The sequence below is a fragment of the Astatotilapia calliptera genome, chromosome 12 (genome assembly GCF_964374335.1).
Source record: "Astatotilapia calliptera chromosome 12, fAstCal68.1, whole genome shotgun sequence".
NCBI lineage: Eukaryota > Metazoa > Chordata > Actinopteri > Cichliformes > Cichlidae > Astatotilapia > Astatotilapia calliptera.
The window spans coordinates 10,779,558-10,850,701 of NC_137433.1; the positions used below are offsets into that span (position 1 = coordinate 10,779,558).

A 71,144-nucleotide genomic window follows, 5' to 3' on the forward strand; every position below is an offset into this window, starting at 1 on the left:
AATATCCACAAACAACCTCCAGCTGTGAGCCTCACTCTCAAATTCTGGCTGCGAGTGAATTTCTTTGTGATGAATATAATGCATCGTTAAATCTGTACAGTTTCCTATTTGATGAAACACAAAGTGTATGGCCAAACCATCCTCATGGCCACAGAACTGAAATTTCACTTGTAATTAAACTGGGGGGAAAATCTAAATCTAAAAAGAAAATCTAAAAATACACAAATAACAAAGAAAGAATACCAAATAACAAACACCAGAGTGAATGTGAGAGGAATATGAAATGAGAAACATGTAAAGCATATTTTTTTAAAGATGGAATAGTGTTCTGACTGAAAAACTGAGAAGACATATGCCAGAATAGCTGTTCAGCACTAAAGTCATTAAGTGTTGAGCTGCTTGGAGTCACATTAAAAATATGGTGATAAAAATCTGAGCAGATAAGCAGCAGTTTGCTCTGGGTGCATGGCCCGTGTTTGTCAGTTTAGCTTTTACTAAACATTGTACAACAGATGGCACAAAGTTACAGATATTCCGTGTGGTAATGTGCTCTGGTTTTAGCTCAGTGAGTATTTTTCAACATTTCTGTGTAAAATAAGCACGTCAGCAGCTCAAATAGCTCCACTTCCTGAATGCATCTCTGTGAGGGGTTTCAGAGTCTTCTCAGCAGTGAAAGTAGCTGCTGGACACAAGATGACAGAAATAACAGGAGTTATGTTTCGGGAACTGTTCAGTTTTCATAGATCTGTAACAGCACAAAGAGTTTTCCAAAAACACTTTTGCAGTCACAGAAAGATTTAGGCCAAGCTTACTTTAATGAAAGGTTGCCACACTCTGAAGGGATCCCTGCCCTTCATTTTCATAGGAAATAAAAGAACTGGCAGCTTCCTAAATAACAGCTCACCTTTTTCTTTGCCAACAGTGCTGCTGAAGGATAAAAGACAAGAACCATACATATCAGCCCGCTCTCATGGGACTTACCTTAAAACCAACAACAACAACAACTTGATTTCAGTGCATCCAATGGAGCCAAACGGAGCATTATCTCTTGTGAGTTGATTTTCTTTTTATAATTCATTAGTGTGGTGTAACAGAGCTGTTCATCCAGCCTGGTGTTGATAGAGTATCTTTAATCAAACTGGCTGATGTAACAACGTGTTGGAAAGCCGTTCTTTTAATCACATGTGACATTTCTTCTGAGGGCTGCAGACAAGCTTCAGTTTAGCCAAAACACACACAGCCAGATCTCCCAGACAGGGACAGGTCCTAAACTAAGACAAAACGTTTTTATCCAACACTTTACCGGGGAAGACTTTAGCAAGAGAGCGAGAGTCGTATTTTCATGTTCAAAAAATCCGCGTCACAATTTCATAATCCTGTGTTGGTGTGGCATCAGGCTGACTGCAGTCTGGCTTCGTCTCCATACAAAGTACATGCTGTCCCACTGAGCATTTGTGCTTTTGTGGCCTTCAAGGAAAAGAAAATCCCTTAACAGTATTGACTGCCAGGCATCAATGTGTCACATTGTGACTCTGAGCCAATCACAGTTGCAAGAATTCATCAGCCCCCATGTGTGTTCTAGCTCCGCCCATGTACAGATCATGTGATCAGTCAGGGGCAGTAGCAGCAGGACACAACTCTGGCTCTGTCAGGAAAACAACGTAGGCAATGTTTGCTTAGTCATGTGGAAATGCAAGCCTGCAACATGGAAAAGGTGTGATTTCATCAACTCATGAATCCAAGCGTTTCAAAAAGTCACATCTGCATGTGAAAGCCCACAGAGGTAGTGACGGGCTGTCCTAACTCAGACTTACAGTAGCCATCTCACTGCTGCTCAGGTGACTTCGAGTAAGACACTTGGATCCTAAGAATTAAGCCTGCAGCAGAGTCAGAACAAAAAGCCATTGTGAAGGCAGTCAGACATGCTGATGTGTGGATCATTATTATTTAAAGGGATTCCATTAGAATATTTTTGCATTGCGACTTTTGTGATTTATGTCCCATGCTTTTTCCTACTTACAAATGCAATATTTAGCGGTAGTATTTATTGTATTTGTATGTGTGTATTCCATTGCACTTTACTGCTATAATACAAAAAGGAAAATTAATCCTTTTGGACTGATTAAAATAACACACTAAACCTTTTCCATAAAACAAGTTTTCTGATTTACTTTGTTGCTTTTATGCTGAAAATCTATAAATGACTCATGTCAATTGTGTCTATTACTTTAATAAAATAGATTTAATAAAATAAAAAGCTTGCATTGCAAATTGCTACTTAAGGCAAATGGAAAAATATGGCTAGTATTTGAAATCTATATAGCTGTAATTTTATAATTCTGTGTTTATAAATATGCAGCATTTTAGCTTTGCAGCTAGGTGTAATGATGCTCAGTGTAGGTACGTTATAGTGTTTGGAATCTTGAACTTTCACATAGTAGCATAAAATAAAAGCAGCATACTTTTTATGAGAGAGTAGTATAAGATTGTATTTTGTGACCAAGTGCTTAAATATGACCATAAATGCTGGCTCTGGGACTGATGTAACACAACAAGAGTATTAATGCTTGGAAAAAACAGTTAGCGAACATTTAAGAAATATCTTAAAACACTGTAAGAGAAAGTGAGAAACCAAGTATCGTTTCATGTTTATCATTACAGATATCTGGATGTGCTCTTTCATTTGGGTGTTCTGTGTGCTGGTGTTTGAGGGTTCTGCTGTTTTCTGTGTTATGATAGTCATAAGTCAATGTATATCTGCTGCTATGACATGACAATAACCCGGTTAGTTTTTGTCATCATAGGTTAGTTTGAAGACACTGGCAAGGTTGTTGTATTTGTGGTTCATTTATCTGATTTTCTGATTTCTGGGTCAACATGACCTCATTCTCTGTAACTCTTAGTGCTTTGTGTAAAGCAGTATGCTGCTATTGCAATCAGACTCATACTAGCACAATAGGATCAATACTTTGTTTATATCTTCTATGGAGCCCACTGAATTGTGTTCATTATTTAATGAAAAATGTACCTCAAACATGCACTATGAACAATGTCTGAACCTTTTGTTGTTGACTGTCACATCTATTTTATTTACAACCCAACAGAAGCTAACCCAAAGTGTTTAGAGACAGGCACATGAGCATTTCAACTCTGCAAAAATCCCAGGTGCAAAATACATGAAAAGCTGAAAATTGGGTTTTGTGGTATAAACTAATTACTCTGGGGAAAAAAGTGTGTTTATTTATAACTTTGGTCTTATTAAACAATTAATTCATTTGAGCATGGTCTCTTACACCTTTAATTAAAGAATTTAATTATAGTGGAGAAACTTGTCTTCAGGGCCTGTAGGTTATTCAGCATGAAAATAATTTTTATGTATGTGTTTGTGTGTAAATCAAAATGCTGAGACTGATGCATTATTGTGTAAATAGCATAAGTTGAGTAAAAAAAAAAAGCAATAGTTCCATAGTTACTGCACCTGAATTGGGTCACAAAACAACTGTAGGGGTACAGAAATAAATCAAGATTTAGGAAAGAAGATAGCAAGGTTATAATGTATAATTTAACGCATCAGTTGATTTTTTATATATAAATGTAGAAAACAATTAATTTCTAAGAGAAAAAACAGAAATTTCATTCATTTCATACTTGAGGGTACAAAATGAGTGTAACTTTACAAAGTGTCATTCATTTTGATGCTCTAGTGACGGAGCTATGACAACTTTAACCTAGGTTCTATTTAAAGAGGCAACAGTACATCATACCTGATCCTGTGTAGTTGCTGTGTTTATTATTAAATTTTTATTAATGAGAGGAGAGTGAACATCATTTGACTTCTAGACTATGCCACTGTTTGTTGTCCACAACACTGGTAAAAAAAAAAAATTAAATTAAAAAAAAAAAAAACCCCAACAAAATCTCTGATTATGAAAACATGTGCAGACCAGCAGACCATGTTGTTTGATATGGTTGTATGCAGAACAGGGAATCAAAAACATTCACGGGTTTTTTTTGTATGTTTTATGGGTCCTGATAATCATCCGTATACTACTACATCTGTGAATAAAATAGTTCAAACATCCTGTGCCCCAAATCCCCCCCTCCCCCCCTCCATGCAGTCGCGCAGGGGTGTGTTCTGAATAAAAAAAATTTCGCGAGGGGCGGGGTTTGGCCTCCTGGCATTCCGAGGACTGTAGCCTAATCGTGGTAACACCATGCTGCATTCACGTTGTAACGAAAGGTAGGAAATACAGGAGCCTAGAAAAAGCAGGAGCCAGTCCATTTAATTCAGTTTTATTTATACACCGCCGAATTATAACAACAGTCGCCTCAAGGCGCTTTATATTCTACAATAATACATATAGTCTGAGTCCTGACTAATATTTCTGAACAGAGCAGAGGAGAAAATTGTGTAAGGATTTATGAGGGTTTGTGTTTTGAAAATAGATCTACAAAAACATACTGTTACTTCCAGCTTTGTACTTAGTAATTTGGTAATAGGTTAAACTTTCATTCGCTGAAGAGGAATAATCATAGGTATAATCAGACAAGCCAGCAATCGGAGTTTTTAAATAGTAAAATGGCCGAATACTCGAATACATGATATCCCGCATTTGTTAATCTCTGTTCGTGACTGGCTCAGCCCTATTCTCCTGAAATAAATATCAATAAACCTTCAGCAAACCTAAACCACTCTTTGTTAATGGTGTCAATTTTCACAGTTCCTACTACAACATTTCTGCGGCGTTTTTACAATAAAAATCCTAAATTACGTGAACACAGCGTCAATTTACAAGGACCTAAATGCAACCCCACTCCCCACGCACACATATCAGTCCGCGCTGTGTACATTCTAGTTTTGTTACAGACGTATAGGAGTTCGTAACCATAGCAACATGCCAACGTGAACCGTGTACTGCTGAGGAACTATGTTTTCCGGCGGAGTGGAAAGCTAAAGCAACGTCGGGATTCGAATGCTCTTCCTACGCTTCATGGTTTCTCGAGGCACTTGGCACAGCCAGCACCGGCACCTTTAATGTCGCACAGTTATTAACCAACTGGAGTAGTTTTCGTCCGCGTGTTGTGTTAAAGCGAGAGAAAAGAAAACAGACTTCCTGACGGAGCCGCAGCACACGCCACCAGTGAAAGGGTTAAAGCGGGGAACTGCTGGACCACACATGTTGGAAGAAGCTGAGTACTGACCTAACCAGTTTAGATCAACCGGAGCTCCATTTAGTCAAGGACAGGCCAAACTAATGGAGTTGACAAGGATTAGCGCAATGAATGAAACCATTAAAGGTCAAAAATAATTCCTATGCAGCTTCCTCAGCGGGGGATTTTAGTGTCAGCGTGTCCGGGACAATTATCTTTAACGAAATTCAACGCGCCAGGAAGCTGCTCCAAATTATTTAGATATTTTTCTGATGTTAGGCCTGCTGTTTGGAACCTCTGTAGGTAAATAAATCAAACGTCATTCGTTTTTTCCGGACTCTCCTCTCACAGCCGCTTCCGGGACTTAATCACAGAGGTTGTGTAGGGTTAACTCTTTGAAATGAACACCTCTCTGTCCCTGGTTGTTCTCTCAAACACCACAAATAATTGTTTTGGGGGAACAGTTTCTCCGAGGCCTGCATGTCCAACACAGTGTATTTCAGGCCCACCAGCACTAAATAAATGGTCTATTAATTAATTTCATTTTATTGAATCTTCTGGTGTTTGGGGGGGGGGGAGAAAGAAATGATGAGTGAGAGCAATATTGTTAATATTGCCTGTGTCAATGAGTTAAAGAATAAAGCAGAGCAAATGATTCTTGATTGAAATGAATCATCTCACAAATTGTTGACTCCATTTTATTTATATAGCTCCAAATCACAACAGCTGCTGCTTCAGATATACTGTGACAGTACATCTTAGTTTATTTGTGGTAATTGTTTAGCAGTCATGTCATTGTGAAGCTGCACCCTGAAGATCGCATTTGCTCCCTTATCATGGGACTGCAAAAAGAGGACTAACTAATATATTCTATTACAAAAAAAAACCTAAACTCAGTAGGACTTTGATTGAACTAAATTGTTTTCATCTGTACCATGTCTTATTTGTCCTTCACTCATTTTTCTCCACTAAAAGTACTGCATGTATGTAATCTTTAATTCAGCATGAGCACACATTTTGAACAGTATTTGTTTGTCATCAGGCTTTATGTAGTGGACATTTGTTTCCTATCTGAAGTGATTACAGGATTCAGTCTGGTTTTCAGCCAGCTTATGTGTTTTGTAGGAAGAAATCGTTAAATTAATAAAATTACTTTTTAATGTCACTCCTCTGATTGCCAAGACTCTGGAAAAGAATTTTCAGAAGCCAAAAATCCTACATTCTCATAGCACACAGGAATTATGGATTACTGTTCGGGTACTTATCATGGTCAGTGAAGATGTAACAGTAACTCGAGCCCTTAGCTAAATGTAGCTGAGCAAATACGAATACATTTCACAAACGTGAAAATCCCATGACATTATGTGCACTTATTTTTTTGTAGACAGTGAAATTAAAAGAACATAAAAAATGTTAAAGTCCTGCATTAAAAACTGGAATAAAATATATTTTTTAAAAAAATGTGTAAAAACTCAAAAAAAGTGTCCAAAATAATGTAGTATATATGCATATCACGTGTTAGCTGCTTGAGATTGTTTTCTTTAACTGAGGTTTTTGAATAGTTTATTTGTTACTACTATTATTTATTTACAATAGACAGCAGGACAGCGCTCTCCATTACCATAATCAAAAGACCAAATGAATATATTTTGGAAGAACGGTATATCATTCCTCCAACGGAGTTCCAGAGAATTACAAAATTATTTGTAAGGCTCACTGAATCTGTACTGGCAGAATGTGGTGGCTCAACACCTTTAATTTGTCACTCATCTTATTTCATAAAATGAAACAGATATTGTAAAATAACTGTGGACTAAATGTACAAGAGCAATGCAAAAGTAAGGCTTTAGATTATCTTCCCTCTGATGACAGATGTTGTTGTAGATTTATGTTTACATTTATTTGTATTTTAAAACTAAGTCTTTAGAGGTGAATGAAGGATAACAGGAAAGCATGTGAAAGAACAGGGAATGGGGCTTGGAAGGCAGTGGGCAAGCAGCTAGGTACTTGGTCATGAAGGATGATGAAAGTATCAGTGGCGGTCAGTAGATGGCTGATGAGCAGGCTGGATGACACTGGGGAGTCTGAGAAGTAGGGAGAACCATGGTTAATACAGTGAAGATCCCACAGAAACAATCAGACTTCACCAGGTCTAGTGATTGAGGAAAATACTTTAACTTCCAGTGATGGTTTATAAAAAGAACAAGAAAGAAACATGTCTTATGCAAAAAAAAGAAAAAGAAATGAGCTATAAGTTGCTGAAAATAATTCTTTAAACTGAATAGAAAGTATAAATAGAGGTTTACAGGTGTGTACTATGTGTATTGTGCAGTAACAAATTTCAGTGTAGTTCAGTAACTAGGTTTCATGAGACATAAGCTATTAAAGATTTAAGAGCAAATAAGAATAGAAAATCAACACAATAAACAGTAAAGCATAACAAAATAGTGCTTCTTTATTTGTGAACTGTAACTTATATTTGGTTTGGATCTGGAGTGACATTAAACAGAAGTGTGGGAAGAGGGTGCCATTTAAATTAAAATGTTTATACATTTTAAATGTACTGCATGATACCATCTTGGTATAGTTTACTTTTGGCATAATAAACATGGGTAAATCAGCATGAAAGTATTAAGGAAGGCTCTAGTTTATTGTGAATTAAAGTGGTCATGGACTCACAGATCGTAACAACTGCTCTGCGACCAGACCTCGTCCTTTGGTCTAACTCCCCAAAACTTGTGTACGTCATTGAGCTGACGGTACCATGGGAGGACCTTGTCCTTTGGGATTGGCAGATGCAAGTGGACTTGGATCAGAGGCTAATTTTTCCCACAGAGATTGTAACAACTACTCTGCGACCACGACCAGACCTCGTCCTTTGGTATAACTCCCAAAAACATGCGCATGTCATTGAGCTGACGGTACCACAGGAGGAAGCAATTGAGGAAACATTAGAGCGTAAGAAGCTGCGGTATGCCAACTTGGCAGCTGAGGCAGAGGACAGAGGCTGCTTTGTTGCCAGTACAACAGCAAAACTGCTTAGAGAGATTGGGATCAGAGGACAGGTGCAACGGCAGGCTATAAGAAAATTAGCTAACACTGCTGAGAGGACCAGTCACTGGCTATGGTTAAAAAGGACTGACATCACTTGGGTAGCTAAGGCAGTCAGCTAACTGTGAAAGAAAAGAAAATATTCAACTCTTCTTCCTTCTGCTCTTCTTCTCTTTTCTGGGAGGCAGTGGGGAGGTAGAGCTTACAGCCCGATCCGGCGGGTAGGTGTGGGAAGCCAGATCGGGCTTTTGGTAATTCCACACCAGTGGAAACCCAAACATGCGGCCCACATAATGACGTGAAGAAATATTTTAAAAAAAATAATTTAATATGAAGGCAATAGGCAGAGTGTTACAGGCATAGCCCTAAAGAATGTAGCCTCATGGGCAGTGTAATCCGTGCTGGAGGGAGAATGGACTGCCATGCCCCTTATGTTTCTGTTAGCGCCAGGGAGTGAGAAAAAGGAGAGTCGAAAAGTACGAGCTGTCACTGAGCAGAAAGGGGACATAGAAGCATGTAAATATAATAATAACCACTCCAGCCAAAAAGAGTGCCTGACGAGCCCAGTTGTAAGTAAGCTATTAAGACTCGACTGTACACTGTGTTCGTGTTTTCCTCCGAAACAATAAGCTCCGCTGGAGCAGCCTTTCAAGCCTCTCTCTGTCTCTCGCTAGCAAAGTTGACCCAGACAACAAAGTAAGGCTAGTTTTCAGTTACGAGCCCGACACGGAACCCGATGTATTAGCCAGAGGTCCCGCGGACTTGTTTTATATACTCGCGGAATAGTTTTCTATACGAAATCGCTGCAATCGCTATATTAAGATTTAAATATCTAGTTCAGATTGGTATGGTGAGGAACCTTCAGTAATAGTAATAAATCACACAGGAATAGTACATTCATGTAGTTGCAAATACCATGATAATACAGTGGCTTGCAAAAGTATTCAGCCCCCTTGAAGTTTTCCACATTTGCTTTCACACACAGCCACAAACATGAATCAATTTTATTGGAATCCCACATGGAAGACCAATACAAAGTGGTGTACACTTCTTGAGAAGTGGAACAAAAATCATACCTAACCCCATGCTCTGGGGGTGCTTCTCGTCAGCAGGGATAGGGAAGCTGGTCAGAGTTAATGGGAAGATGGATGGAGCCAAATACAGGGCAATCTTGGAAGAAAACCTCTTGGAGTCTGCAAAAGACTTGAGACTGGGGCGGATGTTCACCTTCTAGCAGGACAATGACCCTAAACATAAAGCCAGGGCAACAATGGAATGGTTCAAAACAAAACATATCCATGTGTTAGAATGGCCCAGTCAAAGTCCAGATCTAAATCCAATCAAGAATCTGTGGCAAGATCTGAAAACTGCTGTTCACAAACACTGTCCATCTAATCTGACTGAGCTGGAGCTGTTTTGTAAAGAAGAATGGGCAAGGATTTCAGTCTCTAGATGTGCAAAGCTGGTAGAGACATACCCTAAAACAGTGGTCCCCAACCCCCGGGCCTCGGACCGGTACCGGTCCGTGAGTCGTTTGGTGCCGGGCCGCAAGAGTTGAGGCTCAGGTGTGAAATGTATGGTTTTCAGGGTTTTTATCGTTTTTCAGCGTTATTTTGTTATCGTTTTTATCGTTAACTCGGTTTTCCTGGGTCTTTTCACGTGTGTTATGAATAAATCTTTTTTTCGGTACCGGTACTAGTTTTATTTTGTTGTATTTATCCGCCACACCTTAAAGGCCAGTCCGTGAAAATATTGTTGGGCATAAATCGGGTCCGTGGCGCAAAAAAGGTTGGGGACCACTGCCCTAAAAGACTGGCAGCTGTAATTGCAGCAAAAGGTGGTTCTACAAAGTATTGACTCAGGGGGCTGAATAATTACCCACACCCCACTTTTCAGTTATTTATTTGTAAAAAATGTTTGGAATCATGTATGATTTTCGTTCCACTTCTCAAGTGTACACCACTTTGTAGTGGTCTTTCACGTGGAATTCCATTAAAATTTATTCATGTTTGTGGCTGTAATGTGACAAAATGTTGAAAAGTTCAAGGGGGCCGAATACTTTTAAAGAGATCTCCGATGTTGTTCCCGGGATCTGCTGGAGCCACTCGCCTAGCTTGGGAGTCACCGCACCTAGTGCTCCGATTACCACGGGGACCAGCGTTACCTTCACCCTCCACATCCTCTCGAGCTCTTCTCTGAGCCCTTGGTATTTCTCCAGCTTCTCGTGTTCCTTTTCTCTGATGCTGCTGCCATTTGGAACTGCCACATCGATCATACCCCTTATATATATATATATATATATATATATATATATATATATATATATACAAAATTCACGGTTCAGTTCGATACTTTGGTGTCATGGTTCAATATTTTTTCGATACAAAAAAATGTTCATGGTTTTTTAATTTGTCATTTATTAAAATTATATATATATATTTTAACTCAAAAGTACCGTTTTTAAATTTAATGTTGCTGAAACAACAAAGTAAGAAAAAAATAAATCTATCTGATCGAGAAATCACTCATCTTTGGAAAAGAGAGTTTATTACAGAGAAATGTCTCTTTCCAAAATAAAAGCTATACTATACGCTTCTTCTGGGCTATATTCTCAGCAGCATATTAAACATATCAGGTCCCCATAAGGAGAATCATGTGCTAACGGCTGTCTAAATGACTTGGGTAAAGTTTGTAGCATGCGTGCTTGTTGTTTTTGTCTGCTTCCACCTGTCTTTGCACTAGGATGATGTCGGCGTAAATGTGCAGTCATATTCATTGTGTTCCCACTAGTGCTGTCAGCGTTAATCTGAAATGAGGTTAATGCCACAACACGGCAAATCTCCATTAACAAGCTACCGTGGACTGCCCCGTGCGTGGGGCTGGACGGCGTTTGGAAAATAATTCCAAACGCCAGATCTGAATGAGGGTGGGGGAGGTTCAATTTGCCATGTTGCAACGAGCTTCTGTCTTGCTAGCTTGTGCTGCGCTCAGTGGATCTGCGCTCGACAGTGCAGTCTAGGGGGAGTAGTCGAACGCAGATCCACTGAGTTCTCAACACGGACAGCATCGTCAGAAGAAAAGTTGATAAAACAAATAAACATTTTTGTATTGTTCGATACATATGCGTAGCCAACCGAAAGCACTGTATCAAACGGTTCAATATCGATACGAGTACCGTTGCACCCCTAATATATATATATATATATATATATATATATATATATATAGACAGTCTCGGTCGTTGTGTCCTTGGGCAAGACACTTCACCCGTTGCCTACTGGTGGTGGTCAGAGGGCCCGGTGGCGCCAGTGTCCGGCAGCCTCGCCTCTGTCAGTGCGCCCCAGGGTGGCTGTGGCTACAATGTAGCTTGCCATCACCAGTGTGTGAATGTGTGTGTGAATGGGTGGATGACTGGATATGTAAAGCGCTTTGGGGTCCTTAGGGACTAGTAAAGCGCTATATAAATACAGGCCATTTGCTATTAAATATTCCTAAATTGGCTTTTCAATATAAAAAATTGCAACTTCCACAAGACAAATAGTGACATTTTCTGAATGGTATATAGTTGAATTACACAATTTTACAAAATAAATCATGGGGAATGCTTTTTAGCATGAAATTCTTAGTCACAAAAATGAAGAAAGTGTCATTTTCATTCAACTGAGAAAATAGATAAATATCACAAAAACAAAGATATTGGTAGATTGTCTGGTACAATTGAAGCAATATACTGCATTTTCCAGATGGCACTCTAATTATAAATCAGAAAATAGTTAAATAAGTGGATTATTTCATTTTCAAGATGTGGGTCACTCTAATCCCAGGTAAAACATTTTCAGCTGAACCATATCCTATTTGCTTTAAAAAAAAAGGTACAATTGTTACATATAAAGCATAAAATTATCAAATGATGAATTCTTCTAATTTGTGCTACACACACACACACACACACACACACACACACACACACACACACACACACACACACACACACACACATATATATATGGGATTTGTACAGCTTGTGGTATATATATATACCACAAGCTGTACAAATCCCATTCTAATTCATTCTGATGGTAATTTCAGGCTTTAATATTTCATAGTTTTAAAGAAAATATGTTCAGACATTGCTCTAGATTTCAATGTGTAAAAGGAGGAGGATCAGAAAGTCATGTGGTTTTAAAGGTACTGAGCTCTCGTGGTTTTAATTGTATTTGTCTGATAGACTCCAAATCTTTTCCACGTAAACAGTCCTCTTCACACACTAAGGTTAATTATGGAGTTCAACAGGGTCCTGTACTGGGACCTGTACTTCATACATGCTCCCTGAGGGTAGTATTATTAGAAGGCACAGTACATACGTTTTCATTTTTATGCAGATGATACCCAGACTTATCTGTCAATGAAGTCAAATGACACACACACCAATTAATTAAACTACTGGAATGTCTTAAAGACATAATAACTTGTATGACCTCGAATTTCCTTCTTTTAGATTCACTTGACAGTACAAACATCTTAGAAACATGGTGTATTAAAATCACAAGTTTTAAACTCTAAGTTTACTGCACCAGTATACACCATATCCCACCACCTGTCAATCTGTTGGACACATCCAAGAGTCTATGGCTGTATCCCAATTCAGGGTCTGCAGCCTTAAAGGCCGATTTTTAAGGCCGATTACATCACAGCAACGCGACAAAGGCTGTCCCAATTCAAAGGCTGCTCGAAATGCGGCCCTCAAATGCGTCCCTGTATTTTAAGGATGGGTCCGTGTATCCTCCATGGCCCAACATATCCCAGACTTCATAGTGTGGCGGACAAACCACTATAAAAGCTACCCTAATTAGGTCAGTTTGTGAGTTGTGTCCACTTTATTTAAGTTTCTGGACATTACTTTTTGTAAAGTTATATTTAATTGACCTCTTTTATGGGCCAGCTAATTATGTTTTTGAATTTTCTCTTTTGAACTTTTTTGAGGGTTAAAATAGAACAGAAAAAACCCTTTTTGAAGACATTTTTTTCCCTGTGTCCCCTATGCCTTGGCTGCTTGGTCCCTCACACTGATTTTCTGAAGATTTTGTGAATGTGGTAACATGAACAAGTTCATATTCATTCACTGTTTTAACATTTTTCCCCAACTATGTGTTTTTACCACATAGACCAATCTGAATTCAGTCGTTGGGTATTATTAATCTCTGGCTCTCTTCCATAGCGTGTCTTCATCCTGTCTTCCTCCCATTCCTGTTTCCTCCTCTCTGACTTTTTCCTTCCCATTCTTGCAAAGTATGCTCAAAAGGGGGTCATCTGATTGTTGGGATTAGGGTTAGGGGTTTCCTCTGTATTATTTTAGGGTCTTTACCTTACAGTGCCTCTTGGGATTTGATGCTATATAAATAAAATTTATCTGATGTACATTTTCCCTATTTGCTGTAAAGAGCCTTATGGGTACACATGAGATCTCGTGTATATGTTGCATTGACATCAATGTTCATCTGTCTGCACTGCACCAGTTTTGAAATGCTTCCCAGTTCTTTCTGCATGGGATCAATACCACAATATTTCTATTCTACAGCCCCAGATTTGAACTTGCTATCGGAGCACCATTCCAAATGGATCCGACATTGGAGAGGAAAAGGGGAGTATGTCACCATAGCAACACAGCCTGCAACAGCTATTCTAATGGTATAGAGAGAGGGAGGAGCAGCGCAGGCTAATGTACATTCAGCAGCTCTTTTGGTTAAGCAGTGAAGATGTGAAAACAAAGGGGGATCACGCATTTCAAACCCTGGCTCCTATACTGTGGAATGGTTTACCCCCCCCACTACGCACCATCGACACGATGGCTTCTTTCAAAAAACAGCTTAAAACTCATCTGTTTAGACAGGCATTTGGGAAATGTTAATGCGTAACATGTTGTTTTATTTTATATTTATATTGTACTATTGCTTTTTTTTTTTTTTTTTGATATGCTTTTATACTTTCTTTATGTTGCTATATTGTTTGTTTGACATGTTTTCTTGTGAAGCACTTTGTAACAGCGTTTTGTCTTAAAAAAGTGCTATATAAATAAATTTTACTTACTTACTTACTTGAGGAAGAAAACCAGGAGGGACACAAAGACCATCGGAAACCTGAACAGTAAAAGGGGCAATATTAAGCTCTATGCTCTTAAGCAGTGTTGTGTGCAGTGCTCAGATTGCTGAGCTTTTACAAAATTGGCAACATTCACAATATTGCTTCATAACTGAGTTAAGATTATGTAGTCACAAGCCTTAGTAGAATAAAAATAAAAACCAAATGTGAAACAAACAAATAAAATACGTATCATCATTTGGTTAATATATTTACTGAGTCTAGCATGTCCCTGTAACAAAGCATTTGCACCGTAAAGCCTGTTGTAAACGTCATAAATCTTGTGGCTGAAAACATCACAAAGCTAATCAAAACTCAAATAAAGTGAAATACTTTTCAAACAACAAAAATTAAATTGAAATGAGCATACACATTTTCAAAACTAAGACTAAACTGAAAATAAAACTTTGAAATGAAATTAATACTAAAAACAATAACAAAATATAAAACCATAATATCTGTGAACACCAACGACCCACCCACAGGATTACACAAGTTAGTCTATCCCAAGTGCCTGTCCCAAAACTACAGGCAATTGTAGCAAAATCATTTATGTGTAACTCAAGCCACATTTACGTATTTAAATCTCTGTAGAGATGTATTAAACAAACAGAGATTGGAGTATTTTGTATACATTCTTGTATCGCCTCAGGTTGCTTGGAACCTAAGCTGAGTAGGTACTAAAAAAAGTACCTGATACCAGGTACTACCACCTAATTACCACTTAATTAAATACTACCACCCTAAAAACTGAGTCGACTCAAGTCGAACCAAGCTGACTTGAGTAGGTACTGATGAAAAAGGACTAATCTATCTCGTATGTGGTGTCCCCCAAGGCTCAATACTTGGAATAATTATTTTGGGTTTTTTTTTTTTTTTTTAACGTGTTACATGTTACTCTGGGCCATCTACTTCATAGTTTTAAAGGAATCTTCTACTACTGGTGATAATTTTGACCGGATTATTAAGTGATCATTCTGGGCTTATGTACAGTTGATGGCCCATTCAAGAGGCAAATGACAAAAATACCAGTATTGTATTTTCTTAAATTTTAGATATTGGAACTATATATCATCAAAACAAAGATAATTAAATAATTTTTTATCAGAACACTTACATAATTGGTATTATACAATAGTATGCATTTTACCTGCCCCTTTAGAAGGGAAGCCTTCTGAGGGCTTCCCATGATACACTGACTGTTTTGTCTTCACTGACCTTTGTCACGCACTATATGTACACCTATCTGCAATTAATCATTAATTCTTAATAATCTCTGGCTCTCTTCCACAGTATGTCTTCATCTCGTCTTCCTCCACTCACCCCAGGCAGTTGTGGCAGATGGCCACCCCTTCCTGAGCCTGGTTCTGACAGAGGCTTGTCCTGTTAATAGGGAGTCCCTAAGGGAGACTGTGGAGATTAAGTCCAAATGGATCATGTTCAGCACTTCCATTGCCAAAGCAGCTACACTGAGCTGCAGCTGCAAAGTGGTTGGTGCCTGTCGTGGTGGTAACCCCTGGAAAAGGATTTGCAGATTGCCTCAAAGAGATTCTGGTAAACTGTCAGGCTACTTAGGAGAAAGTGGTGCTCTACCTGCCCTGTGTGTCGTGTGGGTGGAGCGCTGCTTACTTTGACTGAGAACATTGTCAGGCGGTGGAATGAATACTTCGACGACCTCCTTAATCCCACTGGCAAGTCTTCCTCGTAGGAAACAGAGACTGGAGACAAGGGGGACAACTTGGCTGAGGTGAGGTCACTAAGGCAGGGGTTCTGCCACCAAGGCACTCCTTGGTGGCAGAACCCCTGGGGTGGATGAGGTTCACCCTGAGCTATTTTGGTTGACATGCCTCTACAAAATTGCAATGAAACATGAAGCGGTACCTCTGGATTGGCAGACCGGGGTGGTGGTTCACATCTTTAAGAAATGGGACTGGAAGTTGTGTTCAGGGATCACACTCCTAAGCCCCCCTGGGAAAGTCTATGCCAGGGTGCTGGAAAGGAGAGTTCGTCTGTTAGTCGAACCTTGGATAAAGGAGGAACAATGCAGTTTTTGTCCGGGTCGTGGAACACTGGACCAGCTCTTTATCCTGTCAAGAAAATTTGAGGGTGAATGGGAGTTTGCCCAACCAGTCTACATGTGTTTTGTGGACTTGCAGAAGCCATTCAACTGTGTCCCCCTGGGTGTACTGCGGGTTGCTCCGGGAGTATGGGGCCCATTGCTACGGGCCATTTGATCCTTATAGAACTGTTGCAAGAGTTTGTCCGCATAGCCGGCAATAAGTCAGACTCATTCCTCGTGCGTGATGGGCTCCGCCAGGGCTGCCCTTTGTACCAATTCTGTTTGTAATTTTTATGGACAGAATTTCTAGGCACAGCTAAGTGGTGGAAGGCTTTCACTTATGTGGTCTCAGAATCTTATCTCTGCTTTTCGCAGATGATGTGGTTCTGTTGGCCTCATTGGGTGATGGCCTCCAGCTTGCACTGGAATAGTTTGCAGCCGAGGGTGAAGCGGTGGGAATGACAATCAGCACCTAGAAATCTGATGCTCAAGAAGAAGAAGGGTGGAGTGCCCACTCAGGGACGAGTCCCTGCCCTAAGTGGAGGAGTTTAAGTATCTTGGGGTCTTGTTCACAAGTGACAGGAGAAGGGAGCAGGAGATCAACAGACCAATTGGTGCTGTGGCTGCAGTGATGCTGACACTGTACAGGTCCATAGTGGTGAAGATAGAGCTGAGTATAAAAGTGAAGCTCTCAATTTATCGGTCAATTTTTGTCTCTACCCTCATCTATGGTCACAAGCTTTGGGTAGTGTCTGAAGAACAACACTGCGAATACAAGCAGTGGAAAAAGCTTCCTCCGAAGGCTGGCTGGCCTCTCCCTTAGAGATAGGGCTAGAAGTTTGGTCATCCGGGAGGGGCTCAGAGTAGAGCTGCTGCTCCTTCACATCGAAAGGAGCCAGTTGAGGTGGTTCAGGCATTTGACAAGGATGCCTCCTGGGCACCTCCTGAGTGAGGTGTCCCGGGCATGTCCCACTGGGAGGAGGCCCTGAAGCAGACCCAGAAAATGCTGGAGAGGTTATATCTCTCAGCTGGCCTAGGAATGCCTTTGTGTCCCCCCGGACAAACTGGAGGAGGTGGCTTGGGAGAGGGAGGTGTGTAGCTTCTCATAGTAAAATTTATGGCACAGAGGTAACAAACTGTTTTCCCAAAATATACACAAGAGATATTTGGAAATTATAAAAGGTTAAAAAGACTTCTTTCCAGAATCCTCAAAGACTGTTCTGAATATTAGAATAAAAACATAGCCAGTTTAATAACCAGATAAGTGTTATTGGTTAGCAACACTGTCTTTAAGAGAAAATGGTAGAGCCACAGACTGAGCCCAGAAGATCTGCCTATTCAATGGGCAGCATGGAGGGAACGGTTGTAAGGATGCATTTAATTGATGACTTAGTTTGAAGTGTAGCGGAGGGGGTGAATGAAACAACACACACAATTCTTTCATCACCATCTGCCTGGGGTCAGCATCCCATCACCTTCCCCAAAGATGAAGAGAAGACCAGCTTCCACACCCTCAGTTCCCTGCATCTTTTCTAGCTCTTGCCCTTTTGCCCCAGTGGCCCACGCAGTTCTCAAAGAACACTATGTACTAGATGGATGGATGTACACACAGCTGTGTAGCAGTGTTTAAAGAAAAAAAAAGGTGGATCATAGAAGTGACAGCATGACATCTTTGTTTCTTATTCTGATCATTGTCACTGTTTGCTTTCGGCCTAACAGAATCCAGGCTGCCATTATTCACATGGCTGGTCTTCATCAGTACAATAAACACGTAAATAAAAACAACCAACCAAACACAAAGATATACGTAAAACTCTTAGAAAAACAAACACCTGCTCTGCTGAGATGATCTGTTTTCTCACTTTGGGTAGAAGAAAATGACTGACGTACCCGGTTATTTCGTGTCGTCTACCGCCATCTTGTGTCCAAATTTTGATTGACACACACACACACACACACACACACACACACACACACACACACACACACACACACAGTCGTGCCATTTTATTGTCGCAAGAACGACAACGCGGCATTAAGAAAAGACAAAAAGATATGATAGCTTTTTTTGTCTCTTTTGTTTTTTAAATTCACTTTAACCTAAACAAAATCTAAAACCTTTAGATTACGGAAGAAAACGACAGCGTTACCTGAAAATAAAAATTTTCTTTCAGATTTTTGGGTTTGTCCATTTGGTAAGCTTCTTTTCAAATTATGTTACGCTCCTCACGCATATATTTTTGTTAGTTTTGTTGAGTTAGCTGAGCTACGAGTCTGTATTTAATTTGTCACCTTATTTGTCACTACCAATTTTTAATAATAATAATAATAATAATAATAATAATAATAATAATAATAATAATAATAATAGCAGAGAAGACGATAAAGAAAATCAAATCATTAAAACTAATTAAATGGGAGGCAAAGGCCATGACGTTCACCCGGAAGTAGATCTCGTATGGTAGAACGCGCCATGGCCACTGCAGTAGTTTCTCACACAGCCTGTTAGCCGGTGATAAGCATAGCACAGGTCAGTGTTTCCTTTTGACAAGATTGGGACAGTAAGCGACAGCTGAGGGAAACTGCTCATCATGAGAAGTGTGCTGATGGTAGCGGAGAAGCCGTCCTTGGCTCAGGCCATTGCCAAAATCCTTTCTAAAGGTGGGTACAGAGTAAAAGCTGTGTCGATCAGCACGCAGTGGAAGTATGGTGGAGCCGAAATGAAATTGATTAGCTTTGATCGGCTGACTTTTTGGCGTTTGATTGGTTTTTGTTTTGTTTTTGTTGTTTCTTTCTTTGTTTTTTCAGAATACAAGGATTTTTTAAATCTGGGCACTCAGCATATATAAGCCTGGCTGGCCTGCTTGTCTTAATTAGAGTAATCCAAATGATGATTCCAGTGTTGGACTTGTTGGTTTGTTTCCTGTGTTTGCCTGTACTGCTAAATGACATATTATATACAATAGTTAAAGCAGTACTCTCTTTTTTTAGACACTCTTAGACTGGATCTCGAATTAAACAAAAGTGTTGTGATAACAAGGCTGTCAAAACACTACACATGGACACAGAATTGACACCGTATAATATAAAGTGTCTCAGATTGCTTTAATGAGCTGTTAACAGGTGTGTAATAACTGATAACCTTTTCAGTGTCTTCTGGAAAACAAGCACAATGAGTGAAATGGGCTATTTCTCAGTAAAATTGATGTGAAAACTATACTTTGTCTAAACAGTGGATGTTGGTGAAGTTTTCCAGTGGCCCAAGTTGACCATAGCATGCTCTGTTGTGTTCAGCTGTGTCTGGAGATGGCACATATACATGCCACAGTGATGAGCTCAAACTCCAGAGAGTAGCTGGCTGAGGGGAAGCAGCTGGGGTTCTTTTTGAGGACTGGCATCCTCAGGGATACGGGGATGGTCTCTAAACCAAATTCACTGTCGAGTCCCCTGCAGGAGTGGCCGGTGTGGCAGCTGGCCTCATGGATGACCTGAGGCACCCGGTTCAAGTCGATGTTTTCCCTGGTGAGAGATGAAGAGTAGGCCTATACTGTGAATCTGGATTTGGGCTTATCTGGATTTTCTGTACTACAAAGGTGGTTCACTTCTTACTGAGGTAATTCACCATGGTAACTCATGCTGTGAATCTAACCTTCTCTGGAGCAGGTTAAATTCCAGATTAGAAATCACCACCTACTGGCCAATCAGTTCTCCAGAAAATAGCATCAGCATTTTCTGGAAGAGTAGGAAGGTGTTAAGTTTTTTAACCTTGTCTAATGTCTTTGTTTCCCCATTGAGCATCAGTAACTCAGACTCACAGACATACGCATGCAACAGCTTTTTTGCAGCTTTTTTTTTTTTTTTCATTTGTTATTCTTGAGTTTAGACATTTAAAATACGTAATTCCACTCTTCTAGTGATTTAAGGAATACCGGACTTCATTATTCATTCAGAAGTTTTCTGATGCTAAATTTTCTTTTGTCATTAATCAGCTTTTTCTAATTTAACTTTAAAGACGTTCAGGTACTTTCCAACTTTGAAACTTCTTCTGTGTGAACTTCAGCTTTCAACAGTTTTGCACTTTTGCTTTCAGGTGAATGATTCAATGTATTTCAGCTCATTCAAGATTTTTTAAACTAAATATTCAGCAATTATTACATTTCAGCTCAAACCATTCAGCTGTCAGCATTCACACTGCATTTTCTTCAGGAAATGCATTCTCTAGTTACACATTGATCTGCAACAAACAAGAGGGATGTCCACGTCTCCCGTATTAGGCTGTGAGCCAGTGAGTTTTATTATTAAATGGATCGAGTTTAAAGATCCAGAGCTCTAATTTGTAGGGCTGCAGCTATCGGATATTCGAGTAATCTATCGATTATTCCATTGATTAATCACATAAGAATAACTTTTTTTTGTTATTAATGAGCATTAATAAATATTCAAATTAGAAAAAAACACAGGTCTTTAAGAATGAACTACTCATTGGTTTCCATTTTTTTTTTAAGAAACCATAATCTTAAATGTAAAAATATGTAAATAGTCTCAAGTACAGACAAAGGTCAAAGTCAAATAAAATAAAATATACAATATACTAAGGCATAAGAAATCTACCTTTACTCTGTCTTCTTGGAAGGCTTTCCGATGTTAATTGGAGGAATGTTGTTGTGCTGCTGAAAACAGATGTTATGGTGGTGTAGACATTTTTATTAATATTAATTACTGTCTAACCTAACAACCCTCAGCTCATGGCTCAGAGTGTAATGGCTCATTGGCTTGTGAAAAGTGTGGAGTTTTTAAAAAATATATATTTTAATTATAAAAATTAAGATATTTAATTAATACAATAGTTTGTATTATTTCACTTTCGATCTGAAAAATGTTACGAAAGCCTCAACTTCTGCAGACATACTGGAGATTTTTCTCTGTGTAAAACAAACAGAGAAACAAAAAGCTACAAAAGTTGCTTTTCTTCGCAAAGTTTGTGCTTTAATGAAGGACTCCCGCAGCTTTTTCTGCTAATTTGTAAAGTTCCAATATGGAGAGATGCTTTTTCTTAGTACTAGACTTAACACTGCTGGATAGACCCATCCCATTCAACATTCTCTCAGCCAAGCAGAATCAGCATAAGAGTTTGCGTTGCAGGTTCCAGCACTTACACGTAGCTCCAGGTCGCAATGCTGCGCTCGTTGATGCGGGTGGGCAGGTTGACCAGCTGGCTGTGGTAGTCCTGCAGGCTGTACGTGCAGAAAGATTCGTCCACACACTGGCTGCTCAGTGACAGGGCCACGCACTGATGAAGGGCCAGCAGACACAGCAGAAAGACACGCAGCTGCTGAACACACAGTCAGCGAGTTTATGTTTTGATGGATTGATGAGTTTCTTATCGGTGAACCCAGACACATCACCAAGGTTTCTATACCTTCTAAAGGTGGCAAATGTAATACTGGTCTCCTATGATGGGATAGTTTTTGACTTTAGACTTCCTGTCCTACTTTGTAAGTTTTGGCTTCTTACAATTATTAAAGATTTTAGCGGAAGCCACGCTCATATTTCTTAAGGAAAAATATTATACAGGTGTCAAATATTCTGTCACCTCTAAGTTAAAAAACACGCAGCGCTACTTTTGCCTTGACATAATTTTGGAAGTTGGTTTGAAGTAGATAAGGTCACCCTGTTCAGTTCATCAGGTGTGACTGGGTCCTTTATCTAATTTGTCCACAGAAGGTAAATGGGTCCCACACTGAGCCTGGTTCTGCCAGGAGTTGTTAAACTCCTGCCTGTTAAAATATTTCCTCACCACCACTTCACTGTGCCTGTTCATGGTGGGTTGTTGTGGTTCTCTCTCTTACATTGTCTGGCTCTCAAGATTGATCACATACAGCGATGTTACAGGGTTGCTCTTTTCTTTTTTACTGACTTACTTTACTTGAACAACACTCCCTACATTATCAGAGACCCAGCTTTTAATTACTATTATATTAGGAAATCTGGCATAACCTCTTCCTATTGTACAAATTACTTATTCTGAGCTACTGGTAGATATTGCCAGTCAGGTGAATAACATTCCTGTACTGGTCTTTAAAAAATGGACTCACAGAAATGTTGTAGTGGGTTCAGCATACAAATGTTTTTCTTTTTGTAATAGATTCATACACTTAACTTGTGCAGTCAGGATATTAAGATATTTGAACACCGCTATAGATGTCTAATAAAGTAAGTATGTAGAAAATAGGGGTGGGATTTTAAAAATTGATTTTCTAATTCAAATCGATTTTAGTTTGAATAATGCAATATCGATTTTTAAATATAAATGTATTTTGCCAGAAACGCCAGAATCTCAGGTTAAACCTCACAAAACTATTTCAACAACCACCAAACGGCTAAAACAGCAATTGAGAGCAGGTAAACAGATGTAAACACAAAGCACAGCTCATTCATGTCTGCGGACATGCAGTGGGGTGCTGAAAGCTGACATCTCACACATTCAGAAGCTGCCAGTTTGAACCAGCAGCAAAAGAAGAGCAAAAGTACGCTTCATGTTTGAAAAACATTTTCACTGCTCTCTCACAGTGTGCTCAAGAGACCAGTTTACCATCAATAATCTCTGTTTTCTGCATTATTTGCTTGCTTTTTACGCACCAGTATACTGTTGATTGCACGCTGTCACCCGCCATTTTTTATTTTTTTTTCCCAAACCGACCTCCGATAAGAGAGCCTAATTTCTGCGGTTCAATACCAAAGAAATTTAAGCTTTTACAAAATATGCTTAGATTGCAAAACACTTGGCTATTTCTCTTATAAAACCTCTGTAACTTTGCTCTGATTTTCACTTCAGCAGCATTGGGTAATGTTCATATACTGACTTGTGGTTTTCTTCAGTTTTTTAACTACTGCAGAATCTTTTTAAGGGTTATCTGCTATAAAAGCCAGGCCAAGAAAATCTACTTTATTTTTTTCTGTGTTTTATCCTCAGTCACTTTGATAAAAAGGCATCTGCTGTGATGCTTGCACCTCTAAAGTCTTACAATTGTCAGCTTTGTTTTTATACATATATAAAAATATGGATATGTACTGATAAGTAATAAGAATTATAATATTTCTGACTGTCTGAGTCAAAATCAAATCAATTCAGTTATAGAAATCTGTGACGATATCCAGCTCTAATAGAAAATGAATGTTGTTTAATTTTACTAACCTGCAGATTGAATTAAATAGAGTTGAAAGATGTGAAAACATCCATAAATCTACTAGTGTGTTCCTTAAAGCCCATCTGAGTTTAACGTTGCTGTATGTCAGTCGGCATTACTAAAAACCAAAAAGGCAGCATACTTACCTGGAGCTGTTCCATGGCTTGACTGTTTGGCTGGAGTTAGGTGCAGTGGAGCTTCTTTGCCTTTCTTTGGTGGTCACTCTGTTCTTTGGCTTGGAGTCGATCTGTGAACTGTTTCTGGACCTACCTCTATATATGTGCCCTGTTCTTGGCTGGATTTCTGCTTGTGTGCATTGTTGATTGGGTTGTTCACCTCAGAGAGGCTGGGGTAGCTGTGTCTGTGTAGGGGGTGGGGAATATATTAGTTACTGTCATAATAGTTTGCGTACTGTCATTATAATTCAGCCTTGAGAGAGTCATTTTATTCATAAGGATATTCTGTACCAGAAATTTCATGTAAGCAGGGAGAGGACGCTTGCTCACGACCACTTTGGCCTCGTGCTAATGGCTGCTTCTATGACTCATCAGCAATTAGACTACAGTATGAGAGAACAAAAAAGTGAAGTAACTTTTCTGTAAAGTTTTTGACCGTGATTCAGAAGTTCATTTTTAAATTGATTTCTAAATGTAAAATGCTCAGTAGAAAAAAAAAAAAAAAGCAAAACAAGTCATTTATTAATTCAGTTCAGTTTTATTTATACAGCACCCAGTCACAACAACAGTCACCTCAAGGCACTTTATGTTGTAAGGTAGACCTTACACCATAAAGACCCCAAACTGGTGCAAGATATGCATGAGGGCAGATTGGTGATTACATCAGAGAAGTGCTCTGAGCCACTTCTTGTTTGCAGTGATGATGGACAGACTGACAGATGAGCTCAGACAGAAGTGTCTGTGGACTGTGATGTTTGCAAACACGTTGTGATCTGTAGTGAGAGTAGGGAGCAGGTGGACAAGATCTTGGAGAGTTTGGAGGTATGGTCTTGAAATTCCTATACAGTCTGGAGTGAAGACCATACCTCCAAACTCTCCAAGCCCATAGAAGAAAACGGAATGCAGGGTCGTGGAGGACATGCAGAGAGTTGGTGTGACAGAGGAGGATGCTAGAGATAGGATGAGATGGGATCTCCATAAAAGGAGCAGCAAAATGAAGGTGTAGGTGTTGACCTGTCAATTAAAATTCATCTGCTGTTTGAGCTGTTAAATTTGTATTAAGGCTTCTGGTTTTTTAACATGAACATTGAAATGTTTTGAATGACCTTATCTGTTTGTAATTATAATAAGATAACCGTGTAGCCTTTTTCATGCCTAATTTGCTCTCCTTTTTCTTTAGGAAACTGTACAAGTCGCAAGGGGCTCAATGGCGCATGCTCAGTGCACGAATACACCGGCATTTTCCAGGGCCAAACTGTACACTTTAAGATGACTTCTGTTTGTGGGCATGTGATGAGTCTCGATTTTATTGGTGGGTATCCTCCATGTTAGGTCTTGCTCAGCCTTGATCTAAATTTTCACTGTTTTTTTTTTTCACCTCCTAATTTTACATGGGAGGAGTAATTAAAACAGATTATTAGGGACAGTTTTATAAAATAATACAGTTCAAAACGCCACAACTTATTGGTGTCAGATGATGAAGGGGTTATTTTCTGTGAAGCACCATTGTATAAAAAAAAAAGTGTCAGTCATTGTATTGTAGTACACTGCAGTGATCAAGTGATATGAACTGTATGGCTGATATCGGTCCACAGCAATAGTGTAGTGAATGTGAAGGATGTTGCACTTTTTCTTTATTTTCCAGGGAAATATAACAACTGGGACAAAGTAGACCCTGCAGAACTCTTTAGTAAAGCTCCTACTGAAAAGAAGGAGGCCAACCCTAAACTCAATATGGTCAAGTTTCTTCAGGTAGGTTGACCCATTAATTGGCTTTACAATACATCGGTACTAGTTGTTATGTGATTTCTTATTTTAATCAGATTAGAGTCTGGACTTTGATTAGTCACTCCAAAACCTATTTGGCTTTTTTTTTTTTTAGCTGTTCAGATGTAGACTTGCTGGTGTATTATTATGTTATCGATCTTGATGTAGTGTCTTTCCCTAATGTAAAGTGCCTTGAATGGTTTTGGATCATTGTCCTGCGGAATAACCCAACTGAGCAATACTTTTGAAGTTTTGGAGTTGGAGTTCAGTTGTAGGTTTTTTTCTATGTGTGGATAATAGCTCTCACCGTGGTTCACTTGAGTCCCAGAGCCTGAGAAATGACTTTGTTTCTGGGTGCCACAATACAAAAAAACCCATTATGTGTTGCTTTTTGAGATCTTTTAGCCTACTTGGTTTTATTTAAAAGATCTCTTGATTCAGTAGATCTGGCACTAATCAGGCTATCTGGCTAATCAAATTAAACTCAGCTTTCCAAAATGTAGTTAATCACATTTAATTCACTATCAACAAAGGGGCCAGGTATATTTGATAGATTTTGTTCCCTTAATAAATGAAATCATCATTTTAAAACTGCACTTTGTATTTATTTCAGGTTTTCTCTTTCTAATATAATTCTTTTGAAGATTTGAAACGTGTCACAGTTGCACAGCATACTAACAAATTTGGGAGGGTGCAAATATGTTTTCACTGCACTGCATTGTTAACCGTAAGTTTGTGGTATCATGTCAGGTTGAAGCCAGAGGCAGTGACTGTGTGGTTTTGTGGTTGGACTGTGACAAAGAAGGAGAGAACATATGTTTCGAGGTAATGCTGGTCACCACATCTGTTTCTTATTAGTACTCTCTATTAACATAAGGCTTTCAAACTTTTTGATAAAACTTATAGTTGTAGCTGTATCAGATGGCCTACAGTCATCCTTTAGTGACCTGGTACATGCTCAAGCTGCTGTCATTTAATTTTGTGTGCTCTTTCTAGTTTTGTCCTGTTCGTGTTCTTGATCTTTTTGTGCTGTTTGTTTCTGTGTTCTGCCTCACCTGTAATTCTCTTCAAGGTGCTGGATGCCATTCAGCCAGTGATGAATAAGGGAAGTGCCAGGAGTGTTTACCGTGCCAAATTCAGCTCCATTACTGACACTGACATCTGGAATGCTATGAACCGCCTTGGAGAGCCCAATCACAATGAAGCTCTGTCAGTAGATGCACGGCAAGAGCTGGATCTGCGTATTGGCTGTGCCTTCACCCGGTACACTGCTCTCTTCACCCACACACAGCTGTCTACTGATGTAGAAGGTTTCAAAATTACAATTCAAATAAATACCCTGGTGATACTGGAGCCTTATTGTCTCATCTCTCTATATACTGTACTGTATGTAGCAGAGATGACAATAAAGTTTACTTTGACTTTGACTTTGATTTCTCACGTAAGCTCAGAATTGTGTGATTAATCAAGCAGAAGAGGAAGGTTAGTTAAATACCACACTTTCAAACTGCACTAATTTAAAAAAAAAAAAAAAAGGGGGTCCCAAACTCAAAATGCCACAGAGCACTGTTTTTGTGTGATTTCACCTCCATCCAAAGCTTAGTTCATCTGGTCAGAGGTTTATGAAATTCCAGAATCTTTGAAAACATGGTTGATTACAGCTGATCAAAGATATTTATACTGTTCATTTAAGGTTTTTTTCTTGACTAAACTAATTTTCAGGTTCCAAACAAAGTATTTTCAAGGGAAATATGGCAATCTAGACTCTTCGTTAATCTCCTTTGGTCCGTGCCAGACCCCAACACTTGGCTTCTGTGTGGAACGCCATGACAAGATCCAGTCCTTTAAACCAGAGACTTACTGGGTCATCCAGGCAAAGGTAAACCATGACCTCAGTTTCCTGCCACACTGTCAAAGATTCCTTTCTGCTGTGCGGTATTGACAGAAATGATGTGCTTTGTTCAGGTTTTTAAAGGAAAGGAGAGTCCACTGACACTGGACTGGAACAGAGTTAGGGTCTTTGACAGAGAGGTGGGTCAAATGTTTGTCAACCTGGCGAAAACATCCAGGGATGCGCAGGTGAGTGCAAAAACCAGACTTTGTGGTTTGTAGATAATATTTTTTTATTGTACATGTGCTGTCTGACATTATGAAGGTCATGATTATTATTCCGTTTCCTGTTTCACCAAATATTAAATTAACTACAAAGACAAACGTCTGCTTTATAAAACATTTTCCAGTCAATCTGAATTATAATAAATTTAGGTCAGCTTGCTTAAGCAGGTGTCTGCTCTCTCTCACAGGTGGAGTTGGTGAGTAAGAAGGAGAAGACCAAGCAGAGGCCTCAAGCCTTAAACACAGTGGAGATGTTGAGAGTGGCTAGTTCTGCCTTAGGTATTTACATATGTATATTTACATTTACAGCTATTTATATTTACTTTTTCATGAGCTGTCATTTCTCCTGAGCATACAAATACACTGAGGGGATGGGTTTGTGGTTTTTCATGAGTCATGGATAGGAAAAACAATAGTTTTTTTTTTCTTGTTTTGGTTTGTTTAATCTTTATGAAGTTTGAACTAAGAATGTTAAGCTTGATTAGATGAAACTGACTCAAATATAATTGAACACGTTTGGTTCCCTGGTGATTCTAAATTGATACATGTGTTGATGCAGGATGTGTTTTATGGATATGTGGTGTAGTGTAAAGTATTTTGAGTGATCGGAATAGGATATCCTTGGTGTATCTACTAGGAGGCTGAGGGGTATCCACTATTTTTAGCTACTGTGTTACGCACCGTGAGTTAAATTGTAATCAAATGTGCTTTATAAATAAAACTGTTATTGCCAATCGCCGCTTTACACAGCGTCCCAACTTCTTCGGAATTCGGGTTGTGAATATGGCTGCTATAACACTGACAGTTGTTCTGATCTTTGATTATTATGTTTGCAAAAATAAAATGATACTGTCTTTATATTTGATCCTTGTACTTTTAATATTGTTTCAATGAAAGGTAAGGGTCATGTACTGGAAAACCCACCTTACACTTTATCCTTTGCGATCGAGAGGAACAGTCACTTACTGGAGAGTATCTTCTGTTCTATTCTTACCTTATATCTAAACTTATCATAAAAAGTCTTTTGAATGGAATTTATATTCACAGGAATGGACTCAGGTTTTCTATTGTTTTAATGTTTAATGAGTTTGACCATCACACCCATTACTTATGTGACATAAGATATCTCAATGCATTTCTCTGTTAGATGATGTATTTCTTTGTACTTATTATATGTGGCATGAAAGACTGCTGGGTGTGCCCTTGTGGCAGCACAGGTGAATGAGTCTGTTAGAGAAGATGCTCCACTGCCTGTCCAGTAAATGGTGCAGATGGTGATCTGGGTTATACATAGATGGATAAGAGTTTGTTTAGTGACAGCCTCTATGCCATAGTTTCAAGTGTGTCCAGTTTGCAGCCAATCACATCCAGCCTTCCTCATCGGTGTACTCTGTCTGCTGGAAGAAAAAATGCGAAAGAATTAAAGAGAAAAAGGATGTGATAAAGGATGTGATATTATGTTTCAGGCATGGGTCCCCAGCATACTATGCAGATTGCTGAGCGCCTATATACACAGGGCTACATCAGCTACCCACGTACCGAGACGACCCACTACCCAGCAAACTTCGACCTGAAGGGAACACTGAAGCAGCAGACCAACAACCCCTTCTGGGTAGAAGAGGTGAGTACATTCATTCAAGGCTGCTCATATGTGTATACATAAAGTGATTCATTCAATTCAGTTCAATTCAATTCTATTCACACAACCCCAAATCGCAACAACAGTCACATCAAGGCAATCCTACAGTAGTACAAAGAAAGAGCCACTTAGAAATTAATGTGATTGAAAATGATAAAAGGTTTTTTTAATTTTTCATCAGGTAAAAGCTCTCCTTTCAACTGGAATAAACCAACCCAGGAAGGGCACTGATGCTGGAGATCATCCACCTATTACTCCCATGTGTGCTGCCACGGAAGCAGAACTAGGTGAGCAATACAGGCAAATAACTGAACAATATCACCTCTTTTTATGATACACCTCTATTTATATAGGGCATGCCTTCAAGGAGCAATGAGCAATATTGTAGACATATTTTCTGTTAGTCAATCTAGGAAATGTTAAGTTAATAAAGAGTTTGAATATTCAAAGCCCTATATATAACATGTTAGGATGTCTGATGGTTATTATAGTTAAAATATTATTATAGTTAAAATAAAAAATATCCTTTGTTGTGGAATTTGTGAATTTGGTTTAAAAAAGCAATTTGTCACAAATTAATGATGGTTTGGGCATTTTTATTGAGGCGAGTCAACAGATTTCAAAAGCAACCTGTGCACAAAGCTTGTCATCATTTAGAAGCATTAGGTGCTCTAAAATCTCACAAATGATAGTAGTTGAAAACTTCACACAGTTGGCTGTAGTTCAGTTGATAGAGCAGATCACTTGCTAATCTTAAGTTTGGTGGTTTGACCCAGTCTGCATGCCCCAAGTTGCTCTCTGATGCATCTGACAGAGTATGAATGTGTGCATGTTTTGATAGAAAGCACTTAAAGAGTAGAAGAAAGTGCTTGTTTGAGTGGGTGAAATGTTGTATAAAAATGGCTTTGAATGCTCTGGGGGAGTGCTATATGTAAGAATCAGTCCATTTAACTTGAACTCTTAAATTCTCTCTAGCACAGGGGTGGGCAATTAATTTTCCCACAGGGCCACTGCATGACTAACTGGTAGATGGTAGCACCAATAAGATGAACTCAGTTCTTTTTACAAACTGTTACTATTAAGATTAGATGTTACAAATATTCAACAAAAATGAGCAACAGGCATAGTAAAATCAATAACTGTGTGAAAAAATGTCCTGAAAGTGGGTCAGCTATCCTTTAAAAAATTAATTAATTAAACAGGAATTTTTATTTTCAATATATACATACACACTATTCCCTACCTGCTAGCATATTAGACCCTGCTGTTATGTGATTGTCTCAGAGGCATCTTTGCACAGCCTGCACCTGGCATCTTGCTTGCTGTGGTAGACCCCAGCCTCTATCGACTTCGTGCTTCACTTTTAAGTTGTGCTGTATTGTGTACTGTGCTGCCACCATTAGTGCCTCTGTGTTTCAGTTTAGCTTTCTCCAGGTGTCAGTAGGATTTTTCAATATCAGCCACTTCTTCTGTCTGCCAGTGGTACATACCATGCAGGTGCCTGTCCGTCGATAATGGTTTCACTTCTTGCTCCTCTTCGTTCATTAGTCACCTCCTCTCCATGAATGCCTCCATCGATGCCAGGTGTGAATGACACATTGTCTTATTGACAATGGTCACAGCTGATCATGTGCTTGGTGAATACCACAGACAGCAGAAACCCAAGAATGAAGGGGAGCAATAAGAGAAACCATTATTGAAGGACAGGCCCCAGCGTGGCAGACAGAAGAAGCCAGTCTTGTTAATGATCTGGCTGAGGGGGTTCAAGGTTATGCAGAACAACAGTGGGGACAAGGCACCTCCTTGGTACATCCCGGACTTGGTGGTGACTTGTGCTATTGATTTGAAGTTGTCCCTGTTGAATCGCTGATGAATCTTAGGGTCCTGTTGATCTTGTATATTTCTAGGCATTCCAAGATCCATGTGGAAGGCACTGAGTCATAGGCTTTCTTGTAGTCAATCCAGGTAGTGCACAGGTTGGTCAGTCTGGTCTTACAGTCTCAGGTAGGGCTGGGCGATATGACCCAAAATTCATATCTCGATATTTTTTAGCTGGATGGCGATATAAGATATATATCTCGATTTTTTTTTTTTAAGCCATAAAGTAAGAACAAAAAGAGAGTTCTTAGTCAAAGCTGTGTCCCAGATGTCACACAGGCACTTTTATTAACATACAGCACAGATGTACATGAAAAATTACTCAAAATTAAATTATGAGAATTCATTAAATAATAATGCTCCATAAATAAAAGAAAACAAGGTTGTTTTTGTGCTAAACAAAGAGCTCACAATTGTGCAGTCAAAATGTAAACTAAAAGACGCTGAGCGTAATAACAAAGACAGATTTCACAGCTGCTCTGTTCCCAAGTTTTACTGTGTGACTGATAGCCTGGAGTTTGAAATCCGCTTCATAACCACCTCTCTTACAGGTGCCATTTATGGTCCTTATACACACACAATACGGTAATATTACGTTGATGCACAGTACGTATCACTCCGCGAAGCTCCTTGGTAGCCGTAATGCGCCGACAATCTATCAAGCGGTGCAGCTCCGTAGCTTACCAAAGTCGTACTCAAACATTTTTGACAGATTGCTGAGCGCCGTGTACCACATAAAATCGGTTCGCGGCCATCAAGCACAACCAGAATTCATACATAAGGCGCGCTATCAACTTTTGAGAGAATGAAAGGATTTTAGGGTTAGCGCTGTTAGCTCATTAGCATGTTTAGCTCGTTAGCACGTTGACGCCATCCAGCCCCACGCATGGGGCGATGCGCAGTAACTCGTTAACGGAGATTTGCCGTGTCCGTCTTGTCGCTGCCTGCACGTGAAGCGATGGGGGAGGAGGGGGAGTTGTCTTCAGTGAAGGCGAGGCGGAGTAACGTTGCGTAGAGACAAAAGTGGACGAAAGAGAGGCAAACTTGCGGCTCCACAACTATAATTATAACGTAACATAGACTATATCGATATAAAGGATATTGTCACATCTTATATCTCGTATAAAAATATATCGATATGTTTTAAAAACTCGATATATCGCCCAGCTCTAGTCTCAGGCAACTGCTCTTTCTACCAGGAGCTGGTGTTTTGCCCCTCTGGTGTTTCCTTTCTGAGTCCTACTCACGTACTGAGCCATGTGCCTTTTCATCTTAGCCACCATGATGCTTGACAGGAGCTTCCATGTGGTACTGAAACAGGTATATTAAAGGACTCGTCCCATCCCAGTAACAAACTGTTTCAACTTCTGCAATGAGGCAGAAGGTTCCGCACCATGGGGGCAAAAATCACGAGACTCTAGTAGCTTCTGTCCTCTGGTCCTAAATCAGAATGTGCCCCCACTCCCCTCACAGTATCCATAAGTGACTGAAACAGGACCTTATATTGTATTCTTGTCACAGAACTTTCATGGTCATATTTCATATCGTATCTGATTCATTTTTATGTTACATGCTGCTAGACTGATCATGCTGCTTCACTACTGTGTATACTACTCTGGTCACTTGTTTTAATTGCACTGCTCTGTCAATACATTACTGTGCTAATATGGCACAAGACACACTGTTCTAAAAAGTATTTGAAATTGAATAACCCAACATCTAACAGTGTGAAGTTATTACACTGTAGAATATTAGAATAGTACATCAATAACTATGTATACCCAAATGTGTTCTTTTCTTCCCACAGGAAGTGATGGCTGGCGGCTATATGAGTACATTACCCGGCATTTTATTGCCACTGTAAGTCAAGACTGCAAGTACCTACAAACCACCATAGAGTTCAGCATTGGCACAGAGGCTTTCTCATGTAGTGGAAGAACCCTTATATCACCAGGTAAACATAGATGATTGTTTTGCAGAATTTTGCAGTACTTACCTGCAGTAAACCATTGCATTGTATTAACATCATTGTTTGCTTAGTGTATGGAGTAATTGCTTGTGACTATGTAGCTGTCAAAGGTGCCTTATGACATCATAAACTTTGCTTATAGCCAGACTCTGTGATTGTATGCCCTTTTGGTGTAGACAAGATACAGACCACATGGTGGCACTATTCAGATGGAGTTTTTAGGATTTGACACCTGTCTATATTTTGTGGTTCTTCATAACTATTTTAGAATACAGCTGCAAATAATGTCAGCAGTGAGTCCTTAATCAGCTTTCTGAGTCCGTGAACGATGGCCTGACATTGTGCTTTAGAGCTGCTTGATTAAGAATTTACTGCTTCATTAAACATAGTCTCACCCATACTTCTTACCCAGATGCAGGAAAACAGGCCCAAACTGCAACAGTATTTCCCTTTCTTCCAACAAAATTTTTATCATTTAAACATGCAGTCATGTGGAAGAAAAATTTACATGAGTCTATGCATCTCAGGCTTGAGTGTTCTTTTTGCAGAGCAGTACTTTGTTCCCCCATAGTCTAGTCGCTTTGCTGATATGATGAGTGACAAGAATCCTGCAGAAATGTTTTTTGTTAATGTTGTGTACACTTCCTTTAAACATGTCTTGGGAAGATCAAACCTTAATAGATCTTTACATTAAGAAAGGATCTATTTGTCTACTCCTCTGACTTGTATAACAATCAGATTATGGCTTAGATCTTCAGTGCAGAGTAGGGCTGGCAATATGGCCTAAAATCCATATCGCGGTATAATTTGAAGCATGTGCGGTAACGATATATATCGCGATATATTCTTTTCTTCTGTATAACGTATTTTCCACACTTTAAGGCACCAGAGATGGGCAGTAACACGTAACACGTTACTGTAATCTGATTACTTTTTTCAAGTAACGAGTAAAGTAAGGGATTACTATTGCAAAAACGGTAATTAGATTACCGTTACTTCCCTGTAGGAACACTGCGTTACTTAAACCGTGATTTTTTTATTTATTTTTTCGCTTACGTCATTGTCTCATGACAATGACGTAAGCGAGTGCGACGTTCGTGACAACAGCTGTGTGCAGATCAACAATGGATAATATATCGAGTGCGGGAGAGAGTATGAGCATGCAGCATTTAAAGCGTGGAAGTACTGACCTTATTTTGAGTTTGATTCCATAAAAAGTGACAAAAACATTTGCGTCCATTGTGCGTGGGAAGAAAACTTCTTTTTACAGCAAAAAAAACCCCTAAACAAGCACCGAGTGTGCAACGACGTAATGGGAAATTCACAGAGAAACTCGCGGATTCTTCAACTGACCACTGCGGCACACCTGCACCAGGGCAAACCTCCGCCAACCCCACTCCTGCTTTACAGGTGAAAATAGAGCAAAAGGACCGCTGAGTCTTTGATTTTATTTATTTTCTGCTGTGTTTTACTTGCATCTATTTGAAAGTGTAAACACAAAAAAATGTTGTCTGTGAAGGTTCTCAGTCATCCAGGTCATCGTAGTCAAAGGAGCTTGCAAAGAAAAGCGTCTGGACTTCTTTAAGTTGCGAGAAGCTAAAATCCTCTTTCGAGGATGCCAATGTTCACATTTTGGACAGAGAGGACAGATGGTTTGAAAGAGGAGTGAAAGAAGCCATCTATGTCCACTGTGAGCGACCATCTTTGAACAGAGGCGGGGGTTTACGACACCAACTCTCTGCCATCTATAATCCAGTTTTGAGATCCCTTCCCAGACGCCTTAACGCCCACTTACATCCTGGGCCAGCTGACCTCAGGAATTCGCATGATAAGGTGGGGCCAGGTTTCACAATGAACTCACCCGAAACTCTGGCTGATTGGGACTAGAGATGGCACAATACCACTTTTTTATGTCCGATACCGATATCATAAATTTGGATATCTGCCGATACCGATATGAATCCGATATAGTGTTTTTTTAATCAACAAAACTGTTTTTTAAATATCTTGCTGCATTTTGTATAAGTTCATACTCAAGTTTAAAACAACAACTACACCAAAGCTATTCTGTTATACCTGTATGCAAAAAAAAAAAATTCATAGTTCAGCAATACTGATCAATCTAATAAACTTAAACCTACACCATCCTCCCTATTCTGGTATTTTAAAGAGTACTTAGCATAAATATTAAGCAACCTAACTAATAGGGTTCCAACTCCCAGCAACAACAAAAATAAATAAATAAAAAATAGGGAACCACCCCTCACGCTCCACCTCATGATGCTTAATCGACGTAATCAACCTTAATTTGATGCAGTGTGAAAAAAAATACACAGAAATCAATTCTTTTTCAAGAAATATTAAATAGATTCAACATCTTTCTTCAACAAAATTGCAGACTGCACAGATGGTACCTTCCCAAAGGAAAAAGTACTATAGCTTACTAGGGTATATTAGACTTAACAGTTACTATATACAAGAATGGACTTCTATACATTTTACATCAGATTAAAACTTTGGGTGTAAGATTCAGATAAATATTAAATAATTAAAAGCTCGACATTTTAAATGAGAATAAGAAAGAAAAGTATGTCTTTGTGCCCCCTTTTCCCTGTTAATGCCCTATCGGCCCCCCTGGCTAAACTTTGCTAGATCCGCCCCTGCACAGTTACCAGCGTCAGCTGTAGAAAAAGATCCTCGAGTAGAAAGTAATATTAAATAAATTCTAACAACAGCTGATCAAGCTTAAACATGCTGCTGTTGTTTAGTCGCTGGTTTCCTCTGTCTGGTGCAAAGTGGGCCAAAAGCAAACAAGAGACAAACAAGAGTCGCGACAGAAAAGCCGATCAGCTGATCATTAAGCAGTTTCATGATTGAAGTAGCAGCCGGAGAGCGAGAGGCAGTCGCTCGTTAAGCTTAACGCAGGAATGCTTTACAGACATTCAGAGATGGACTTACACACTTGCTTTACTTCTCTCGGGGATAACTTTGTCGGAGATGAAATGCCGGGTTGCTAGCGAAGCTCCAAATGCTATCCAGACCACCGACAGGTCCCGCATGCCACAGCCGCTCTATCACGTGATGCATACTGCTCCGACGTGCTAACGTTCTGAGGTGAGTTACAGCGTGTTGCAAGTTTTGTGAGGTGCTTTCGTGATATTTAATGGATCGGATTACATTTTTTATTTTTCTCCGATATCCGATCCAGTAATTTAGGTCAGTATCGGACCGATACCGATACGTAATATTGGATCGGTCCATCTCTAATTGGGACCCACGCCCAGTTTCACACCTTGGCTCAGGCGATTAGAGGATCATCAGGGGGTCCTTTTCTCCCTCTGTGGGGGGGGGGTTACTCCCACTAGGTTTATATCTGGGACTCTCCACCATTTGACCTTAGAACTGAAGAAGCTTCTCGGATGAGAGGTGAAACATCTTCAAGCAACTTAAAGAAGTCCAGACGCTTTTCTTTGCAAGCTCCTTTGACAAAAAAATTTTATTTTATGTGCTGGAATGTGCAGAAAATAGGTTTAAATGTTAAACTAATTTCTTCAAGTCAGAGAATGGTGCATATAATTAAATTTTTTGCTTGATGCATAAAGTTAAAAGATTAAAACTGATAAAAACAAGTTTAAAAAAAGAGACTTTTCCATTTGATTACATTTTGTATGATGGATTATGCAGAAAAAGTAGAATTGGGCTGAGAGATCTATCGCTTTATCACCTATTCAGGTTGTAAATCGGGTTTTTAAAAAGTGACTAAGTAATTAATTACTTTTGAAAATAAGTAATCAGTAAAGTAACGGGATTACTTTTTGGGGAAGTAATCAGTAATTAGTTACTGATTACTTTTTTCAAGTAACTTGACCAACACTGTAAGGCACACTTAAAATCCTTTAATTTTCTCAAAAATTGAGAGTGTGCCTTATGTATGAATTCTGGTTGTGCTTACTGACCTCGAATCGATTTTGGCGTGCAGAAATCTGTTAAAAAATGTTTTAGTACAACTTTGGTAAGCCGCATTGCTTGATGGATTGTCAGAGCATTACGGCTGCCGTAGTGAGGAGCTTCGCGGAGTAATCTGGGTCCAAAACTCCGTCTCTTCAGGTCCCTAAGTCAAACGAACACTGAGAGTTAAACACGGTCTAAATTCTTTAATCTTTAATAAAATCATCAGTGTTGCTGCTTTACCAGGTGTAACAATTAAGTTTAACATCCATGCATCCATGAAAACAGAATTTATTAAATTTAACGGAGTTAGAAGTTAACAGGAAGTTAGCTCGCTAGTTTACAGCTAAACATAACATACCATGTTCTGACTGAGAGACTTTTGAAACTAGTTAAAACGTACAGCTCTGCTACCACTTCCGACATAAATGAAGACAGAAAACTAAACAGCAAGGGCGTTTGCAGGGTTACTGAAGTTGGACTGCCTGGTATATAATGTTGTGCTACGTGATTGCTAGTGACACAGCTATATTAGCATAATATTAGCACAGTGAAGCTGGAGGATGAACGCCAACTTTTTTTCCCACGTTAACATTTATTAACTTTTTTTCCTACTCAATAAATGTTAACGTGACGGATTCTGGTGGTCAGGGACAAATGCAATCGCATAGCAGGATGCTATACATAGGGCAAACTTCAGTCAGGAGAAGAACTGAGATTATTTATCCACAATACAAGGTTAGTTATTAATATACTGCAACAATATGGGAATAAAACAGCTGCGAGAGAATTCAACATTAATGAATCAATGTTACGGAAGTGGAGGAAGCACAGTTTTTAGCTTTCCCCATATTTCAAAAGTGCTTCATCTCTTTGCTATGACTGTCCCCCGGCATAATTTGTAGATGATAGTGGTTGCTACAACTACTGTTTTGGTCGGAAGCATCGCAGCTGTAGCAGCTTGATGACATCATCATCATGCGCTATCGCGGTACCGATATCGTTGGCCAAATTTATATCGTTTCTATCGTATATCGTTTATATCACCCACCCGTAGTGAAGAGATTTGTGAACATTAAAGAATTACCACGCCTGCAGCAAGCTAATCCTTGCTAAATGTGCATTTTGTTTTCAGGTTACACGACTGTAATGCCATGGCAGGGCATCCCTCTGGAAGAGTCCATACCAGTATGTGAGCGTGGAGACACTTTCTCAGTAGATGAGATCAAGCTGATAGAAAAGCAAACCAGCCCACCAGACTACCTGACTGAGGCTGAACTCATCACCCTCATGGAGAAACATGGCATTGGTATACTTAAATACTTTTTAAATAATTTAAGCAACAAGCTGGAGTTCAAGTATCTCGGGGTCTTGTTCGCGAGTGATGAGAGAAGGGAGCCGGAGATCGACAGATGGATTGGGGCTGCAGCTGCAGTAATGCGGACGCTGCACCGGTCCGTCGTGGTGAAGAGGGAGCTGAGTATAAAAGCGAAGCTCTCAATTTACCGGTCGATCTACGTCCCTACCCTCACCTATGGCCACAAGCTGTGGGTAGTGACCGAAAGAACGAGATTGCGGATACAAGCGGCAGAAATGAGCTTCCTCCGAAGGGTGGCTGGCCTCTCCCTTAGAGATAGGGTGAGGAGTTCGGCCATCCGGGAGGGGCTCAGAGTAGAGCAGCTGCTGCTCCACATCGAAAGGAGCCAGCTGAGGTGGTTCGGGCATCTGACAAGGATGCCCCCTGGGCGCCTCCTGGGTGAGGTGTTTCAGGCATGTCCCACCGGGAGGAGGCCCCGGGGCAGACCCAGGACACGCTGGAGAGATTATATCTCTCAGCTGGCCTGGGAACGCTTTGGTATTCCCCCGGACAAGCTGGAGGAGGTGGCTGGGGAGAGGGAGGTCTGGGCCTCTTTGCTTAGGCTGCTGCCCCCGCGACCCGGCCCCGGACAAAGCGGATGAAGATGGATGGATGGATGGATGGAAGCAACAAGCTGCCTGTGCACATTGCTTAATTTAAACTCAGCTGTTCGCTTAGATGGAAAGCTGGTCTGTGTCCAGGAAATGGACCTGCTGTGGGTTATCACTTCATGTCTGGTCATATTTTAATTGTGTGGTATTTGGGAAGCAAGGCAGAAACGGATTGCAGATGCCAGTCACCCAGTCTGTCATCTCTATTGCATGGATGATTCATTAATCTTTCTGCTCATTACACATGTTTATTATATCTTTGAGGACAACCTTTGAGGACTTAATGCATGACAGCAGTTCTTTGGCTGTAAATTCTGAAAACAGTCTTATAGATGTTGGTCTTTGTCCTCCCCCCAGGAACTGATGCTAGTATCCCAGTCCACATCAATAACATCTGCCAGAGGAACTATGTGACAGTTGAGAGTGGACGCAAGCTGAAACCAACCAACTTAGGCATAGTCCTGGTACATGGCTACTACAAGATAGGTCATTTGCTTAAGTTACCTTTGTATTCTCTTACTCTTGTAATGAATTTGTGCTTGGTCAGTAATGGAGGGTTTCTGGAACATAACTGATTTATCTTTGGATGCTATGGCAACTAATGCAGGTACTTGAATATAACCAAATACCTGCAGGATATAGGACCAGACAGAGTGGTTTATAGAGCTAATAAAATACAAGATTATTATTAATGCAAATTTAATTGTGTTTTTCTCAGATGCAGAACTGGTGCTTCCCACTATACGCAGTGCTGTAGAAAAGCAGCTTAACCTTATTGCGCAGGGTAAGGCCAACTACCATCAGGTCCTACAGCACGCCCTGGATATCTTCAAGAGGAAGTTTCACTACTTTGTTGACTCCATTACCAGTAAGTCCAGTGAAACCACAGGAACGCAGTGTCACAAGTTCCTTAAAGGGATTATTGATTATTATTATTGGGATTATTATTGGTAGCTGTGGCTCAGAACAGGTTGTTTGCTAATCTGAGGAAATGGTGAAGTGGCTAGTGACCTCACATTGAATCTTTGAGTAAGAAAACTGTGCCATTAAAACTGTTTTAAGTCAGATGGAAAAGATCTCAGAGCTTTAAACAGGCTGGTTTCTGCTAAATGGGTCGAACATGGCAGGGACTGGGTAACAGTGCTGTAATTACAGTTTTACATCAACAAGAAACATGTGACCTGTGAATGCAGAGGAGACATATTATTAAAGCACACTGCAGGTTCCAGTTTCTTGTATGCAGCTGAAGCTCAGACTTTGTGTGTTATTTTTTCCAGACATGGATGAGTTGATGGAGGTCTCCTTTTCTCCCATTGCTGCTACTGGTAAGCCGCTGTCCCGCTGTGGCAAATGCCACCGCTTCATGAAGTATATCCAGGTGAGCAGTCAAAGCCACTAAACCCCGTCTGAAGCATTTGAAGACAGATTGAATTATCAAGACTGTTGGAGCATGATTGTAAAAGAAAATCCTAACACTATAGTGCTCAAGATCTGTAGATGTAAAATGCAAAAATTTCTCTGCAGTTCAAATTCTTTCAACATGATTCACAGCCTAAAATATTATTGTCTGGGTTTAAGGACAAGGACTTTGGAAATTCTGCCTTTTTTGATATATTGTGGCATTTTTGAATCATCTAAGAAATTAACCATTGCAATTCTAAATCACAGCCACATGGCTGGGATTTAGACACGTGAGTTTACCCTCTGTGCTTTTGTCATTTAAAGTAATAAATGACCATTTATTTATCCTGTGTGGACCACTCACTGTGGCCTTGAGAATTAAGCTCATGTGCTTCCTTTATTACCATCTCTGTCCGATGATGGAAGGACTTTTAAGTTCATGAATGAATCATGAAGCTGCAGTTCTGCTAATTATCACTATATGAGATATATGAGCAATGTACCAACACAGTGGTCTTCATTAGCTTTTTTTCTCCAGGAACGAGCAAGTGAACAAAATTTGGTTTTTGTATTTTTGTCTTCTTTGGAGTTTAGAAAATGCCTTTAGTGTGTCTTTTACTTTTACTGTTGGGGGAAAAAACACACATCAGGACACATTGGTATAATTCTATTTTTCATAGGGCAGTAAACATGGTGCACAACAGTTAAGCAGCTTTTATACTGAAACGTATGATCAATGTTATCATTGTGCACTGCACAGAGGCTGCTGCTTTGTGTTGATGGTGTTATTTCTTACACACTAGAGTCATTCAATACTTGATCTGTATGTTCCACACAAGACTGAAGAGGACTCATATATATCAAACACCCAGCACGCCCCTGCGGGCGGTTTATCCTTCAAGCTCGGGTCCTCTACCAGAGGCCTGGGAGCTTGAGGGTCCTGCGCAGTATCTTAGCTGTTCCCAGGACTGCGCTCTTCTGGACAGAGATCTCCGATGTTATTCCCGGGATCTGCTGGAGCCACTCGCCTAGCTTGGGAGTCACCGCACCTAGTGCTCCGATTACCACGGGGACCACCGTTACCTTCACCCTCCACATCCTCTCGAGCTCTTCTCTGAGCCCTTGGTATTTCTCCAGCTTCTCGTGTTCCTTCTTCCTGATATTGCTGTCATTCGGAACCGCTACATCGATCACTACGGCCGTCTTCTTCTGTTTGTCTACCACCACTATGTCCGGTTGGTTAGCCACCACCATTTTGTCCGTCTGTATCTGGAAGTCCCACAGGATCTTAGCTCGGTCATTCTCCACCACCCTTGGGGGCATCTCCCATTTTGACCTCGGGACTTCCAGGTTATACTCGGCACAGATGTTCCTGTACACTATGCCGGCCACTTGGTTATGGCGTTCCATGTATGCCTTGCCTGCTAGCATCTTGCACCCTGCTGTTATGTGCTGGATTGTCTCTGGGGCATCTTTACACAGCCTGCACCTGGGGTCTTGCCTGGTGTGATAGACCCCAGCCTCTATGGATCTTGTACTCAGAGCTTGTTCTTGTGCTGCCATGATTAGTGCCTCTGTGCTGTCTTTCAGTCCAGCTTTGTCCAGCCACTGGTAGGATTTCTGGATATCAGCCACCTCCTCTATCTGCCGGTGGTACATACCGTGCATATATCTATATGTATATATATATATATATATATATATATATATATATATATATATATATATATGAATGAGGATCGCAAGTTCGATTCCTGCCTGGGGCATCTGTATCCAGTAAGGGTCCTAAGGCTAGACCCCCTATGCTAAGCAAGCCTACCGCAGACATGAGCGAGACAGATAAATATGAAGGCATGCTGGCTTGGACGTCGCCCGGATCAACAAGGTCCGCGTCAGGTGTTGAGGAACCAGGGCACCCTGACGAAAAGTGGGCTACTGGAACAAGAAGGCATCGGTGGGCAAGAGACGAAAACAGGGCGTTGTTGGAATGCTACTACGCAAGTAACCCCGGCGGAAGGGGCTACATGAATAGGAGCACTAGGTGCGGTGACTCCCAAGCTAGGCGAGTGGCTCCAGCAGATCCCGGGAATAACATCGGAGATCTCTGTCCAGAAGAGCGCAGTCCTGGGAACAGCTAAGATACTGCGCAGGACCCTCAAGCTCCCAGGCCTCTGGTAGAGGACCCGAGCTTGAAGGATAAACCGCCCGCAGGGGCGTGCTGGGTGTTTTTTTTTTTTTTTTATATATATAATATAGCTTGAAGCAGCGAAGACATAGATGTGTGTTTTCAGACTTGGTGATGATATTGATCTGAAGTGGCCTTTAGCCACTTTATGGTAAAATGTGTAACTGCCCATGAGTGGCAGTGAGTGATTCTTAAATGAAATGAAGCAAACATGTGCATGCAGGCCAAGCCCAGCAGACTCCACTGCTCTCACTGTGACGAGACCTATAGTCTTCCCCAGAATGGAGCCATCAAGCTTTACAAGGAGCTCCGGTGTCCACTGGATGACTTTGAGCTTGTGCTTTGGACTTCAGGGGCGCGGGGAAAGAGCTACCCCCTGTGCCCCTACTGCTTCAGCAACCCGCCATTCAGGGACATGAAGAAAGGTAAGGCAGAATGGGAATGTTATGTTAACCACTGCCCACCAACTATAGTTAACTAGCATGAGCCTTGAAACCCTCTAAGAATCAAACTAATCCGTAATATAATTTTCTGGTACTGGACTGATTCTTTTATATAACGCTTTTCTACTCTCCTGGAGCACTCACAGAGCTTTATACAACATGCCACATACACCTATTCACACAAGCACTTCTATACTTCTATACATTAAGTGCTTCCTAGGTAACATTCATGCAGCATCGGAGAGCAACTTGGGGTTAGTATCTTGTCCAAGGATATTTGGCAGGCAGACTGGGGGAGCCAGGGATCAAACCACCATCCTTCCGATCAGTGGAAGACCTGACCTGAGCTACATTCAACCTGAAAATCATTTAATCAAGATGGACAATGCTCAACTTTAAACAATTCAAAAATACAGAGTTTCTTCTTTCTTTTAACACTAAAAGGTTAGCATGGTCAATCAGGTATGGTCAAAAAAGCTGAGAAAGACGGGGCATCAGGGAGCCACAGTGAAGGTTAGGGAACTAAGAACCAGATGTTGTAGAGAACTGGTTCCCATTATTTCAGTCTGCTTGCCCATTGATTCTGCTTATCAATTATACTTCCACTTGCATTTGCGCTGAAATCAACTGAGCTCTGAAAGTTTTTTAATAGTATTTTTTAAACCTTTGTTCACGGTATTTACACATTCACCTAAAAATGCAAGAGCTTATCGGTTCGATCCTGGGGGTGTTAGGAAGGGCATCCATGTTAAAAATGTGGCAAATAAAACATGCAGAGCCACCTGCTGTGGCAGCCCCTTGTGAGCAGCGGAAAGTAGTTTGTAAGAGTGTTTCATTTCGCAGAAATACCTTTTTGAAGATGGAGGTCCAGAGTAGGGCTGGGCCATATCATACTGTTCACGGTAATACCTGTATACTGTTGGGCAACGATAAGGAAATGAAATATCGCGATAGAATATGGGTAAAACGTGCATGCGCAGTACCTTTGTTTTCATACGCACATGGCGGGAAAAGCATGGCGGTGACAGAGAATGAGAAGGGCGAAAGCGGATCGTTGAATGAAACGGATGAACCAGAATTGGTTTGTAAAAATGCTGCAACTCCAGTGGTGTGGAAATGGTTAAGCTTTTGTCAGATACACGACAAAGCACTATTTTTGGTAGAGCATGCTAGCGGGCCGTTGTTATTCCCGTGGGTTTGTTTTTTTTTTAGAAAATACGGCACACTTAAAATCAATCCTTTGATTTTTCTGAAAATCAATAGTGCCCCTTATAATCCCGTGTGCCTTATGTATGAATTCTGGTTGTGTTTACTGACCTCGAAACGATTGTATGTGGTACACGGCGCTCGAAAATCTGTCAAATGTTTTAGCACGACTTTGCTAAGCTACGAAGCCGCACCGCTTGATGGATTGTAGGAGTATTACGGCTACTGTGGTCAGGAGCCTCACGGAGTGATACGTACTGTGCTTCAACATAATACTACCGGATTGTGTGTGTATAACCTCTTTTTAAGTTTTGTGGATATTATATATGGTTATGCTGAGGATTTGTCGGCCAATTTCCACTGAAAATGCCTTTAACTTTAATGCACATAAAAAGCAGCTGCTTGTTTAAGTGAAAATACATTGATGGTTTGTTTGGGTTTTTTTGCACTAATAAAGTTGTGGAGTTGTAAAGTATTTTGTCTAGTGTCAATTATATCGTTATCGCAAATTTTCAAATGTATATTGTGATAAATATTTTTGGTCATATCGCCCTGCTCTATTCCAGAGTACTTAAACTAGGTGATCTGTACTATAGTAGTAGGATTACTGCCTAGTTCTATTTAAGCATACTGTGCCCTGGTCCTCTTCTTGAGGTGGGTCTGGGGGTGGTTCAGCTGAACTCAAGCACATTACACTTATATTATCTATCCATGAAGCCAGATAACACTCACCAATTAGACTGTAGGATTGTCTTAAAGACATAAAGACCTGTATGATCTCTAATTTTCTTCTTCTAAAGTCACATAAAACTGAGGTTATTGTACTTGGCCCTAAAATCTCAGACATATGATATTTCTAAGATTGTACCAACACTGTCTTAACAACAGCTGCCTCTGTAAGATTGCTGTGTTAAATAGTTAATCAATGTTTTAGGCATGTTTGAGGACAGTGTGTCAACTCTTCTAGCATGCTCCAATGAAACCACAGAATCAAAGGGAGACTGAGAGAAAGTGAGGAAACTACAAGATATTTACATGCTGGTTATCCCTTCATTGGAACTGAAGTTGACTGTGTAATTAATGAATAATTGAAGGAGCTCAATACACACAACACAATACATACAATACACCCACTACTGTCTTAGGAAAAGCGACCCTGTTTCTTTGTGCTTTCTGGTCTCATGGGCCCCTCTGACACTGTGGCGCTGTCTGCTTTTCTCAGGTATGGGATGCAATGAATGTACCCATCCATCATGTCAGCACTCTCTCAACTCGTTGGGCATTGGACAATGTGTGGAGTGTGATAGTGGAGTTTTAGTGTTGGACCCCACATCTGGTCCAAAGTGGAGGATGGCCTGTAATAAATGCAATGTGGTGGTGCACTTCTTTGAACATGCACACAAAGTGCAGGTAAGAAAATTGTCTTACCTACCTATTGTCTTACTTTATTATTGTCTATTATGGACTGGCATGTATAGATGTTTTCAAACTGACCACACTCTATACTACAGTAACGTTCAACCTTTCTCACATATTCATACAGCACTTCATTCTATGCACTTACACTCTTTATTGCCGTTGCATCCTCACCTAATGCCAAGGTAGAATCGTCATTTCGTAATACCCATGTTGTTTGTCTGTGGGAGAAAGCCCATTGTAAGTACAGAGAGCATGTAACCTCCTCACAGAGAGGTCAAACTGTTTCAGTTTTTTCCATACAAGCATCTTTGATCTATAGCATTACTGAAACCGAAGAAAGTATGAAACAGTACCCCAGTTCCTTGATTTATTTATTTTTGTTAATGCTTTTTTCTCAGGTTGCTCAGGAGAGCTGTGATGTCTGTGATGCCTCTCTAGTTGCAGTGGACTTTAACAAGACTCGCACTCCTCTTCCTGCCAGTGAGACCCAACACACTGGCTGTGTTTTTTGTGATCCAGTGTTTCAGGATTTGGTGGAGCTCAAGCATGCCACCATGCGGCATTCCATGTACCGTGGTGGGGGTGGGAGAAGAGGAGGACGTGGACGTGGACGTGGACGTCGTGGCAATGCTAAAAAACCTAAAGATAAAATGGCTGCCCTAGCTGCTTATTTTGTATAGTTTCTGTGTGTATATTGTCCTTTTGCATGTCATTACATGAACTGGTTTTCTTCTGATAATGAATCTAAATATGGTAAATGGCCTGTATTTGTGTAGCGCTTTACTTAGTCTCTGTTGAACCCAAAGCACTTTACACTACTTTCAGTCATCCACCCATTCACACACACATTCACACACTGGTGATGGCAAGCTACATTGTAGCCATAGCTGCCCTGGGGCGCACTGACAGAGGCGAGGCTGCCGGATAATAGCGCCACCTGGCCCTCTGACCACCACCACCAGTAGGCAACGGGTGAAGTGTCTTGCCCAAGGACACAACGACCGAGACTGTCGGAGCCAGGGCTCGAACCGGCAACCTTCCGATTACAACATGAACTACCAAGTCTTGAGCCCACGATCGCCCCATAAATACACAACAAATGTTTTGGGGTTTTTTTTTAAATCATTTTTTCCCATTTTGTTAAGTGCTTTGAGTGGTCAGGTAAAGTTAAAAAAAACACTATATAAGAACTAGAACCATTTGTCATTGTTACTAAGCACCTAAAAGACACATGACTTTATTCTATGCACTTTTTATCTATTATTCACACTTAAAGCCACCACAACAACAATCACCTAAAGGCACTTTATATTGTTGGGAAAAGGCCCTACAATACTACAGAGTATTGTACAGAGAAAACACCACCCCTATGAGGAAATGCTTTTGGCGAAAGAAGAAAAACTCCCTTTTAAAAGGAAGAAACCTCCAGCAGAACCAGGCTGCACCAATGAGATTAACTAAATTCATCTCAATATTAATTTTAACTTTTTATAAACTGCTACTGGCATTGTAAACAGGCTAACATTTTGTCATTATTTAATCAGCATTCTCCAAAACAATTGTGAAAAAGTTTATTTTACATGTAGTTTAATTACTTGATCTTCATTTAAACTATTTCACTGCAGATTTTCCTCTTTGAAGAATTTTTCACATAAAAGGAAGGTATAATTACAGAATAAAATTATAGCAGTCTTACATTACTAATGTGTTTAAGTACTGCTTTTGGCAAAATGATGATACAACATGGGAACAAATTCATGACTAGGTGTAGCCAACCAACAGACTTAACACACATGAGACGCATTCTGCTAATTGGGGGTAATTGACTGATTCAGTGAAAGGGGTGTGTTCAAATTAATAGCAGTGTGGATTTCAGGTCATTCAATCTGTGAAGAAATGGGTGTCAATTAAGGCCCTTATTTAAGGAAGGAAGGCAGCAGCTGTTGTACCTGCTGGTTTTAGCCCTTGCTCAGTGAGTAAAATGAGTTGTTCCAGACATTGCACTGGGGGAGAAAGAACTTTAATCAAAAGTTGATTGGAGAGGGGGAAATAATTGGCTGCTCAGCTAAAAAGATTTCAAATGTTTTGAAATGGGAAAGAAAAAGGAATACTACCATCTGCCTAGATGATAGAATAACAAGAATGGCAAAGAAGCATCCAGTGATCAGCTCCAGAGAGATCAAGGAAGATATATAGATCTCCATTTACCTGTGAGTACTTTAACAATCAGAGGAGAGGATGCCTATGTGAAGCCAAATTATTTCCAAGAAACCTCGTAAAAAGTATTGAAAAGGTTACAGTTTGCCAAAGAACACATTGACTGGCCCAAAGAGAAGTGGCACAATATTCTATGGACTGATGAAAGCAAGATTGTTCTTATTGGGTCTGAAGATTGCAGACAGTTTGTGAGACGACCCCCAAACACTGAATACAAGCCACAGTACACAGTGAAGACCGTAAAACAAGGAGGTGCAAGCATAATGGTTTGGGGATGTTTCGCATACTTTGGAGTTGGGTCCATTTATCACATAACAGGCACCATGGACCAGTTTCAGTACCTAAAAATACTGGAAGAGTATTTTTAGGTACTTGATCGAAACTTTTAACATATTTTTCAAATTAAATATAATTTGTTGGTTTGTTTTGTTTTTTGCCTTACGCAGAGAAAGAAATGCCCCTAAAATGGGTGTTTCAGCAGAACAATGACCCCAAACACACCAGCAAGCAGGTAACATCCTGGTTGCAGACCAAAAAGAGCCCAGCCCAATCCCTGGACCTCAATCTGATTGAAAATTTGTGGTGTGACCTCAAAAATTCTGTTTTTGACGCAAAACCCAAGAATACAGAAAATCTGTGGAATGTGGTCCAGTTAGCCTGGGCTGCAACTTCTGTTTGAAGGTGTCAAATGCTAGTTGACTGTAAATATTCCAGTTTGTAAATGAAAATACACACTTTTTTTTTTTTTTTTGAACAACCTAATATTCTTTTTCTTCATTTTTAGTAAAAATAAAGAAAAATAATTGTTCATGATTTCATTTGAGAGTGAATTTGCATAGCACAACATGGACCTTTTCCTCTGTTTTTAATACACTGTTATGTTGTACATAACTGTACGTAGGACACCTGGGTCAAGTGATGGATTTTTTGTTAATGCTACAAACTATTTTTTTGAGGCTAAATGGAAATCTTCTAAATCAGCAAGATGTCGTTTCCTCTGCAGCTTACACATCATCTGCTTTAAGATGTGCATTAGAGAGTTATTTCCAGGATGTCAAGTACTTCAGATTTAAGGCTTTTTCAGGAGAGCGACCTTATCCAGAGTAATATGCAGTGTAAATCCTATTTAAAAAGACAATCTATTTCTGTGGGAGTAGTTCAGGTAGCTTGCTCTCCACAAAGATAATAACAATGAATTAATTATATTCTTAATCTTAGTTACAGCACTCTCAATAGAATAGAATTCAATAGAATAGAATTCAACTTTATTGTCATTGCACATGCACAGGTACAGGGCAACGAAATGCAGTTTGCATCCATCCAGAAGTGCTTTAGTGATATAGATATATTACAATATATATTAGCAATAATATAGATATGTGAGTATATTACAGAAATGGGTCTATTATGGTATGTTATAATGTACACGGTATGAAGTATGTTGTGAATATTCTATAAGTATGTACAGGCTGTAGTGAGTACAAGCTATGTACAGGATATGAACAGGATATAAATATGAAAAACTATACAGAATATGAAATAAATAACTTTACAGAATCTGGGATATACAGCTATACAGAAATGGGAACTATGCAAGTTGTAAACAGTTGTAGGATTAAAGATTATCGAATGTACAGAATGATTATTTACACAGAGCTATACAGTAGTGCAGTTAAGATAAGTGAGGGTGTAGATAGTTTCTACAGAGTATTAGATTATTCTGTTATTATATGTTACCTTATATATGTAATCAAAGTAGTTGAATTAGAATACTGCTGTAGATCACATTATACCCTTTAATATAGAGTGTGTGAGCTGTATGTAGTTTAGTTCTCATTATACTTTTGAGTTAACAGAACATATTCACATATTAGTTCATTAGATAAATGTGCATCACTCTGTATCCTTGATCTGCTGGGAATGTGTTACACTGTTTTCTTGACATGCTTAATTGTTGAATCATGAAGAGAAGGTTGTAAGCAGGAGACTCTGTGTCTAAAGACAGGGGAGATAGATAGACCACATTCCACACCCCCACCTTACAGAAAGCAGAGAAACAACTGCCGAGGTCATAACTTAGGCGCTGTAACAGAGAAAAAATGTGATGTTTTGGCTTTTACGACTAGCTGGGGGCCACTAGAGACTATAAAAAGCTGAGCAACCCGTCACCATTTAGAGACATGTGCCTGACCCTCTGGTAGCATCTCTCCCGTCCGGACGTTGTAATGCTCTGACTGTTGAATTGTATGGAAATAAATGATTGTTGATTGAGCATTGATACACCGAGTATTGTCCTTCCTTCAGCCCAAAGATTCAAAGAATTGGGAGATTTCAACAAGAGGCTATATAAAGTGCTAGTGGTTGTGAGTGGTGGTTCAGTCCATGTTATTATTGTGTTTGAGGGTACAGTTGTCCATTGTGGGTGTGTGTATGTTCAGTCCATGAGTTTAACGTGGGTCAGATGTCAGGAGGCAGAGTTCAGGAGTCTGACAGCTGTGGGGAACATCTACATCCTAACCCCTACATCAATAGGACATCTACTGGGAACATTCCTCCCTAGATAACACCTAGCACAAACAGCAGTAACTTAAATAGAGTTGAATGCTACATCTTATCAAACAAAGTGGACAAGAAAGCAGCTCGGGGGCGATCGTGGCTCAAGAGTTGGGAGTTCGCCTTGTAATCAGAAGGTTGCTGGTTTGAGCCCCGGCTTGGACAGTCTCGGTCGTTGTGTCCTTGGGCAAGACACTTCACCCGTTGCCTACTGGTGGTGGTCAGAGGGCCCGGTGACGGCAGTGTCCGGCAGCCTCGCTTCTCAGTGCGCCCCAGGGTGGCTGTGGCTACAATGTAGCTTGCCATCACCAGTGTGTAAATGGGTGGATATGTAAAGCGCTATACAAATACAGGCCATATTTTGGCTGGCAGTAGCTCAGGAAGTAGAGCAGATCACCTATTAAATTGAAGGCTGGTGGTTTGACCTAGTGATGGGACGTTCTGTATCGAGGCTTCGGAGCGTGTGTCGAGTAATGGAGGGGGCGTTTCCGCGAAGCGCGTATCGAGGCTTGCTTCATTTATGGGAGGAGCTGAAAATGATGACGTCCGAAGCCTCGCTGCCCGGCTGTACCACGTGACTGGTTCATGAAGTGGTTCGAACTTTGCCGCGAGATATGACAGCGATATAAACCCCTCAGACTTCATTCAAAAATGTGGGTGTTTGATGGAGAGTTGCGGTTAGTGAGAGTTTGGAGACAGTTTGGAGGTTTATGAGAGTGAGGAGAGAAAGTCAGGAGAGAATGGAGCCAGCTAAGGAGAGGAGGATGTCCTCCCCTGTGTGGGAACATTTTGATCTTATTCCTCCCAACAAGGTATTTCTACAGAAGATGTATTTTCATGATACTGATGGTGCAATACAATTTATGTTGAGCTGTCTTGACTTTTGTACAAGGTGAAGTGTTTGCTATGTGCCAGGGAGCTGGGATATAACAACAACATCCATGCTTAGGCACTACAGAGCTTTGCATGAGAATAAGGGGGACACCGATCGTGGAGCAAGACCAGGTGAGCCATCAAATGCAATGATAATATAGGATGCAGTAATGTTACTAAATGATATAACAATATTATACAACTGTTATAAGTTACGTGTGTGCTATTTATATTTGTGCTTTGTCTTTATTGTCTTTCCTCAGGAGAACAATCTCAAATAGATGAAGACCTGGTTAGCATGGTGATTGAGGACTCCCAGCCATTTAGCATTGTGGAGGACAAAGGATTCAAAAGATTTGTTAAATCATTAAATCCTAGCTATGTTCTCCCCACTAAAAAGGTCATAAAAGCAGTGAAAATTTAGTTTTTACAGAATAAAATGTGAAGCCTCAGTGTGTAGCTGTCCATACCTCAACGTTACAAAAGCACAACCACTGTCCACACCCCAACCACACCTCACCTCACAGTAAATGATCATTTCCATTTCAAGCATTTCCAAATAATCATTTCCCATACTGCCACTATAAATATACACAGTATACTGCCATCACTACAATATACATGTTTTACACACTCCTTTTGTTGTTGACATTTACAGGCTGTGTGCAAAATGCCACACTCTTCAAATTCATGCCAGCTATTATTTTTACGTCCAGTAGGTGTCCTGCTAGAGCAAATGAAGCTTCATGAAGCTTCGCGTTGGGGTGAACCAATTGGATGAAAAGCTTCAGTGCTTCATCTGCCCATCACTAGTTTGACCCCCTATCTCCATCCTTTGGGCATGATACTAACCCCAAGTTGCTCTCCAATGCATTTGAGTGTGAATGCTAGAAGCACTTGCACAGCAAAACAAGTGCTTGTGAGAATAAGGCAAGTTGTGTAAAGTGCTGTTCTCAGAGTAGAAAAGCACAATATAAGAACAAGTCCTGAAAAAGGGAGGGGGGGGGGGGGAAATAAAAGTGTGCAAATGTGTTTCTTATGTCATTTTATTACAAATTATCATTCAATCATTTATTGGAGACAACCATTATATAGCATTAAAAGTCATTGTTTAATAAAAAGCAGTTAAAGTTTAAGCTTTGATCCCATAAATATGCACTGAGGTTTTCATGTTCTGTTAGTGGATTAAAAGATCATTCATCTCTGGCTGCGCAGCAGGACTATGAGTACAAGGAGGAAGATCAGTCTTCATCTGCATCATCAAAGGCAACGCCAGTCGCTTGCTGCTTTCTGCAAACACACATGGACAGTAGCTTTATTTCACTCACATCAGTAGCATCACTGCTCTATTGAAGTCCTGTAAGAGACACCATACTTTTTAACCCCAGGGTTGATGAGCGAGGACCCCGGAAGTCTTCTCTTCATGGTCATTGCTGGAGCGCTGCTCTGCTGCTGCCAGGGCTCAAACTCTAAAGGAGAACAGTTTTGCATTAATGAAAACGTTTAATTGCCCAATTACCTTTTTAAGCATGACATTTACATGTCTCCTTTTACTGAAAAAGATGGAATACTTCAATGTACATATAAGCACCGGATATAAGATCATTATTGTATTCAGTACTTACCTCAAAATTACCCAACACTAAGAAAATCCCATTTTAAAATCACTTAAAACAGTTTTAATATATTTAGAAGAGATTGCATTACAGCTGAAAATAAATGCAAATTTATTATGATGTTAAAAGAAAATTTGAGCCTCTTTCAAGATTAAAGTTTATTGTGACTGGTAGTCCACACTTGCAGAACCACATCTATGTGTTGGGGTTCTGTACCAGTGGGCCAGTTTCACAAAACATGCAGAACAACTACTCCAGTCAAGGCATAATGGCGAATAAATATTTGTAGTACAGTCAAACTGAGTGTTTGAAACTGTTTACAGATGTCCACGGCAACCATCGTTTATGTGGTTTTGTTTTATTTTTTTCCCCTTACTTCTTCCTCATCATATGAGTTTTCCTTTGGGATGAATAAAGCTTTTCTTATTCATGATGGAGAACAAGGGAAACTTCCAATATGATCCACTATTAACAGGTACACCTGTAGCCCCAAAATCTTACTTTCCTTCTGGTAATTTCCATTGTCTTTACAAAAGATATACCCATTTGACATTTCCCAGGTATTTTGGTTGCAGCAAAAAATTATTATGGATTTCACAACAGATCACAACATGATCTGTTGTACAGCCTCTTGTAATTTAATTTTACACATGAAAATGAAGAGCAGCATCTCCTGATCCAAGGCAACTTCAGCTACCATAACCATACTGGATTACACATACGGGAAGCTTCTGTTGTGGTTTAATCATGTTTCTAACCTGCAGAGTGTCCTGCTTTACATTCCTGACTGAAAGCATGCATCAATGGAATCATTTATGAGCAAACATCCATTAGGTTGTATAGAAAAGTTGGCCACAGCCAGTGTGACATCACATTTAGATTTTGAATCCTTGGTATTGGAGATGGCCAATGGTTATTTGAAGCCAAGAGCCATTTCACAAATGTATACCTGTGGGCCGTCTTTGGTTTTTCACTGGACTGGCTGAGGGGGGTCCACTTGAGGGGCCACCTGTGAGGGGACATGTTACAGTCAGTACTGATCTAAAAGGAAGTTAGTTTTAATTCTGCATAAAATGAGTCACAACTACAAAGTGAATTCACTGTCAAGCTGTGTGAGGCTGTCAGCCATCGTGAACAGCAGCTCCCTCAACTTGTCTGTGGCCTGTGGACCTTCCAGTCTGGACAGAGTTACACTCAGGTCTCCTGGACTGGATCCCAAACGCAGCTCTGCACCAACCTCATGCACGGAAACAGACACATCTCCACTATTGCAGGATGCCCTGAGGAAAATAGAGATATATTCAGCCTCACTTACCTGACCACAGCTTTTTATAGTTCCATGCAAGAAGTGATGCATGCAGGAGTTGAGTGTGGTCTCACCTGAGTTTTAAGACATAATCCTCTGTAGATTTTAAGGCAAACCGCTGCCCCTGAACACACAGGGAAGACAGAAATTATGACAGTATACTGAGTGAATGAGAAGAAACCCAGAATACTTACAAGGTGCTTCAGACTGTCCTTAGTGTACTCCACACTCCAGACATTTGCAGCATCTGTCAGACTACAGCACACGATGTTTTAGTGCGCATGTGTGCCTAAACTAATGCGCTCACCGTCAGACTTTCACTGTCAGTTAAAACTAAATTTTATACCACCGGGGGAAAGGCCGTAACATCAACAAACTACTAATACTTCCATTTCCTAGCTTATGTCCAAGTACAAACGTATTTTTCCGAATAAAAAAGATTTAATTTCAAATGAACTCCGGCTAATAACAACATCTGACTCACCAGACACTAAGCATTCCGTCTTTCCTGCGAGTGTAACAAAGGAATTTAGATTGGCTTGTTTTATCCAACACGGTACAATAGGAATTTACACTAACATCCATGTCTCCACTGTGGTTCACAGAAGAACAAAAGAAAAACAAGCGTATGCCTCTTGCACTCTTGCAAGAGTACACCGTTTCATAGCATGAGTGCCAGACACCTTTGACAAGCGCCATCTTCTGGCTTGGAATGGTTACTTCACTGGCTTGCAGACTACGGGGACCTCTCCCTCTCGATGTAATCGGCATACCAATTGTTGAATGGAGGAGTAAAGATCTATACTTCTGGGCCCTGTTTCGGGAAGCCGGTTTGGAAAACTCAGAGTGAAAAACGACACTCAGGGTTGAGTAACCCCGAACTGTCCAACTCGGAATATTCGGTTCCAGAAAGGCTGATAACAAGTAGTTCAATCAACGCGGAGTTGCTTTAACCCCAAGTGAAGCGCGCGGACGAGGATACATAAAGCCCTGATCAGTGGAGCACAGATTAAGCGAGTCACCATGGAGACGGAGGGAAAGAAGGCGCGGTCAATGTATCTTACAGCGCTTGAGGCCGAAATTCTGATGGCAGCATATGCCGATAACATGCAAATTCCGCGGAAAAAAGTAACACAGCCACAGCTGCAAAAGCATGGCAAAACATAGCCGACAGAGTCAATGCGTGAGTGTTAATTTAAACATTGATCTAGGGATTTCCACCCATTTAACACGTTATTTTATCATATGTTATTTTATTTGTTATTTTATACATTTTATTTTGTGATGTGATGTGGGCGCAGGTGCAACCCAACAGGCCCCAAACGTTCCTGGCAGCAAGTAAAAATGAAATATAAAAATATAGTCCAAACAGGTAAGGTGTAATTGTATTATGAGCCATAGTGCTTGGTCTGTTTGTCCCATGTAAATCAATTGCAGTTAGAGGCTACATTAATTTTCTTTCTGTAAGTACTTATTGAAATTATCTGAGCACATTACAAGTACATATTTGCTTACTCTGTATGCTCAAATGTGACCCGTTATAGCCAACAGAAAAAAAGCGGAGGCCCGAAAAACAGGTGGGGGTCCTCCACCACCACCACTCACAGAGGCTGAGCAGTTGGCCCTCAGCCAAAACAGTGGGCGCCCTGTGGCTGAAGGCATCTCTGCGGGGACATCCTCTGAGTCAATAACCCCGCAAGACACAAGTGCCTACATAAGGGGTAAATTCAAAATAATACATGATGTGCATACATCCTTTCTTCACAGTCACCTTTGCAGTGCTACTCATTCATTTGATAAACTCTTTACCATAATGGATTATTTTGTAGTGAAGTTATTTTCCTACTGATTTTGCCTTCCCTCAGGCTTGGTTGTCTTTGAGAGCATAATGACAATGAAGTGTAAGGTGCTTGGTATGTTTGTTAATTGCCATTTGGTCCCTTGTAAGTTATAAGTGACCTGTATAAACCTCATATTCTATCAGTTGATGGTGATGGTGTACTGCATCTGGTGCAGCCTCCTGTTGAGCCAGACCAACATGCAGTTGTGAGTAATACTCCACAGATTATATGAGTTTACAGTAGAACAGCAATGTTGTTTATTTCTTTACTGCAGGAAAATAATGAAGAAACATTGACAGCTGTTACAGAGGAGGAAGCAACAGAGACACTTTATGAGGTTTACATCTTTTAATACTTTGTGTACAGAAAATACAGGCGACCAATAAAGCCAGTTGAACAAAAAACCTGTTTATTCTTCTTTCAACATGTTGAGGTGATGGGTCAAAAGAAATGATTGTGACATATGGTGTCTCTGACTGCTCTTCCATCTTGTATGTCCGTGGGAGGGTCAGGATGTTCATGGTTTGGATCACTGCTGATGTTTGGTTCAGAAGGACAGTGTTCTCCTCTAATTGTGGCAATGTTGTGAAGAATCACACATGCCACAATAATGTCACATGCCCTTTCTGGGGTGACCCTGAGTCTTTGCAGGCACTGGAACCGGGCCTTAAGCATTCCGATAGTCATTTCAATTCTGGCTCTTGTCCTGCAATGAGCCAGATTATAACGCTGCTGTGGGCCCGGTTCAGGGTCAGAGTAAGGGGTAAGCAAATAGGGTAAACATGGATACCCCCTATCACCAAGCAAGTAGCCAGTGAACTCTCCTAAGACAGAAGGATACACTTCAGTTCAAATGTCCCTGAAGCAATTGGTCTTTATATATTTTAAAGTATTCTCAACTCACCATGTCCAAATTTTGTGCTCAGTGTACATTCACGGAATATTTGTGAGTCATGGACAGAGCCTGGCCACTTGGCTTCCACATTTGTGATAATGTTGGCAGCATCACATATGATCTTCACAGTGCAGAGAACACAAATTAGCATCCATTACTATAATGAAATAATTTGTTAGTTTGACATGCTACAGGGAACTATGTACCTGTACATTAATGCTGTGGAAAGACTTCCTGTTCACATAGTCTCCTTCATTTACTGAAGGAGCAATGATTGGAATGTGAGTGCCATCTGTACAGCCAATCACGCCTGGGAACCCTGAAAATAAATGTGCAATTTAAGTAGTAGTTCAAATATCACCACATCATACATTAAGTTTTGGTCATCCTGATACCTGCAATTTTGTGGCATCCCTCTTTGATAAATCTTGTGGGTCTGTGACCGGGGAACACCACAAACGAGTGCAGGAGACGTTTCAGTGCAACTGTAACATTCCTGACTGCCCGACAGACGGTAGCCTTGGAAACGTGCTCAGCGTCACCAATATTATACAGAAAGCTCCCGTTTGCAAGAAACCGAAGTGCAATACAAATAATATGCAATGAACTGAGAGCATGTCCGCGATGTGTCACATGCGTAATATATGGCCTGAGGATGTTATTCAAATAAATTATAGATTGTGCTGAGAAACGGTAACGTTCGCACAGACAATCATCAGGAAATGATAAAATGTCCAAACGCGCTCTGATCACTCTCTCCCGGCGGAGAGCTCTGCGGAGAATTTGGGCTTCACGATCTACTGGCTCTTCAAGGAAGGGACACGCCATGTCCGACACTTCCTACTGTCAGGTTTCCGACAAAGGGGCGGAGACAGTCAGGGTTAGTTGTAGTAAACCTGCTAGGGGGCAGGTTAGCTTCACGGAGTGTGTCGTCATAGTGACTCACTCAGGCTTCAGCTGAACTCGCTTTGTGAAACCGAAAACCCAGAGTTTTCGTTAACTCAGGGTATACTTACTCAGAGTTTGCACTAAACCGGCTTCCTGAAACAGGGCCCTGTTCCTGAATCCAGAGCACACACTCAATAGCGGTTTTAGATACGGGCGACACGGGCGGTTGCCCGGGGCGTAGGGTTGCCAACCGTCCCTTAAAATACGGAATCGTCCCGTATTTAGAAACAAAAGTACACGTCCCGTATTGAGCTAATAAGGGACGCACTTTGTCCCGTAATACAGTGAGAATCAAAAGTAGTCTATAAATGTTTATGGAATTAACGCTTTGTTTGAAAACATAATTCCCAGCCCCTCTCCTGCTTTGTGACCAATGAGCTGACAGCACACTTATGACAATAGTTGGGTTGCGGTCACGTGGTTGTGATGACGTGCGGAGGCAGCGCGATTTTTGAGTGGAGGGCGGAAGTAAACATGGAGGACACTGTGGAGAGTCAGGAGAGCAGCTATTGTGCAACTTTAGACCCCGTTTCTCGGGAGAGATATAAACAGATAGTTAAAAAAATATATCGGACGTGATCCGTATTCTTTGAAAATGTCCGAATACACCACAGAAGTAAAGGATTTGCCTACTATCGAGGCTGTGGATATCACCAACTACTTGGTCCTCCAGACTTCTTACTACACTAGGCAGCAAATGAAAGCTTTCAAGAGTCTGGAGGCGTACAATTTTTTTGTCAGCGGGTGGGTCCACAACCTTGGAACAAAACGTCTCCGTGATGGATACAGTTTGGTGTTTGCAAGGGTGAGTTCTTATATTGCTTTATCTTAAACACGCTAACAGTTAGCGGTAGCGGCTTTAACGTCAACAAACATGCCACATCCTTAGGACTTCGTTAGAGTGACAGTTGTTTGTTTCAAGGTAAACCATTCTCAGCCGTCTGTTGCATATCCAAAATCGCCTCTGCACATCGATGCTGTTCTGCCTTAAGCTTCATTCTTTTCTCTCGTTTGAGAACTGATTCCGATCTGGGTTTTCGTTCGTAGCCGAGATTGACCGTCGGAGCCCAGTCCTCCGACTCTTCGTCATCCAAAGCACTTGGGCAGCCTATAGTCCCAATCAAGTCAATATTAGACTACTAACTTAAAAGCACTAAGTAAACGAGAATTTAACGACAACCTAATGCTAATAAGTTCGTTTGCAAACATAACATTACCTCTGACGAAGTGGTCGCTGCAGACACGGGCATTGGCAGACTCTGCTCCTCCCGACTGTAAACGTAAATTTAAAATCCATTTTTTCCTACGTTTTTCGGTTAGAATTTTCCATTTTTCTCCTCTTCGTTGGGCTATTTTTGGTACCCTAAAATACCGTTTATCAGTTTCTCTGGTCGACCTACTGGAGCATCCGTAAACACAACAGGACATAGGCATTTTGCGTACTGTCTGTCTGTGATTTTGCGCTTATCTTTTTCACTTCCGACCGCCAGTCAAATTTCGCGCTTTACGTCGACGTCACGTCTACGTCAAATGAAACCTAGCTATTCGAGTATGACAATTCAGATTACCGCTCATCTCATTGGTCGAGGAAAGGTCGCTTACGGAGAAAATACCGGAAGACAACAGATGACCACAACAAGAAGCATGGCCAACAGGGAAACAAACGCCGTCACTGCGGTGCAAGTCTCGGACGACAGTACACCTAAAGCTGGGCAGACACTGTGCGATTTTTTCAGTCGCGTTATTCAGCTCCTGCTCAAACTGCACGATTGACTCGCAGGGGTTAGAAGTTGGTAGGTCACGATGCAGGTCTCACACTATACCGCCCGATGCTCTGATGCGACCTGAGTGCTCACACTGTGCGTCCATAAAATTAAGGTTATAACAGAAAATCTGTCGCTCGCTCTCTCTGTCTCTCACTCACACAGACACACCACCACCATCAACTTTGCTAAATTGCTAATGAAAAACATGATCAGGCAGCTGTGATTTAGCAGTGATGTAGATCCAACTATTTTCACGGTTGTTGTGGTCGTGATAATTTTGTGAGGCCACATCGAAAAGGCTCGGATGAGCTTTTCAAAGTTCTACAAGTTGTGCCTCCATCGCTTGTGTCCAGATCACACGCTGCACAGCCGTGCTGCTCCGTCTTTTTCACGGCGTTTACGTGTTTGCGCGCGAGCAGTGTGAGCGCCTGTGGTGACACCTTCACGAGCGATTGATGATCGGGAGCTGGTCGTGAGGTGTTAATCACTTCTCGTTACCCCACGTATACTACACGATGAAGGCCAAAATCGGTCCGATCACTCAAAAATCGGCTCAAAATGGGCCTAAAACCGCACAGTGTGAGCCCAGCGTTAGAGCAGCAATGTTTGTTCCCCTCAGAGAAAGGGAAGAATGGGAAAAGGAAAACACCTGGCTGGAAAAAGTTAATATGGGCATGTGCAGTGAATATCAGCGCTATGTGGCCAGAAGTGTGATAATATAATTTATTTTGTGTAATAAACGACTGCAAGGATGGATGATTACAACAAATAGATGACTAATACATAAAAGTAATACATAGATGAATAATGATGATGAGTTAAGATGCGTAATCATGGGAACAAGCGGGTTTTCAAACGGGAGCAGCTGATTAGCATTAGAAAAGCTGAAATAATACCTCAACTGAAGCCAATTGTACTAAATGCACTAAATGTGCACTGTTACAAGAATATTTTTCTTTCTATTGTTTTCTATTATTTTAAGTTAAGCAGGACAGAGTTCTTTTAAAGAAAGATTTACTTATATTCTCAAAAGTTAAGCATGACAGGCTTCTGTTTAAGAAAGAGACCTGTTTTATGTGTTAATGTTGTCATTTTGAGCTAAAAATAAATGGCTAAATGATCATTTGTTTCACATGTGTTCATATCACAAAGAATACACATCTACTTAAATCAAATTCAAGTCAAAGGGTTAAAAAAAATAATTTCACACACAAAAAAAGAGCTAGAAAATTCACCACACTGGGAAGGGTGAAGACAACTGGGTCGCCCGGCCCTGGCCACGAGGTGTCCCTTATTTATTTTTCAGGGAGTTGGCAACCCTACCGGGGCGGCATCGTGGTGAGGGGTGGCATCACGGGCATCGGCAAAAAAGAAAAAAATGCTTGAACTCATGCTGCCCCGACGTCAGCCAGGGAATGGCACAGGCACCGATCGGTTTTCTATCGCCCATTTGCTGGGGGTAAGGGCGCCCTCCTGCTGCTTCCGGCACGGGGAGGAGAGGCCGGGGCGGCGGGGGATTCTCTGGCTGGTTGGAGCAGCATCTAATAATAATCAAAACAAACCAACAAACACGAAAACACCAGGGGCCCGTTCTTCGTACCTCGCTAAGTAGGTTAGCCAGATTAGATTGTTGACGATTTCGCGTGATCCTGGATCAGTCGGTTCCCCGAAGCTCATCCGGGACTTGCTGCCATAGCAACAGAGCCGTAAGCGTAAACCTGCTCGGGAGCAGGTTTACTTTATGTAAACAGGATTAGATCGCGGCCACGCAGGTATGTCCGCTTCATTTATACGAAAGCAACAGTGATATTTTTCCACTGTTTCACCATAAATAAATATTATCAATGTAACTAAAGATAATGCAGCACTTGATCCTTTTATTGATTTCACACAGATACATACAGGTCATTTCCTAAAAAAGGGAAATGTACTATTAACATTCTATTACATGTATGTGATTATTACAGATGTAATTCATATTTCACAGTAGTAATTGCAAATTACTTTGTGTAATCAAGATGAGAGACCACGGCTATAAAAGCGAAGGTGGATTTGGGAAGCCTGTCGCAGCCATGTCCTGTCCGTATACGCGAGCAGCCCATTGCGGAAGGTGCAAGATTGATAAGGAGAGTTTTCAGAATTCAGCGTATATTGCGGGATAGACAGGATCCTTTAGCTCAGCGCGACAGTGTGCTCATTGAGAGATATCGATATTCCCGTGAGGGTATTATTTACTTAACCAACTTGTTGACGAGGGGGTGCAGGACCACCACCTGTCTTTTGTTCCTCTGCCCTTTTCTTGGTTGCTGTTATGAACAAACTAACAGAGTAATAGAGTATTACAGGCCAGTATTACCTTGCCAAGAGACGAAAAGCAATCTAAGAGATAAATATTACCATTCTGTAGAATACTCCTGTATTCCACCTTTACTTGTTCCCATGTTCTTGTGGGTCCTGTTGTGGCTCTAATGTGAAAGGGGATATAATATAACATATTATAATATAATATAATGCCATATGATATTGGACAATATAGTGTCATATGATAGATCTACCCTACCGCCTACTGGTGTTGGCCAGAGGGGCCGATGGCGCGATATGGCAGCCTGGCTACAACCGTAGCTGCCTCCACCAGTGTGTGAATGTGGGAGTGAATGAATAGTGGTATCGTAAAGCGCTTTGGGTGCCTTGGAAAGCGCTATATAAATCCAATCCATTATTATTATTATTATTAAATTACCTACGAGTTTGATTTGTCAGCAACTTTCTGCTAGCCCTCTCTCCTTGCTTTTGCAGCCTTTGCAGTGTTCTCTTGCGTTTTAATTAAACTCTGAAACTCCTGAAATCCCTCACTCAAGAGTTCTTGCTCTGCTGCCGGAAAATACCGAGCACGCCCCTTCGACATTTTCGCCGACCAATCAGCGGGTTGCCGATCAATGTTTCTACTATCGATGCGTAGCCCCTTTTACGACACCCAGTGATGTCACATTCCTGCGTCCAGCTGTAGTAATCGTCAACAGCAGGTGTGTTCGGGGAACAGGATTAGCGAGCTCACGGTTAGCGCGATGATTTGATCTTGGATGTGTCATTTGATCTTGGATGTAGTAAGCGACGTACGAAGAACGGGCCCCAGGGCCCTGTTTCAGGAAGCCGGTTTAGTGGAAAAACTGAGTAAGTATACCCTGAGTTAACGAAAACTCTGGGTTTTCGGTTTCACAAAGCGAGTTCAGCTGCAGCCTGAGTGAGTCACTATGACGACACACTCCGTGAAGCTAACCTGCCCCCTAGCAGGTTTACTACAACTAACCCTGACTGTCTCCGCCCCTTTGTCGGAAACCTGACAGTAGGAAGTGTCGGACATGGCGTGCCACTTCCTTGAAGAGCCAGTAGATCGTGAAGCCCAAATTCTCCGCAGAGCTCTCCGCCGGGAGAGAGTGATCAGAGCGCGTTTGGACATTTTATCATTTCCTGATGATTTTCTGTGCGAACGTTACCGTTTCTCAGCACAATCTATAATTTATTTGGATAACATCCTCAGGCCATATATTACGCATGTGACACATCGCGGACATGCTCTCAGTTCATTGCATATTATTTGTATTGCACTTCGTTTTTTGCAAACGGGAGCTTTCAACATTCAACATCTGCCAGAAAATGCTGAGGATTTTCTATGAGTCTGTGGTGGCCAGTGCGATCCTCTATGCTGTTGCATGCTGGGGGAGCAGGCTGAGGGTCGCAGATGCCAACAGACTTAATAAACTGATCCGTAAGGCCAGCAATGTTGTGGGGGTGGAGCTGGACTCCCTCAAGGTGGTGTCGGAGAGGCGGATGCTGTCCAAGATAAAGACAATGTTGGATAACACCTCCCACCCACTCCATGACATGTTGGTCAGTCACAGGAGCTTGTTCAGTGAGAGACTGAGATTACCGAAAAGCACCACTGAACGACACAGGAAATCATTCCTGCCTGTGGCCATCTCCCTGTACAACGCATCCACTTAACACACTGGTTACTGCTACAACTACACGTTTCTTTTCCAAATATTTATTTATAAGTGACTTATGTATGTATGTATGTATGTATATATATGTATATATTGTACTATTCTTAGTTAGCGTATTGTCTGTCTTGTCTTAATGTTGGTTTAAAATGGAGCACTGTAACAAAAAATAATTTCCCCCAGGGATCAATAAAGTATTCTGATTCTGATTCTGATTTCTGTATAATATTGGTGACGCTGAGCACGTTTCCAAGGCTACCGTCTGTCGGGCAGTCAGGAATGTTACAGTTGCACTGAAACATCTCCTGTACTCGTCTGTGGTGTTCCCCGGTCACAGACCCACAAGATTTATCAAAGAGGGATGCCACAAAATTGCAGGTATCAGGATGACCAAAACTTAATGTATGATGTGGTGATACTTGGACTACTACTTAAATTGCACATTTATTTTCAGGGTTCCCAGGCGTGATTGGCTGTACAGATGGCACTCACATTCCAATCATTGCTCCTTCAGTAAATGAAGGAGACTATGTGAACAGGAAGTCTTTCCACAGCATTAATGTACAGGTACATAGTTCCCTGTAGCATGTCAAACTAACAAATTATTTCATTATAGTAATGGATGCTAATTTGTGTTCTCTGCACTGTGAAGATCATATGTGATGCTGCCAACATTATCACAAATGTGGAAGCCAAGTGGCCAGGCTCTGTCCATGACTCACAAATATTCCGTGAATGTACACTGAGCACAAAATTTGGACATGGTGAGTTGAGAATACTTTAAAATATATAAAGACCAATTGCTTCAGGGACATTTGCACTGAAGTGTACCCTTCTGTCTTAGGAGAGTTCACTGGCTACTTGCTTGGTGATAGGGGGTATCCATGTTTACCCTATTTGCTTACCCCTTACTCTGACCCTGAACCGGGCCCACAGCAGCGATATAATCTGGCTAATTGCAGGACAAGAGCCAGAATTGAAATGACTATCGGAATGCTTAAGGCCCGGTTCCAGTGCCTGCAAAGACTCAGGGTCACCCCAGAAAGGGCATGTGACATTATTGTGGCATGTGTGATTCTTCACAACATTGCCACAATTAGAGGAGAACACTGTCCTTCTGAACCAAACATCAGCAGTGATCCAAACCATGAACATCCTGACCCTCCCACGGACATACAAGATGGAAGCGCAGTCAGAGACACCATATGTCACAATCATTTCTTTTGACCCATCACCTCAACATGTTGAAAGAAGAATAAACAGGTTTTTTGTTCAACTGGCTTTATTGGTCGCCTGTGTTTCCTGTACACAAAGTATTAAAAGATGTAAACCTCATAAAGTGTCTCTGTTGCTTCCTCCTCTGTAACAGCTGTCAATGTTTCTTCATTATTTTCCTGTAGTAAAGAAATAAACAACATTGCTGTTCTACTGTACACTCATATAATCTGTGGAGTATTACTCACAACTGCATGTTGGTCTGGCTCAACAGGAGGCTGCACCAGATGCAGTACACCATCACCATCAACTGATAGAATATGAGGTTTATACAGGTCACTTATAACTTACAAGGGACCAAATGGCAATTAACAAACATACCAAGCACCTTACACTTCATTGTCATTATGCTCTCAAAGACAACCAAGACTGAGGGAAGGCAAAATCAGTAGGAAAATAACTTCACTACAAAATAATCCATTATGGTAAAGAGTTTATCAAATGAATGAGTAGCACTGCAAAGGTGACTGTGAAGAAAGGATGTATGCACATCATGTATTATTTTGAATTTACCCCCTATGTAGGCACTTGTGTCTTGCGGGGTTATTGACTCAGAGGATGTCCCCGCAGAGATGCCTTCGGCCACAGGGCGCCCACTGTTTTGGCTGAGGGCCAACTGCTCAGCCTCTGTGAGTGGTGGTGGTGGAGGACCCCCACCTGTTTTTCGGGCCTCCGCTTTTTTTCTGTTGGCTATAACGGGCCACATTTGAGCATACAGAGTAAGCAAATATGTACTTGTAATGTGCTCAGATAATTTCAATAAGTGCTTACAGAAAGAAAATTAATGTAGCCTCTAACTGCAATTGATTTACATCGGACAAACAGACCAAGCACTATGGCTCATAATACAATTACACCTTACCTGTTTGGACTATATTTTTATATTTCATTTTTACTTGCTGCCAGGAACGTTTGGGGCCTGTTGGGTTGCACCTGCGCTCACATCACGTCACAAAATAAAATGTATAAAATAACAAATAAAATAACATATGATAAAATAACGTGTTAAATGGGTGGAAATCCCTCGATCAATGTTTAAATTAACACTCACGCATTGACTCTGTCGGCTATGTTTTGCCATGCATGCTTTTGCAGCTGTGGCTGTGTTACTTTTTTCCGCGGAATTTGCATGTTATCGGCATATGCTGCCATCAGAATTTCGGCCTCAAGCGCTGTGAAATACATTGACCGCGCCTTCTTTCCCTCCGTCTCCATGGTGACTCGCTTAATCTGTGCTCCACTGATCAGGGCTTTATGTATCCTTTGACAAGCGCCATCTTCTGGCTTGGAATGGTTACTTCACTGGCTTGCAGACTACGGGGACCTCTCCCTCTCGATGTAATCGGCATACCAATTGTTGAATGGAGGAGTAAAGATCTATACTTCTGGGCCCTGTTTCGGGAAGCCGGTTTGGAAAACTCAGAGTGAAAAACGACACTCAGGGTTGAGTAACCCCGAACTGTCCAACTCGGAATATTCGGTTTCAGAAAGGCTGATAACAATTAGTTCAGTCAACGCGGAGTTGCTACAACCCCAAGTTAAGCACGCGCACGAGGATACATAAAGCCCCGATCAGTGGAGCACAGATTAAGCGAGTCACCATGGAGACGGAGGGAAAGAAGGCGCGGTCGACGTATTTCACAGCGCTCGAGGCGGAAATTCTGATGGCAGCATATGCCGACAGCATGCACATCATGCAGAAAAAAAGTAACACAGCCGCAGCTGCAAAGGAAAGGGAGCATGCATGGCAAAACATAGCCGACAGAGTCAATGCGTGAGTGTTAATTTAAACATTGATCTAGGGATTTCCACCCATATAACACGTTATTTTATCATATGTCATTCTATTTATTATGTTATACATTTTATTTTGTGATGTGATGTGAGCGCAGGTGCAACCCAACAGGCCCCAAACGTTCCTGGCAGCAAGTAAAAATGAAATATAAAAACATAGTCCAAACAGGTAAGGTGTAATTGTATTATGAGCCATAGTGCTTGGTCTGTGTGTCCTATGTAAATCAATTGCAGTTAGAGGCTACAGTAATATACCACCTGTAAGCACATATTGAAATTATCTGAGCACATCACAAGTACACATTTGCCTACTCTGTATGCCCAAATGTGTGCCGTCACAGCCAACAGAAAAAAAGCGGAGGCCCGAAAAACAGGTGGGGGTCCTCCACCACCACCACCCACAGAGGCTGAGCAGTTGGCCCTCAGCCAAAACAGTGGGCGCCCTGTGGCTGAAGGCATCTCTGCGGGGACATCCTCTGTGGCAACAACCCCACAAGACACAAGTGCCTACATAAGGGGTAAATCCAAAACAATACATGGCGTGCATACATCCATTCTGCACAGTCACCTTGACCAAAATGAACTATGTCGTAGTGAAGTTACTGTCCTACTGACAGAGAATGACAGTCATCAAACAGTTAGGTGAATAAACAACACTGAGACACTTGGAAACTGTTAACGTGCTGCACGGGTGAGGGCCCAGGGAGAGACTCACACACACCGAGCTGCAGTGGTACGTCTTTATTATGAGCATAGCAGTGTCCTTTAATTTTGCATACATGCGTGTGTATGTGTTAACCTCCCACAGGGTGAGCTCCCTGTTCCCAGAGACAGAGCGAGTAGTACATTCCGTACCTTTCCCAATAAGTGTAACATATGAACATATACCTCAATGCAACATAAAGCTCATAAAAGCGTTTCCACCCTGACACCTACTGATTTTGCCTTCCCTCAGTGTCGGTTGTCTCTGAGAGCATACTGACAATGAGGTGTATGGTGATTGGTATGTCTGGTAATTGCCATTTGCGCCCACATAAGTCATGAGTGACCTGTATGAACCCCATATTCTTCCAGTTGACGGTGATGGTGTACTGCATCTGGTGCAGCCCCCTGTTGAGCCAGACCGACATGCAGTTGTGAGTACTCGTAATACTCCACAGACTACATGTGTCAACAGTAGAACAGCAATGTTGTTAAATGTCTCCACCACAGGCACATGATGACGAAACAGTGACAGCTGCTACAGAGGAGGCCGCAACAGAGCCACACTATGAGGTATACAGTGTACAGTGGAAAATATAACAACTGACGACAATGTGGTACTATGATGACACCATGGACTTACTATGTCCCCGGCAGAGTGATGCTGGAAATGAAGAGGAAGAGGGTCCAGCCACTCCTACAACGAACCTTTCCACAGTGGGTTGTTCAGCACTGATTTACAACCAACCTAAGTAGGCATGTACTATGGATGCCAATGCTATGTCCCTTGTTGCAATAGCTCCCTGTGAAGCAGCTGTATAAGACATATCTGGCCAGGAAGATAAGAAAGTGCGACATGGAAATGGTGCACCTCCAGCTGCAGATCCAAAAGTCGAAGCTGGAGATTGTACTGCTGGAACAACAGTTAAGGGTGGGTGGAGTGATCATAGATGGACGAATCATGTCAGTGTTTGTACAACATACTAATTTATTCTTTGTGTACAGGACATACAGGGTGACCAATAAAGGCAGTTGACCACAGTATCTGTGTATTTGTCTTGTAACATGTTGGGTTGACGGGTCACAGGAAATGGTTGTGGCATATGGTGTCTCTGACTGCTCTTCCATCCTGTACATTCGTGGGTGGGTCAGGATGTTCATCGTGTGGATCACTGCTGTTGTCTGGTTCAGCTGGACACTGTTCACCTCTAATTGTGGCAATGTTGTGTAGGATCACACATGCCACAATGATGTCACATGCCCTTTCTGGGGTGACCCTGAGTCCACGAAGGCACTGGAACCGGGCCTTGAGCATTCCGATGGTCATTTCAACTCTGGCCCGTGTCCTGCAATGGGCCAGATTATAACGCTGCTGTGGGCCCGGTTCAGGGTCAGGGTAAGGGGTGAGCAAATAGGGTAGACATGGGTACCCCCTATCACCAAGCAGGTGGCCAGTGAACTCTCCTAGGACAGAAGAATACATGTCAGTGCAAACGTCCCTGTGGCAATTGGTCTCTGTATATTTCACAGTTACTTCGACCCACCATGTCCAAATTTGGTGCTCAGTGTACATTCCCGGAAGATTCGTGAGTCATGTACAGAGCCTGGCCACTTGGCTTCCACATTTGTGATGATGTTGGCAGCATCACATATGATCTGCCCAGTGCAGAGAACACATATTAGCATCCATTACCATGATGCCATCACTTGTTGGTGTGAAATGCTACAGGGAATTATGTACCTGTACATTGATGCTGTGGACGGACTTCCTGTTCACATAGTCTCCTTCATTTGCTGAGGGTGCAATGATTGGGATGTGGGTGCCATCTATACAGCCAATCACGCCTGGGAACCCTGGAAATTTATGTACCATTTGAGTGGTAGTTCACGTATCACCACATCATGCATTGAGTTTTGTTCATCCTGATACCTGCAATTTTGTGGCATCCCTCTTTGATAAATCTTGTGGGTCTATGACCGGGGAACACCACAAACGAGTGCAGGAGACGTTTCAGTGCAACTGTAACATTCCTGACTGCCCGACAGACGGTAGCCTTGGAAACGTGCTCAGCGTCACCGATATTGTACAGAAAGCTCCCGTTTGCAAAGAAACGGAGTGCGGTACAAAGAATATGTAATGGACTGAGCGCATGTCCGCAATGTGTCACATGCGCAATATATGGCCTGAGGATGTTATCCAAATAACTTATTGATTGTGCTGAGACACGGTAACGTTCGCACAGGAAATCATCAGGTAATGATAAGATGTCCATACGCGCTCTGATCACTCTCTCCCGGCGGAGAGCTCTGCGGAGAATTTGGGCTTCACGATCTACTGGCTCTTCAAGGAAGGGACACGCCATGTCTGACACTTCCTGCTGTTAGGTTTCCGACAAAGAGGCGGGGTCAGTCAGGGTTAGTTGAAGTAAACCTGCTAGGGGGCAGGTTAGCTTCACGGCGTGTGTCGTCATAGTGACTCACTGAGGCTTCAGCTGAACTCGCTTTGTGAAACCGAAAACCCAGAGTTTTCGTTAACTCAGGGTATACTTACTCAGTTTTTCCACTAAACCGGCTTCCTGAAACAGGGCCCAGACGTCCAGGGCGCCAAACAGGCTAGGACCGCCACTGCACACACTTGTACACCTGTGTTAGCAAAATAGCACTGGACCATGCCCTGTGGACATTAACTTTATTGAAGAGAATACTTGCACCTAATTCAACTTCTTTCCCCCTAAGAGGAAAATCTAACAATTCCACTGCACATCTTACCTTCACGTGTTGCTTATTTACTATAATAATTCCATATGCATTTTCTTCATCTTATTGGGTTGAAACTTTCTTGATACCTTATATCTCAATCTGTTGCCATGTCACCATCACTAAGTGAAACATCATAAATAAACTATATGTTTTGAATATGTCTGTGAAGGTTCTCAGTCATCCAGGTTATCCTAGTCAAAGGAGCTTGCAAAGAAAAGCGTCTGGACACCTCAGGGTGTCCTGTGGGAGGTGCTGTGGGAGTATGGGGTGTCTGGCCCATTGCTATTTCACTGAGGGAAAAGGGAAAGAATGTTAGCCAATGGAAGAGGAAAGGGATCAAACTTAGTAGATATAATGTAATAAAAAGTTCAAAACAAAGGAGGTTGCAAAGAAAAGCATCTGGACTTCTTTAAGTTGCTTGAAGACGTTTCACCTCTTATCCGAGAAGCTTCTTCAGTTCTAAGGTCAAATGGTGGAGAGTCCCAGATATAAACCTAGTGGGAGAATCCCCCCACAGAGGGAGAAAAGGACCCCCTGATGATCCTCTAATCGCCTGAGCCAAGGTGTGAAACTGGGTGTGGGTCCCAATCAGCCAGAGTTTCGGGTGTGTTCATTGTGAAACCTGGCCCCACCTTATCATGCGAATTCCTGAGGTCAGATGGCCCAGGATGTGAGTGGGCGTTAAGGCGTCTGGGAAGGGATCTCAAAACTGGATTATAGATGGCAGAGAGTTGGTGTCGTAAATCCCTGCCTCTGTTCAAAGATGGTCGCTCACAATGGACATAGATGGCTTCTTTCACTCCTCTTTCAAACCATCTGTCCTCTCTGTCCAAAATGTGAACATTGGCATCCTCGAAAGAGTGTCCTTTATCCTTAAGATGCAGGCATTCTAACAGC

General features: G+C 41.2%; 4 protein-coding genes and 3 long non-coding RNA genes across 9 annotated transcripts; 4 read left to right on the forward strand and 3 right to left on the reverse strand.

The window, feature by feature from the left end:
- The first annotated feature begins 18,846 nt into the window (after nt 1-18,846).
- Nucleotides 18,847-46,467, forward strand: top3b (DNA topoisomerase III beta). 3 transcript variants are annotated; one of them, XM_026187712.2, is made up of 18 exons: nt 18,847-19,060; nt 24,943-25,074; nt 25,408-25,514; nt 26,280-26,354; nt 26,602-26,792; nt 27,252-27,408; nt 27,495-27,608; nt 27,833-27,923; nt 29,111-29,265; nt 29,465-29,570; nt 32,969-33,115; nt 38,214-38,387; nt 39,404-39,532; nt 39,765-39,914; nt 40,324-40,424; nt 42,856-43,057; nt 45,504-45,691; nt 46,099-46,467. In XM_026187712.2, exons 1-18 carry the CDS (start codon nt 18,991-18,993, stop codon nt 46,378-46,380), a joined length of 2,571 nt encoding a protein of 856 aa, XP_026043497.1. In that variant the 5' UTR covers nt 18,847-18,990; the 3' UTR covers nt 46,381-46,467. The 3 variants fall into 3 exon arrangements, with proteins under 3 accessions (XP_026043497.1, XP_026043499.1, XP_026043498.1); XM_026187713.2 differs by lacking the exon at nt 18,847-19,060 and adding an exon at nt 19,994-20,012; XM_026187714.2 differs by lacking the exon at nt 38,214-38,387.
- On the reverse strand, nt 19,486-23,836 carry LOC145432395 (uncharacterized). Its single transcript, XM_080309246.1, has 3 exons — nt 23,733-23,836; nt 21,556-21,728; nt 19,486-19,918 (listed from the first exon to the last, which is right to left on the reverse strand). The coding sequence occupies exons 1-3, from the start codon at nt 23,745-23,747 to the stop codon at nt 19,690-19,692; spliced, it is 417 nt and encodes a 138-aa protein (XP_080165372.1). The 5' UTR covers nt 23,748-23,836; the 3' UTR covers nt 19,486-19,689.
- Nucleotides 46,468-50,613: 4,146 nt separating the features above from the next.
- Nucleotides 50,614-51,795, forward strand: LOC145432398 (uncharacterized). The gene is made up of 2 exons (XR_013912675.1): nt 50,614-51,475; nt 51,607-51,795. It is a non-coding gene; the product is annotated as an uncharacterized LOC145432398 (long non-coding RNA).
- Nucleotides 51,796-52,373: 578 nt separating this feature from the next.
- paxx (PAXX non-homologous end joining factor) lies at nt 52,374-55,269 on the reverse strand. Its single transcript, XM_026187689.2, has 7 exons — nt 54,750-55,269; nt 54,460-54,520; nt 54,340-54,389; nt 54,061-54,239; nt 53,909-53,968; nt 52,719-52,812; nt 52,374-52,633 (listed from the first exon to the last, which is right to left on the reverse strand). Exons 1-7 carry the CDS (start codon nt 55,034-55,036, stop codon nt 52,585-52,587), a joined length of 780 nt encoding a protein of 259 aa, XP_026043474.1. The 5' UTR covers nt 55,037-55,269; the 3' UTR covers nt 52,374-52,584.
- Nucleotides 55,270-61,566: 6,297 nt separating this feature from the next.
- Nucleotides 61,567-62,564, reverse strand: LOC145432399 (uncharacterized). Its single transcript, XR_013912676.1, has 3 exons — nt 62,276-62,564; nt 62,113-62,180; nt 61,567-62,035 (listed from the first exon to the last, which is right to left on the reverse strand). It is a non-coding gene; the product is annotated as an uncharacterized LOC145432399 (long non-coding RNA).
- Nucleotides 62,565-64,142: 1,578 nt separating this feature from the next.
- LOC145432397 (uncharacterized) lies at nt 64,143-65,149 on the forward strand. The gene is made up of 3 exons (XR_013912674.1): nt 64,143-64,283; nt 64,369-64,480; nt 64,561-65,149. It is a non-coding gene; the product is annotated as an uncharacterized LOC145432397 (long non-coding RNA).
- A 1,817-nt stretch (nt 65,150-66,966) lies between these two features.
- On the forward strand, nt 66,967-68,531 carry LOC145432394 (uncharacterized). The gene is made up of 6 exons (XM_080309245.1): nt 66,967-67,303; nt 67,860-67,921; nt 67,998-68,060; nt 68,145-68,204; nt 68,287-68,418; nt 68,493-68,531. The coding sequence occupies exons 1-6, from the start codon at nt 67,111-67,113 to the stop codon at nt 68,511-68,513; spliced, it is 531 nt and encodes a 176-aa protein (XP_080165371.1). The 5' UTR covers nt 66,967-67,110; the 3' UTR covers nt 68,514-68,531.
- Nucleotides 68,532-71,144: the final 2,613 nt, after the last annotated feature.

Bases quoted from the DNA above. Each gene is read 5' to 3' on its own strand.
- top3b (XM_026187712.2), top strand. From the start codon at position 18,991: ATGAGAAGTGTGCTGATGGTAGCGGAGAAGCCGTCCTTGGCTCAGGCC. The intron at 26,793-27,251 runs GTACACTGCTCT...ACTAATTTTCAG, and splicing joins ATTGGCTGTGCCTTCACCCG to GTTCCAAACAAAGTATTTTC. The intron at 29,571-32,968 runs GTGAGCAATACA...TTCTTCCCACAG, and splicing joins TGCCACGGAAGCAGAACTAG to GAAGTGATGGCTGGCGGCTA.
- LOC145432395 (XM_080309246.1), bottom strand. The intron at 19,919-21,555 runs GTAAGTGCTGGA...ATCTCTCACCAG, and splicing joins ATTGCGACCTGGAGCTACGT to GGAAAACATCGACTTGAACC.
- paxx (XM_026187689.2), bottom strand. From the start codon at position 55,036: ATGCCGATTACATCGAGAGGGAGAGGTCCCCGTAGTCTGCAAGCCAGT. The intron at 54,390-54,459 runs GTAAGTATTCTG...CTGTGTGTTCAG, and splicing joins AGGACAGTCTGAAGCACCTT to GGGCAGCGGTTTGCCTTAAA. The intron at 54,240-54,339 runs GTGAGACCACAC...TATTTTCCTCAG, and splicing joins GATTATGTCTTAAAACTCAG to GGCATCCTGCAATAGTGGAG.
- LOC145432394 (XM_080309245.1), top strand. From the start codon at position 67,111: ATGTGTGCCGTCACAGCCAACAGAAAAAAAGCGGAGGCCCGAAAAACA. The intron at 67,922-67,997 runs GTGAGTACTCGT...TCTCCACCACAG, and splicing joins AGCCAGACCGACATGCAGTT to GCACATGATGACGAAACAGT. The intron at 68,419-68,492 runs GTGGGTGGAGTG...CTTTGTGTACAG, and splicing joins TGCTGGAACAACAGTTAAGG to GACATACAGGGTGACCAATA.